Source organism: Thermobia domestica, chromosome 7 (genome assembly GCF_964235325.1).
Source record: "Thermobia domestica chromosome 7, izTheDome1.hap1.1, whole genome shotgun sequence".
In the NCBI taxonomy this organism is placed as follows: domain Eukaryota; kingdom Metazoa; phylum Arthropoda; class Insecta; order Zygentoma; family Lepismatidae; genus Thermobia; species Thermobia domestica.
In genome coordinates this window covers 273697169-273769257 of record NC_137460.1, presented here as the reverse complement: position 1 = coordinate 273769257, position 72089 = coordinate 273697169, and the positions used below count along the sequence as shown (strand labels likewise).

General features: G+C 34.1%; 1 protein-coding gene across 1 annotated transcript; it reads left to right on the top strand.

Annotated features, from left to right (window-relative positions):
* The first annotated feature begins 34567 nt into the window (after nt 1-34567).
* On the top strand, nt 34568-57991 carry LOC145690926 (uncharacterized). The gene is made up of 2 exons (XM_081766373.1): nt 34568-35311; nt 54236-57991. Exons 1-2 carry the CDS (start codon nt 34947-34949, stop codon nt 55227-55229), a joined length of 1359 nt encoding a protein of 452 aa, XP_081622499.1. The 5' UTR covers nt 34568-34946; the 3' UTR covers nt 55230-57991.
* The last annotated feature ends 14098 nt before the right edge of the window (nt 57992-72089 follow it).

The window sequence follows — 72089 nt, the reverse complement described above, 5'->3', positions numbered from 1 at the left end:
CGACAAATTTCACTGGCTCGCTTGATTCAATTTTGACAATCCCTTAAAATCAAATAACTTATATTTTCTGTTATTCTCAAGCGCTTTTACTCTTATAGACCTTGCAGTTATCTTTCAGTGCAATGTTTTGACACAAGCAGATGCACACATCAAACAAGAAAGGCAAATATAAATTTAGTGAGAAGAGAGAGCAGAATCTTGTTGTTACAATTCCATTAAAAAATTAAATGAACATTAATGAAAAATTTGTTTCACGTTCCACGATTAAGTCCTTTAGGCTAAACGAGACTGATCATCAACGAAAATAAATGCTAGTTAAAGTTAAGTTTTAATGATGTCTTAACAAAAATCGAATCTGAGACTACATGAAACACAGGCGCACACGCTAGGCACTACCACATCAGGAACGGTTAGGTCTCCTTTATCTGTGCCGTAGACATTTGCATTTCCATCGTCTCCAGGTTTGTTCGGTCATACCGGATCACGGGTCTGACTGATTGCAGATAATGAAATTCTTACCCAGTTTTATCACTGTTTCCCAATAACAAATATATCACAAGGTTTGTTGCAACCCAAACGGGTAAGAACTGACTGTGGTAAGATACTTTGTTCTAAAAGCGGAGTTCAATTACCTGCAAGAGCTCATGTGGTTTGGATCCCACGTTAAGTTGTAGGTCCATGTCTTACATAGCCTCCTTGCTGAACGGGACGCTAAAGTAGTAGAAAATGGATCGATCTGGGCCATATGAGGCCAACATAGGCCAACTCAGGAGCCCCTGGGAAATCCAGCATCGTGAACCGTGAACCCACGGTCTTTTACGACCTCCATTTTAGGGGTGTATTTGTTCCCTTTTATAAGCACTTTTTAGGGGGTGTACTCGTTCCCTTTTATGAGCATATTTTTCAACACCTCAGAAATTACGAACACATAAGAAAGCAGATAATACATAAGACTCGTTCTCTTAGGAACACACAGCAGAGCGGAGAATACATAATATTCGTTTCACCCCTATTTGAACATAGTACAGCTAATAAAAGAGTATGGTATATTTTCCAAGCCCTATTTGAACATAGCAGAAATTGCATAAGACTATGTAACATAATAGGGGTGTATTCGTTTCCACCACTAATTGAACATAGCATAGATTTACACTCGTTCTCTTTTATGACCTCCATTTTAGGGGTGAACTCGTTTCCTTTTATGAGCATATTTTCCATCCCCTATTTTAACATAACGAACATAGCAGAGAATATGAAACATAAGAGGGGTGTACTCGTTCTTTTCTATGAGCATATTTTTCAACCCCTACTTGAACTTAGCAGCTAACAAAAGAGTATGGCTCTTTACCATAACAGAAGTCACACAGAGACTACGAACACATAGCAGAACATAAGACTACGTAACATAACAGGGTGTATTCAACCCCTATTTTTAAGATAACGAACATAGCAGAACAAGTAAAAGAGTATGGCTTATTAGCCAATCCCTATTTTAACATAGCAGAGACTACGACCACACACAGTACTCGTTTTTTCAACCCCTATTTGAACATAGTTCATGAACTCGTTCCAACCCTTATTTTACATAGCAGTTGGCCTATTTTTCCACCCTATTTGAACATAGTTCATTTTAAGGGTGGACTCGTTTTCTTTTATGAGCAACGAACATAGCACATAACACATAGCACACATAAGATACGGGGGTGTACTCGTTCTCTTTTATGAGCATATTTTCCAACCGTTATTTTAACTTAGCATAAGACTATGAAACATAACAGGGGTGTATTCGTTCAACCCCTATTTAAACATAGCAGAAATTACACAGATACTACGAGCACACAACTATTTGACATAGTAGAGCTGTATTCGTTCTCTATTTTAACATAACATAGCAGAGGTATGCTCGTTCCAACCACTATAGCAAAGATTCTTTTAAGTAGTGAACTTGTTCTAACCCCTATTTGAACATAACAGAGATTATTTTCTTTTACAAGGAGACAATATTTAAAGATTGCAAGGGAATACGAACTTCCGTGTTTTGCTATCAGTTACATAATAACTTCCGCGGTAGACGTATGGCTACGTGACTCGATGATATCATCTCTATTGCGCAATATTACGCAATGCAATCACAAAAGTATATGTTGATCGCTCGCTATCTGTCTTCTCATTTAAACCCTGACCGTGACTCCGTGACATCATTCCTATTGCGCAATATTGCGCAATGCAATTACAAAGGTATAAAAGACTGACCTAGAAGTTCTTTATTAATTAGTTCCTTGTTGGTGTTTAAAGTGTAAACTTCTTATCTTTGAAGCTCTGAATTTTTTGTGTGTGTCTATATCAGTGTGCCTTTCTTTTAGTTGTCTATAGGTAAGACATCTTATAACAATAATATCATATTATAAACACTCACTTCTGAACTATTATAGTAACATTGTGTTATTTAAAAAAACTCACTTCTGAACATATTATAGTCACAGCAACGAGAAAGGTTAAACCAAGTACTATCAATTTACCAACTGATACTCTATTTAATAATAGTTTGAAAAAAAATCATTTTAAAATGTGATAGTGTTTTAAATGAGGATAGTGGATGCTTTTTAAATAATAAAAGAAAAGACTGTTTAGATATATTTAAACAGGAACAAGATCATTCATCTTTTAAATTAATTTTTTTTTTGGCTACAACTTTTGTAAAACCAATAGATTTAGAAACATGTAGATTCTTTGTAAGTAGTGGTAACGAAATTATTTTACCGAGTACAGATGTGAACGCTTTAATTGAAAAACTATTTAATAAAGTTTTAGTTGAATAAGAAAACAGAGCAATTAAGAAATCAGGGTGATCTCTATGCTCTCAACCTAACCATCTCTTAGAAATTAAAATCAGTAAATATGATCCCCTGACCGCAACATCGTATATAATATTGCCTCAATGGATTTTATCTAAAAAATGTGTTATAAATATTCAAAATAACGATAATAGATGTTTTATGTATTGCATTCTAGCTGCATTACATCCTATAAGAGATCATATACATCGTGTAAATAATTACATACAATATATTAATACTTTATTACCGTTATTTGAAAAAACGAATATAAAATTCCCCGTTGAAGTAGCACACATAAGCAAATTTGAACTTATGTATAATTCCGTATTTACTAATGAACAAATTTCTATTAATATATATGGCATTAATTATCATAATGAAAATTTTTCCGTTACGTATAAGCAAAAATACAGCTGTAAGTAAACATTGATTTATTATATTGTGAAGAAAATTTCAATAGTCATTATTGTCTGATAAAAAATCTCAATTCCTTATTGAAAAGTCATAAAGAAAAACTTATATAAAATTGCCTCAAAGGATTTTATCCACAAAATGTGTTTTAAATATTGAAAATAACGATAATAGATGTTTTATGTATTGCATTCTAGCTGCATTACATCCAGCAAAAGAACATCCACATCGTGAAAATAATTACATACAATATATTAATACTTTATTACCGTTATATGAAAAAACGAATATAAAATTCCCTGTAGAAGTAGCACACATAAGCAAATTTGAACATATGTATAATTCCGTATTTACTAAGGAACAAATTTCTATTAATATATATGGCATTAATTATGATAACGAAACAATTTTTCCGTTAGGTATAAGCGAAAACACAGCTGTACGTAAACATATTGATTTATTATATTTAAACTCTCATTATTGTTTAATTACAAATTTAAATGGTTTAGTTAGACATCAATTAGGTACTCATCAAGCATTTATTTGTAGACGATGTTTAGTATCTTTTTATAACAAATGAAAATTAGATGAACATGAAAAATTATGTAAAGAACACACTCCAACCAAAATTAACATGCCGAAACAAGGAGATGTTTTAAAATTTCGTAAACTAAAATAGTTATTACAGAATGATGTAATAGTTGCAGATTTCGAAAGTTTATTAAAACCGATAAATAAACAAATGGATCCAATACAAAATAAATTCAGGAACATATACCATGCAGTTTTGGTTATATTGTGTGTTGGAGTAACAAATATATAAAATCAGATCCAGTTATTTATCGTGGAGAAAATGTATCGATTAATTTTATGTCTGCTATGGAGAAGGAATCAATAAAAATAATAAACTTATTAGATCAACAAAAAACAATAATACCATTAAATAGTTCTCAGTTACAAGAGTATAATCTATCTACTAAATGCTCTGTTTGCGATAGTAAATATATGAGTAACAATAGAAAAGTTGAACATCATAATCATTTAACTGGGAAATATATTGCCACGGTGTGCAATAATTGTAATTTGCAAATTAAATGTCAGAGTAATTTTATCCCTGTACTTTTCCATAATTTATTTGCCTATGATACACATTTATTCGTGAAAGAACTAGGTTGCACACCTGGCAATATATCTGTAATTGCTGAAAGCACTGAGAAAAAATGAAATGAAATCTTTGAGTTTTACGTCCCACGATTATGCCGGTTAGGCTAAAGGAGACGGTGATGATGAGAGATGAGTGAAATGGTGGAATGAAGAAAGTGGGAGGAAACGGGAGAACCCCGAGAAAACCCACGAGCACGGTGTTTGTCCACCACAAAGTTCACTTGGCGGGGGCTGGGATCGAACCCGGGACCCCAAGCACCAGAGGTGAACGCTGTACCACTGAGCCACCGCGCCCCCCAAAGCACTGAGAAGTACATCACATTCTCCAAACATTTTAATTTTTAGGGTAGACCTATCGAGTTACGTTTTGTAGACTTATATACATTTCTTCCGTGCAGTCTCGAAAATTTGGTGTCAAATTTAAAACTTGAACAATTCGTATATACAAAGCAATTTTTTTCCGATGATAAGCTTCCTTTAATTCTCCGTAAGGGAATTTGTTTTTATGAATACATAACAAATTTAGAAACATTTAAAGAAACTGAATTTCCTGGAAGAGAGGCGTTTAATAGCAAATTGAATGGAACACAAATTTCCGAGACCGACTATCAATATGCAAAACTGATTTGGCGTGTGTTTAAGTTCAAAATTTAGGGGACTACCATGATCTATATTTAAAATGTGATGTACTTCTCACAGCAGATGTATTGGAAAATTTTCGAAAGACGTGTTTAAATGCTTTTAGTATTGACCCAGTTAATTGTTTTACTGCACCTGGTTTGGCGGGACAAGCTATGTTATATAAAACAAAAGTTGAACTTGAGCTTTTATCAGATATCAATATGTATATGTTTGTAGAAAAATCGATTGGTGGAGTTATCACACAAGTTGTAGTAAGGTATGCCAAAGCTAATAATCCCTACGTACATGATTTTGATGTGGAAAAAGAAAAATCTTATTTACTGTATATTGACATGAACAATCTGTACGGACTATCAATGATTGATTATTTACCATATGGTGGTTTTCGGTGGGAGGATAAAATTGACAATTGGCAAGACAAGAATAAAATTATCAATTCGCCCACTGATAGTGAATAGTTTTTTTCTAGAAGTAGACTTAGAGTATCCAAATTATTTACACGAATACCATTCTGATTTTCCGTGTGCTCCTACTAATGAAATTCCGCCGAATTGTAAATATTCAAAATCACTATTAACACTTAAATCGAAATCGAATTATATCTTGCATAATAGAGTATTACAATTTTATCTAAAACAAGATTGGTAAAAGTACAAAAATATTATGGTTTCGTCAATCTATGTGGCTTGCATCTTATATACAAGAAAATACTCAGCATCGTGCAAATGCTACAATTGAATTTGAAAAAGATTTCCATAAGTTATTAAATAATTCTGTATACGCAAAGACAATGGAGAATGTACGAAAACGCATTGATATAAAATAAATTAATAATGAAAAAAGTGTAAAAAATTAGTAGCGCAAGATCAGTTTCAAAATTGGGTAAAATTAGGACACAATCTTGCATTATTCCATATGTTAAAAAAATCTGTAACTCTAAATAAACCGATCTTTGTAGGAGCTACAGTTCTAGAATTATCAAAATTAGCAATTTATGAACCCATTATAATATAATGAAACCTCGATATGGAGATAAGATTAGTATTACTTACATGGATACTGACTCTTTCATTTACTACATTAAAACCGACTATATTTATAAAGATATAAAAGACGTGAACGAGTATTTTGATACTTCTAATTATACGGAAAATCATGTTTTATATAACACAAAAAATAAACACGTTTTGGGTAAAATGAAAGATGAATTACGTGGAGTTCCTATCATTGAATATGTTGGTTTACGAGCAAAAAATTATGCAATAAAAACTGATGAAAATAAAGAATTGAAAAAATATAAAGGGATCAAGAAAAATGTAGTTAAAGAACAAATTACGTTTGACGATTATAAAACATGTCTATTTCAAAACGAAACGATTCATAACACACAATTTGAAATTAAAATTAAATATCACAATTTAACAACAAGTCAGGTAACAAAATTAGCGTTAGATCCGATGATGACAAAAGAAAAATTTTAAATTGTAATATACATACTGTTCCTTGGGGGTATCATAATAAAGATTTAACATGTGAGATTTGTATAATGTAAATATGATATTTTAGACTTTGTATACTATTACACTAAGATATATATATATATATATCTTAGTGTAATAGTATTGATAAACAAAAATATGTCACAATCAGTTCGAGAACAAATAGTTGTAGAATTACATAAAAGTGCAAAACGAAACTATCCTCGAATATCCGTTATAACGAAAGGAATTCATGATTTATGGCAAGCTGGTTTAGTTGACATGAATAGTGGAAAATTGAAAGGTCTAGCAAACATTAATCGAAATTTCAAATATTAATTAACTATGATAGACACATTCTCTAAATATGCTTGGGCTATTCCTGTGAAAAATAAAACTGGGAAAGAAATTACACAAGCATTTATAACAGGACTGAGAAAAGCAAACAAAAGCCTCAAATTTTTACAAACTGACAGGGGTCGAGAATTTTATAACTCAGAGTTTCAGAAGGCGATGAACCAAAATAACATTAAACATTATTCCACGTACAGTGATGTGAAAGCAAGTATATTGAAGGATTTATTAGAACATTACGTAATTTAATTGGAGACAATTTACACTGTGGGGAAATTAGAGATGCAAAAAAGCCGGCTTTTTTGAATCGATGTTTTTTTTACATAAAAAGCCGGCTTTTTTGAAAAAAAAACGAGAATTTTGGAAATTTTGGCTTTTTTCATTTTCATGATTTTTCTATCTAAATAGCTTTCTTATAGTATATTTTATACTTAGATAAGAATTCCATGACCTAAATGCCATATTTCGCTCTAAAATTCACCATTAAGATGGATGGAGCACATGTTTTACGAATTAAAGCTAACATGAAGAATGTAGTATTTGAGGGCAATTTTAGAAGCTATTTAACTTTATTTTAACTTTTGAGTTATCGATATTTTTCTTCTCGATATCATTTCAGTTTGTCGTCTGTTTCATTTCTAAGAGCCTAGTACTCTAGCTTCTAACGCAGAAGTTAAACTTACGTTTTTCTATATATCCGTCAAAGCGTACGTTTTTCAATATATCCGTCTAACCGTACTTCCACATTTCTGTTATACTGTAGCTGTGCAACGATTTAGCAATAATTTTCCGGATACAACCTTGAATACTAATTTATACAAATAATCAGTAGCGTATTTAAAAACGTACTTTGGGACGGGTTTCTCTGATTGTTTCATTTTCTAAGATCTCCTAATTTTATTTGGGAGGAGCTTGAAGTTTATGAGTACAGGCATAACTAATACTGTATTTCGTTTCGTTTATATATTTAGCGATAATCTTCCGGATACAACCTTGAAGATCATTTTATACTGAGAATCAGTGGCGGATTTAGAAAAGTATTTTGGGAGGGTTTTTTTTCTTACTAATGTTTAGTTTTTCTATACATTCGTAATTTTTATTTGACGGCAGCTTAAAGTTTATGAGTAAAGGCATAACTAATAGATGTTTCGTTTGTTTTAGACATTCCGTAATTTTGGGGAACAGGCTTCAGTCCGAAAGACCACCCCCCTTACCCCCGCAAAACCGTCACTGCTGGTAATTAGTAATAATAACGATTTAAAACCAATGAGAAATGAAGTCAGCCAACTCACAGTACACGCACTATTTCTACTTCATAGATGGAATGAAGAAAAGTTTTGTCGGAATGGTCGAATGCTGAGTTGAATCCCGGACTTCCCGATAGAAGCGCGAAAGCTCCACTCAGTCATGTTTGTTGTGCAGTTGTGTTTATCTTAACTTATTTTTTTTTGTTGGTGGGGTGGGGAGAGTTCCATAATGACATGAAGGGTGTGAGCCAAGAACATGGTAACTAACAAATTTTCAATTGCTGAGCTACGCAGCATCAGATAGACAGCAACGCATACCGCTACGTTTAATCCCTCATGTATAGACTTATGTGAAAAATCAGCTTTCCGACTTTCAAAATGGATTGTGCAGCAGAAAATTTCTAATTTCTTAAAATAGTAAAATTATGGGTTACCATGTTCTTATCTCACACCCTTCATGTTCAATCCCTCTTGTTAAAAATACAGAAAACTTGAGGACTGAATAAACCGTGATGGTGCTTATATAAAACTGTAGAATTTCAAGAATATACAAAACCGAAAGCTCTAGGTGTGCAGCCTTTAAGTGTATCATATAAATCTAAGTATTTTTCTTATGTTTTATTTTAATTTTATTTTGTTCCAAAAAGAGGGTATGGAATATTTTGAAGTAAAAATACTACATAGAATTTTGCTACTTATTTGAGTATTTTTTTTAAAAGAAGTATTTACTTTTAGGGTTGGCTGGTTTACACCAGCTGTTTTTCTTCTTTTTTTAAATAAATAACTGGTTTATACCGAAAAAAAATAAAAGGTACAAAAAATGCGAATCGTGTGAACTTTATGGTGACGTTTCCATACATCAAACCATCTACATTAGTTTTATTTACTTTTCACCTTTTAATCAAGGTGTCCCATGTTCAATTCTCGGTCGAACCACAACCCTTCTTTCATGCGTAAACAAAGTAGCGGTTCGGATGTCACTTTAAGCGAAAGTCTTCTCCTTGATAACGTCGGTATCACGTAAGAATGTTAAGCCTGAACATACGAAACGTAAATAAATTGTATATTTCTGCATACCTGAATGCCTGTTGTTTTATAAAGAAGCCAAGGTTGCTTAAATATACTGATATAAATTGACAAAATTTATCGATTGCCTACGTAGCTTCCAACATTAGCTTGGATTGTACTTTCAATGATATGTACGCACTAAATTTGTAATTTAATACCTCAGTTTTAGCGTACTGATTATGATACGTTGACCTTTAAATTTTACATGCAAAGCAATAACAGGATTTTTTCCGTTATTGTTTTACATTTAGAGTAATGACGTGATTTTTCCGATGGCTAGGGCGGGAGTTTCTCAATTTAAGAAATTTACTGACCGGACTTCTTTAAGCTTATGTGACCTCTTCCAGCATAACCCCGTTGTTACATAATAACAGCAAGGCGAAACAAACTTATTTCTGTCAATATGTAATATAAATACATAAAGCAAAATATCTAAACCCAAAAGAACCTGCTTTAAACCAAAAAAGCCTAGTTTAAACTCAACCAAAAACGGGTTTTTGGCATTTTCAAAAACAACCATGGCTCTTGCCAACCCTGCTTACTTTTGTATGTAGGAGGTTAAAAAAATCTTCTTATATACATTGGTTAATCCTTTCGAAATCATAATGTAAATATGTTGAGAAGTAAAACTGTTTGAAATATCTTTTCGAAATTCATGGTTTATTTTCCAGGTTTTATATTATTATCGGCATCAACCACTAATTAAATGACTTTCTGTGTTGTAGAGAAGCGAAACAAAATCTGGTTTATCAATTTAAAGCAGAATTTTCAAAAAAGCCAGAAATTTCCCAAGCAAAAAAGCGAAGCAGAAAAACCGAGTTTTTTTCCAGAAAAGCCGGGTTTTTTTCGAGCCCTTGCATCTTTAAGGGAAATTATAAATGGATTGCCATTCTGCCGGAATTACTAAATAAATATAATAATACTATTCATTCCACTATTAAAATGACACCTATCGACGCTATTAAAAAGAAAATGAAAAACATCTATTGACAATCATCTATTGCAAAACGTTTTCTGTGATAAAAAGAAAAAGTAAATTTAAGGTAGGTGAATATGTAAGAATTAGTAAACTTAAGCGTAAACTTAAACTGGTTTTGATAGAGGTTTTACACGCAATTGGAGTACAGAAATTTTTCGAATTGCTAAAGTTTTCTTCACTAATCCTCCAACATATCACTTAGTAGACTCAAATAATAAACCTATTGAAGGAATATTTTACGGACACGAATTACAATTAACGAAATTTCCAAAAACATATTTAATTGAAAGAGTTTTGCGAAAGAAAAGTAAGAAGGCCTATGTGAAATGGTTAGGTCTGCCAAAAAGTGAAAATTCTTGGATTGATTTAAAACATTCTGTATTGTAAAAAATGAAAAGTCAAGAATTTATAGGTGAAGCATGTCGTCACAAGTATTTCTTGTAAATTTTATAATTTTGGAAGATGAATTTTATATTTTAAATTGTAGCAACACTGTAAATTTTCGTTCCTTAGTTAAATTGTCATAATCATCATCATCATGAGGTCTATAGTATCACAAGTAAAAAGTATATTAAATCAAATTTGTTCTTCAACAAACGCTGTGTTTTTATGTAAAAACGAAAATAAAGCAAAATATTTAAAAAAGTTATTTAAAATAAATGTGATATATCTGTAATATATATAGAGAAAAAAATATATGGAATGGAAAATTCCTTTTACATGTATGGTAGCAGGTCCTACAGGTTGTGGAAAATCATATTTTGTTAAAACATTTCTTGACCATTATAGTAAGTTTCTTAAAAGTATTGTATGGTGTTATGGTGAATGGTAGCCGTTGTATGATACTCTTTCAAACTGTACGTTTAAAGAAGGTTTACCTCAAAATAATGAATTTCAAGCACACGACGATCCACATTTTGTAATTATTGATGATTTAATGTGTAAGTGTGACCATCGGATCCTAGTTACTTTTACTAAGGATAGTCATCATAGAAATATAAGTGTAATATTTATAACACAATATTTTTCATCAACAAAAAGGAATGCGGGATATTTCGTTAAATTATCAATGTATTGTTTATTTTAAAAATCCTAGAGACCAAGCTCAAATTAATTATCTCGCACGACAATTGTATCCAGGCAATACAAAATTTATTCAAGAAGCATATCAAGATGCAACTCGAATTTCACATGGTTATTTACTTTTTGATTTAAAACAAAATACTCCTGATAAGCAGCGAGTTCGAACAAATATCTTTCCAACAGATTCCTTTAGTTATGTTTATGTGCCTGTAGAAAATAATTGCAATATGGTTTATATTCTAACAACTATTTGTGCTATAAGAGCCGTAAAAATGATTAGTAAGGAAAATGCACATTTGTTAAAATTTTTAGCGAAGTCAAAACCGAAAGCACCTAAGGCAATTTTACAAAATGCAGATCCTGATTTAATTCGCTCTATTTGCGAATGTTCCTATAACGTATTACGGGGAAATGTTCCATTAAATAAAGCAGAGATAAACAAATTAAAAAATATAAAAAGGAACTGAGATATTTGGTGAAAAAAGGTCCGTCATGAAAAAAAAAGAAAAAAAACGAATAATTATACAGAAAGGTGGTTTTCTTACTGCATGGCTTGCACCTATTTTAGAAGGTATACTATCAAGTTTAATTAATTAATTATGCAAAATGCACAGACTTATTTTAATCTCACCAGAAAAATTACATCATTATCAAACAATATCTAATCTTGATGATGAAATGAAAGAAATTTTAAATAATAACAGTTTAAATGCAGAAGAAAAATGGATAAGATATAGAGAAGTCTTACAAAAATATTTAAATATAATTCAAAAACCGGCAGCAGTTACAACAGCAACTACTACTACTACTACTATTGTTATTGACAAAAAGAGGAGGAGGAAGAAAAAGAGGAGGATGATGAAATAATATTTAATCTCCCCAAAATTTGTAAACGGAAAGCAAGACCTTTATTACGTAAATTGAAACAAAATGCAAATATTCAATGGAATGGAAATATTCAATGTGAATATTAATAATAAATTAATTCCAGGTGCAAATATAGTGGATTTGGTATCCGATTTTGTTAGATGTCGTAAGAAAAATATTTCAGTTGCGGGTTGGAAACCTTTTGCTACATTATTAGCTAAAGCCAATATACCCTTAGAGTACATCGGTAATCCTCAACGAATAGAATATATTAGAAAACTCACCGAGGACGATGATGATGATGATGATGAGAACGAAGAGGTTGGTCCTCCACCACGTAAACGTAAATGGCGTACTTATAAGCAATAATACTAATATTCTATTGTAATCTATTGATATTTTTGAGTATATAGAAAGAAAGAAAGATGAAAAATCCGTACTTTCATTATTACACTAATCAAGCAGGAGGTGGTTACAATGTATATAAAGGTACAGCATATCAAGAAGGTTATGGCATTGGTAGTTTTCTAGGAGGTTTATTTCGTACTGCATTTCCTTTATTAAAACAAGGTGCAAAAACTGTTGGTAAAGAGTTGATACGTACAGGAATTAATGTAGCAGGAGATGTACTAGATAATAATAGACCTATTGAAGAGTCTTTACAAGATCGGTGGCAAGAAGCTAAAACAAATTTAAAAAACAAAGCTCAAAATAAATTAAATCAGGTGTTGGTAGGATCTGGAAGAAAAAGAAAGAAAGTTCATTTTACATCAACTGGTTGTTGTGTGAAGCGGACAAAAACATCCAAAGATATTTTTGATTATGGAGCAAAGTGATAGTTTTTATCTCACACTTCCTAGGAATAGTTCTATGGAATATTTGTTATACTACTAAATTATATCATCCTATTGTACTGGAGAAAGGGGTGTGGGAAACAGCTGTTGTTGAAGTACATTATACAAGTTCATTTCGGAATGTTTCCAAATTTTCAAATAATATTTATTACCGTATCATGAACACAAAAAACTGGAACATAACTCAAATCTTACCAGGCCACTATTATCATGTTGATGATAATTTATCTCAAATTAATCATAAAAGTGATATATTAAATTTACAACTAAAAGTCAAAGCATCTGTAAAACGAATTGAGGTTAATAGAGTAATAAAAGATCAAGAGAAGCATATAGAAGTACGTCTATCTCCTGAACTAGCCAGAATACTAGGGTTTGATCACATACAACAAGAAGATATTGAAGTTGTTCATCATGCTCGTTATCCACCTGATTAACAAAAATCGTTACCTTCACTTATGTATATTTACAGTGATATTCTAGAACCACAAATGGTACGTGACTCCATAGCTCCATTGTTACGTATTATAAATACATATTACAGAGCATGGTATTAATAATGTACATATTTTTGACAATCCTCATTATGTCCCCGTGCAAAGTAAACAATTTGATCAAATTCTTGTTGATTTAAGAAATAGTACAGGTAATCCACTTCCTTTCCAATATGGCAGTGTATGTGTAAAATTACATTTTCGTAGACGTAATACGGTATTGTAAATTTTACCACGTATGAATATTAATAGTAAGAAAAAGACAAAAATGCAGTGTGAGTGTATGAAATCAGAAATAGATTTATTTGCTGGTTTACCCACTCAAACCAGTATTATAGGTAATTAAATAGTTCCATATAAGCCTGTGGCTTCAATATCTGATAATGCACCAATAGAATTTGTTGTCCCTGGTCATGGGGATGACTATATGGACTTACCGCACACAATGTTATATGTTAAAAGTAAAATTACTAAATCAGATGGTTCTAATTTAACTTCTGCGGATAAGAGAATTGGTTCTGTAAATTATTTTCTCAATGCTATGTTCAGTGAAGTGCAATTACATTTGAATAATCAACTTATTTCCTACTCTTCACATACATATCCGTATCGATCGTATATTGAAAAGATAATAAATTATAATGCTAATGCTAAATCAACGCATCTTCAAACATCAATGTGGTTTAAAGATACTGCAGAACATATGGACAGTGTAGCCGATTGTAATTTAGGATTTAAACAACGTTTTCTTCTCACTACTTTAAGTCAGTCATTTGAATTATTGGGTTATATTCATGCTGATATTTTCAATTAGGAGAAATTTTTACTGAATGGTGTACAATTGCGTATTAAACTAATTCCAGCTAAACCTACATTTTGTCTAATGGGTGACGCAGATGCTGATGGAAAAGTTGCAATTACAGATGCAACATTGCTTGTGAAAAAGGTTGATGTATCACCAGCAGTTAAAATAGCACAAAATAAAGTATTACAAAATCCTAAATTTAGAATAAAATATCCTCTAACAAAAGTGCAGGTGAAGACAGAAACTCTGCCACAAGGAATTATGGATAGTACAGTTCCTGATCTGTTTTCAGGCATAGTACCTAAGCGTATTATTATTGGTTTTGTTACTAATGCTGCTTCCAATGGTACTTATCAAACAAATCCGTTCAATTTTCAACATTTTATTATGTTGTTTTTTACACTGTATGTTGATGGAACGCCTGTTCCATCCAAACATTACAACCTGATTTTGATAATAAGCTATATATACATACATATTCTACGTTATTTACAGGTTCAGGTATTTATTATTCTAGTCAAGCAGGGGCGGATCCAGGACCGACTTCTGGGGGGGCGGTGGGTTGTCATACTGCTACTTTTAAGGGCTCCAAACTTTGGGATGGGTTTTATTTATATATATAAAATAAGAAAGTTTCCTCTTCTGGGGGGGGCGATCGCCCCGATCGCCCCCCCTGGATCCGCCCCTGAGTCAAGGTAATGATATTTCACTTGCCGAACATCCTAATGGTTATACTCTACTGGTGTTTGATTTAACTCCCGATTCTAGCGAAAGTGCTGCATTTCATACTAGTCCACAACGGCAAGGAAGTGTACGTTTAGAGGTTCATTTTAAAGAAGCACTGCCATCTCCTGTAACAACAATTATTTATGGTGAATTATCTTCAGAATTAGAAATTGATTTCCAGAGAAAAATATATATTAATTAAAAAAATGTTAAATACAATTGAACTTTATAAAGCATTACAACAAAATTTACCTAAAGATCATTTTATTGGTGTATATGCTGCTGATGAGTTACCTTTGTTTATTCATACATTTCCAGCCGCCATAATTATAAATACTGATTCTAGTGATAAGCCTGGTGAACATTGGGTTGCTGTTTATATATCTAATATGTGTGTGGGAGAGTGTTTCGATAGCTATGGTATACCTCCCTATATACAACATCATATAAGGTTTTTAAAACGAAAGTGTCTGTATTATACATGGAATAATAGACGTATTCAAGGTGATCTATCTCAATTTTGTGGACATTACTGTTTTTTATATCTAGCATGTCGTGCATCTGGTTATTCACTGCACGATTTCTTAAACAAATTCTCACTTACCACTATTGATGCTAATGATATTATGCTTTATTCATTTATTAGAGTATGATGATGTTATTTTTCTAAACTCCGCCATTGTCAGTCCCAAGCCCTGGATGAGAAAGGAGGAGGGTTGGGGGTTGCTACCCCCGTGAAAGTAAATAATCTGCTATGTTCAAATAGGGGTTAGAACAAGTTCACCCCCGTAGTCTTATGTCTGATATGTGTTATGTGCTATGTTCGTTATGTTAAAATAACGAGTCCACCCTTAAAATGGACTATGTTCAAGTAGGGTAAAAAAATATTCCAACTGCTCATTGTCTGCAATGTTGAAAAAATGCTCATAAAAGGGAACGAGTTCACCATTAAAATGAACTATGTTTAAATAGGGTGGAAACGTAGTCTTATGCTTTGTTCAATTAGGGATTGGAAAATAAGCCATACTCTTTTACTAGTTCTGCTATGTTCGTTATGTAAAAAATAGGGGTTGAATACACCCTGTTATGTTACGTAGTCTTATGTTCTGCTATGTGTTCGTAGTCTCTGTGTGATTTCTGTTATGATAAAGAGCCATACTCTTTTATTAACTGTGCTATGTTCAAATAGGGGTTGAAAAATATGCTCATAAAAGAGAACGAGTACACCCCTGTTATGTTTCATATTCTCTGCTATGTTCGTTATGTTAAAATAGGGGATGGAAAATATGCTCATAAAAGGAAACGAGTTCACCCCTAAAATGGAGGTCATAAAAGAGAACAAGTCTAAATCTATGCTATGTTCAATTAGGGGTGGAAACGAATCTTATGTAATTTCTGCTATGTTCAAATAGGGGTTGGAAAATATACCATACTCTTTTATTTTCTGTGCTATGTTCAAATAGGGGTGGAACAAGTCTTATGTATTATCTGCTCTGCTATGTGTTCGTAATTTCTGAGGGGTTGAAAATATGCTCATAAAAGGGAACGAGTACACCCCCTATATGTTCAAATATGGGTGATCCGCTCTGCTGTGTGTAACGAGTCTTTGCTCTGCTATGTGTTCATAGGGGTTCACATAAAAGGGAACGGGTTCACCCCTAAAACGTGCTCATAAAAGGGAACGAGTACAACCCCTAAAAAGTGCTCATAAAAGGGAACAAATAAAGCCCTAAAATGGAGGTCGTAAAAGACCGTGTGTTGACGGTTCACGATGCTCGATTTCCCAGGGGCTCCTGAGTTGGCCTAGGTTGGCCTATGTTGGCCTCATATGGCCCAGATCGATCCATTTTCTACTACTCGCTAAAATGAAATCAACTACAACAACTAATAACAGACATTGTAGGGATGCGCACGAGTCGAGACACACTTTGTAAACTTCGAGACGGGTCGAGACAAACGTATTTCTAGACTCGAATTTTCGAGTCGAGTCGACACAGCTCGTAAAAATCTCCACTAGACTCGAATGTCTCGAAAATCTTTCTATATTTTTTTATATTATTTTGAAGAAAGTACTCACTCAGAAAAACTCAGCACGAGAATTTCGGAAGCTGCAGGACTTGTCAGGTATTCGAGGAGTGCTGTGGTGATTGTCTTCAACAAGTGGCGAAACCAAGGGGAAAAGAAGTCCAAATTCGAGGAGTTGGGCGTCCGCCACTTCATTACAGATGTTGGACGTCGTAGGCTGGGCAGACTGGTAAAACAGTACAGGCAGCGAACTGCGTCGGAACTAAGATCAGAGTTTAATGCTAGGCAAAGTACAAGTGTGTCTGAACTAGTGTTGTCAAATTTTCGGAAATTTTGAACCTGTTTTTAAAAACCTTTTTTCTCGATTTTCAGGAAAAATTGGAAAAATTAAAAAAAAATAAAATGTTTGTATTACGTTAATTTTACTAGTAATGATATCTCTGCTTTTTGAAGCACGTGAAAAATGTAAGTTCAAAAATTTCAATATTGCGAATATTAAAAAATAGTACTCGAATATTAAACTATTGCAATTTTATCTATATATTAAAATACTAGATTTACGCGTATATGTTTCTCCTCACAGAAAAGTTTATATATTTGTCTCCAATCCATTCAACAATGAGATTTCGAACGCACAAGTGCTAGAAACGTGATGTTTTCATTTGTCGATTCCAAATTTTGTGTAAATTTCCGTTCTAATTGAATATTTTTTAAAAACATGGTCATTAGTTCTTTATTACATTTTTAGGGGTACACTAAAAGTACTGATTTTTTTGAAAAATTAAAGCATCATACCTACGAGTTATATATTCCAATGCCACATAGTTGTATATAGGGATTTTATAACTGTCAGGCGTTTATTTCATGTCCAAATGGTAGTGAAAACGAAGGATAAACATTTCTCCAGTTTATGATTAATCCTCATTGTTTGGAGAGTATTTTTCCGAATAAACACGGTTTATGACTGTCATAATTAATTGTGTGTGTAATTTATTTACTTATTTAATAATGTATGCAAATACATACATACACGATATGGGCATTCAGTAAATGGATACTTGAAAATTGAAATTCAAATATCTATACAAGCCGGCTACGAGTCTTTCGTATTGGCCACGGCTACTCTTTCCTCCTACCAATTTTACAATTAGGATTGAGCTTCTTACCGGATGTGTAGGCTAACGAAGGCCACACAGATATTATCGAAATTATTGTGCTGTTGTTTCTTTGTATGCTTTGCCAGAAACTTCTGTAGATATCGAAGCCCGCCAGTCAAACCATATCTAGCATCTTGGTGCTAGATCTAGCATAATTCACTCCCATTTAGCATCTACCATCTTGACTGTAGCATCTTGGCAAAAATCTAGCATGATTTCGTTCTTCCCTCTGGAGAACAGAAAAAGAACGAAAATTTAGATGGTTCAATGACCGTTGGGAATTATCCATTTTAGTTGAAGCGATGGTTGGAGTAATAAAACCAGTTACTATTTCCGCTGTTGTATTGTTGAATTCACAGAAATGTTCGAAAATAAGCAAAAGGTGACTCTGCAGAAGATGTTTACATACCCATAGTTTTATTATTGTCAACTGAACCCTGAGTGTGAGGTTATCTGGGATGTTTCTGTCCCTTCTCACTTTACAACTTGAGAGGGGAGGGGGTATGATCGTCAGGGACCACTAGTAATAGCCTACACGGCTAAAATAAATGCTTCAGCGCTGCGTCGAATGCGGCATGTTTTGTATATATTTCTTAAAATGTTATCCATTCATAAAGTATAAATTCCCCCTTCCTCCCCTGATTCTCTTTCCAATACAGAGAACTGACTCTTTAAATGAAGAAACAACCCTGAACCATCCCGAAAATGCTATAATGAATGATTCGTACAAATAACAAATCTGTGGATGAATCAAATAATGCAGATACATGGGAAGATCATGACGAAGATAACAGTTCTTCATGGAGCGCAGTCCACCACATGTAAATAGATTTGAAGTGTTCATATTTGTGTATGTGTACGTGTGTATGTGCTTGCTTGTCAGTATTTATATGCGCGTGTGTCTTGTAATTGTTATATTAATATCCACTGAATTAAGTGAAAGTATAAAATGGATTTGATGACTGCCAAATTGACGTCATCTTGGTAAGTCATTATTTTTTAATATTTATTAATATTAAATTAGATTATAGTTTTGCGAAATTTTCAGGAGCAAAGCTCTACAAGACGTGAACCTACTGTTTAACGTCGGATTTGAAACACATGAGCTCCTACTATGAATCAAACCTCGTTCGAGAAAGGCGCATACGCTAACCACATAGCAACGGGGAGCTCAACATTTAGTAATATGCAGTGTTGGGTAAGTTACTTGTAAAATTGTAACGCGTTACAAGTTACTTTTCTCTCTTAAAATGTAACGCGTTACTTGCCCCAAAAAGTAACTGTTACTTTACTTCGAAAGTAACGCGTTACTAACGCGTTACGTTTAGGTCCGAAACTTTAAATATGTGAAAAAAATATTATTTTAATTTTCCGTACTGCTATTACTACCGCTATTATCATTATCATTATTATTATTATTATTATTATTATTATTATTATTATTATTATTATTATTATTATTATTATTATTATTATTGCGCTTCTCAATCGCTTTATGTAAATGCAAGGACACATTTTTACTTGTTATATGAACATTTTCATATAATGTAATATTGATAAAATGCCATACTGCGTTAATCGTAGGGATGGGCATGAGCGAGTTCGAGCGAGTTTTTTTCGGAACTCGATTCGACTAGAAACATACATCTTTGAGCTTGACCTGAGAACTCGGCTTGAAAAATTTCCTCCAACTCGACTTGAATTGAGGTCGAGTTTCGAGTCGAGTCGAGCCAAATCCGGTGTGTAGTTTCGAGCACTCTCTTCAACTATATTACGTAGACAGTATAATTATTATCAATGACACTACTACTACTACAACTTTTATTATTATTATTATTATTATTATTATTATTATTATTATTATAATTATTATTATTAATTATAACAACACTGTATATAAACATGGAAGATAGGCGGTTTGCGCTTCAATACTAAAAACTAGTTGATTGCCAACCTCGGTAGTCGTGAAGTCTAGGAGTCAAGGACATTGTTCACGAGATTCTGAATTTGGGTTGAGGGTCTAGGTTGAGTATTCGGGCTCGAGCAAAACATTGTTAACAGTTATAGGGCACTGGCCAAATATCTTCAAAAATGCTCGGCCCGGGTTTAGAATTGTCAACGACTCGAGCAGATCGGCTCACAGCTCATTCACTATCGACCCAAACCGAGAAGTGAGTTGAGCCAACAGCTCATCGAACCGACTCGGCTAGAGCCCTTGGCTCAGTTGAGCCGAACCAAGCAGATGGCACATCTCAACCAAACCAGCTGAGCTTGTTATAAAAAATCTCTTGTGGTCTCGCTATCGAGACGAGACGAGATGCGAGCAGTGTCCCCTCTCGTGAGCAGCACTAAAAGTATTCCGTATTACTGCTTAGCTTACTTTTCTTATAGCTTTCGCTTTCCAGTGTAATCAGGCCATGATTTCAAGACGAGTTAAAACGAATGAACCATTTATCATACCCGACTGGACTGGAAACTCGACGCGAAAAACTGAATCGGCCTGGAACTCGATTCCAGAATATTACCTTTGACTTGACTCGAAACTCGACTTAAATTCGAGTCGAGTAGAGTTTTATCTTGACTCGTGCTCATCCCTATGCGTTAGAAAAAATGGCTGCTTATTATTGTTCTACTAAACTAATTATATAATAATAACAATGTTGTTATGTAAAATTAAAAATGCAGAATATAGAGGAACATTACACTACAACTAATAAAATGAGTACACATGAACTCGGGGTGAATCAAACTTTACCAGTAACTAAAATCGATACAAAGTTTTTTAAACCTAGTTTCAAACTCTATAATCAACGGGACTCTAGGATAAGCAAACTGATCTGAAAGAACTCCAATATTACAAACCATCAGCAAACTATTTGCTAGTAATAAAGTAGGCCTGCTCATCATAACAGTTTATTCATATTATCTTCTTACAGTATATCGTTAATTATGGCACCCTAGTTGTTGATATTTTCCGCCGGGGCACTTCAGACACTGTACTTTTAACCCTTTATGGACGGAATTATTTTCCTGTTGAAGAAAAAAATTGTTTCCGGTATCAAGCTGTGATCCACACTGAAGACGCCAGGCTTCGCTACTTGTCAAATATAATCCTCGAAACGTAACGGATATGAAACGTTCGTCGTTTCGAATAAAAAAATGCTCGGGCTTGCAATACAACGATGCATTGAAACGTTACAAATTTGTTTTCGTCGTCCATATCGGGTTAAATTCTGTCCAAGCACCCTCACCTCAGCTCTTAAGTAAAATGTATTCTTTCAAATGTTCGAACGGTAAAACATTTTCGTTCTGCATCTTTATAAAAACAATACCAATCAAAGTAAAATAGACTACCGGTATCATTGCACTCCTAGTTCACGCACTGAATGTATTGATTTGCAGCTGTCAAAATCTAGGACAAAATCTTCCAGGTGTTTGCAATCAGTACACGTGATTTCCCTGACGCTGTCCTCATCTTCCACGAAAACTGAAGTTCTTACAAGTGTTTCCCCAGCAAAATTTTTGAGAAAGGGGTCCTCCAGGAACATTATTTAGGGGGTAATTCCTGCGTTTGTTTTATATATATATATATATATATATATATATATATATATATATATATAAAGATAAGTAGGATCGGGTCTTCAAAATTAGTTCGGAAAGATAATATGAAAATCTGGCATAATTGGCAAGAATCTATCTAATCTAATATAATTAAAATAAATAGTTTGTTTGTGTGTCTGTCTGTCTGTATGCGACCTGGGGAACAGACGACAGGATCGAGAATTACCAAATTTTGGTCAGGGGTACCTTGGGATATTACTGTTGAATTCATAGTTTTCACGGTCGCTGAAATTAATGGTGAAATTCTGATCGCATTAACTTCCAAATTCACCCTGTGCGGGCCGGGAGTTCCCGGGCGGGGGGACGGATACCGAGGCATGTAAAATTAATCCAAAATGAAAAATATTAGTGTCAAATCCATAGTTTTCGCGGTCGTTGAAATCAATTCGGACAATTTCATTAGCGATGATATGCAAATTCAGCTACAATTGCATGCGGACCGGGAGTCAGCGGGGGAATAGTGAGACACGTAAAAATAATCGAAAATGACCGATATTGGTATCAAATATATATATATATATATATATATATATATATATATATATATATATATATATATATAGAGAGAGAGAGAGAGAGAGAGAGAGAGAGGTAGTTAGATAGATAGATATAGATATATATATGATCGAAAATGGCCTCGAGTCCATACTCGCTGAGGTTAACAGAAGATGCCGTTTAAACCCACAAATTCATCTCCATTAATACTCTGAGGGGGATGGTGGCATTAAAGATAATTGAAAGTTGTCGATACTAATGTCAAATTCATAGTTTTTGGGTTCCACAAGTTCATTGGTAACTGTTTTGGTGCACTTTGTGTTCAAATTGAAACGTATTCTTCCCGTGCGAAGAACGGGTTTTCTGCTAGTCTGTAATAATAACTAACGGAAGTTTCACTTAGTATATTTCTCGCTGCTCAAGTTTACTCACTTGGGCCGTATATATGTGTAAAGTAAAATTAAAACCTGTTGCTTTAAGTATTTCTCCGTTAGCGAAATACATGGTATATACAGTAGGATGTCGATAATCCTAACGTCAAAAATCCGAAGACGGTCCGTAGAAGCTTTTTACATTGTGTCTTAACGCTAGCAATAAACAAACAATAGCGTGCCCGTCGACGTTATGGAAGTCAGTGTTTTTACAAACGTTCATTTATATGTAATTTTTTGGCATGTATTTTTATTTTTACTTTTCTTATGCCTATAAGTTTTAAGTGTGACTTACAAGAACAGTGTTATTTAGAGTACAAGCAGGTTCTTCAGACACATAAGAGATAAGTAACCTTACGTACGGTATTGTAATTACTGTATGTACTGAATAACCACTGTATCGATAGAAGAACATACCGTACAGTATATATATGCCTAAATGGCATTTTCTTGGTCATTTTCGAAAATCCGAACTACCTCTGGTCCCAATTAGTTCGGATTTTCAACTTCCCACTGTATATGCTGCAGATATGTTACAGCAAGTAAGATTACTAGCATCAGGCCAACAAATATATTTTAAAGTATATTTTTCCTGTTTTTGCCAATGTTTCAAAATGTCCTGAATTTTACATAGAACAAGCAAGATATCTCCATGAAATATATGTTTGATTTAACGTATTAACTAAAATGATTCTGTGATTAACTAAAATGATGATCCTGATAATACCCAAATTTTCCGTTTTTTCCCAGCTCGGGAAAGCCGTAAAAAGACTGGTTTTTACCCAAAATTTCCGTTTTTTTCACAGGCCTTCACAACACTGGTCTGAACACACAGTGCACCGAACACTCCTAACGATGGCGAATGTTAACACTACGACATCGGCAAATTTAACTGCAATGAACACATGACCATAGCCAGTGGACTTTGGCACAATGGCAGAGCGTTGCATTGTCTGATGAATCCCGATATTTTCATCATAACGATGTGAGGGTCCTTCGTGTTCCAAGGGAACAGCTCTTTGACATCTGTACTGCGGGACGGAGACAAACTGTCTGCGGCTTAATTATTATCTGGGGAACATTCAGGTGATCATCCATGTGTCTAGTGGAGCTCGAGCAAGGCACCATGAGGGCCGAGGCGTATCGCACGCTGCTTGCACACTACCTACATCCTTTCATGACGTCCATGTTTCCCACCGGTAGTGGCATTTTTCGACAAGATAATGCACCAGGTCACAAGGCCAGGAGTGTGATGAAGTGATTCGAGGAAAACAAGGGCGAGTTCCAAGTGATGTTCTGGCCCTCAAACTCTCCGGATCTGAACCCAATCGATCGAATCTGGTATGTGATTGAACGTGACGTGAGGGCGCATCATCCCCTCTGCGGAATTTACAGGAATTAGATTACCTGTGTGTGCATATGTTGGGCCAACTCTCTCCAGCGACAAACCGAGGAACATTCCGACCTTGCCAAGACGCGTTGCCGTTGTTATTCGTGCCAAACGGTGGACATATTAACAATTAGGTAGGTAGTCATAATGGTCTGGCTGATGTGTGTGTACATTTTATCTCGTATATTTTGTCTAGACTCGAATTCGAGTCGAGTCGAGACAGAGTATGTCGAGTCGAGACAAAAACATATTTTAGAGTCGAGACAACATTTTCTCAAGACGAGTCGAGACAGGCTTGAATCTCGACTCGACTCGACTCGTGCGCATCAATATTTACAAAGCATTTTCTTCATAATAACAAGCATTCTGTTAAAAACCACCGAATTATTCAGAAACCTATCAAAGCAAATCAAAATAGATTGATGTAGTAACCTCTACCAAAAATAGGTTCTACCACGCAAATTAGGCTATTTTAGCATTATTCGATTTGATCAGTTGCTACATTTGCCATTGAAAGGTTGACGTTACATGTTCTCCCTGAAATTTATGCAAAGGAGAAAATATCTTGATCAAATATCCGGCTTTATATACGTCGATTTATATAAAAGGATCGGCAAACAGTAGCTGGTTTAGTGAGCCAATCCCGGGATTTATCACTAGTAAATATTAAATACTTTTTTACAGGAGTTATACTGGATCTTTCTAAAAAAGCAGGGTAAGGTAATTCGACCTTTATTTCTTGCCAGCCATCCTACTTCCGTTTCCTCCCACATTATCATTCCACCAAGTCTACCATCATAATTCACTTCCCTTAATCATCGTCTCCCTTAGTCTACAGGGCATAATCGTTGCACATATTGGGGGCGCGGTGGCTCAGTGGTGCCTGGGGTCCCTGGTTCGATCCCAGCTCGCGCCGTGTGGACTTTGTGATGGACAAACCCCGTGCTCGTGGGTTTTCCCGGGGTTCTCCCGTTCCTCCCACTTTCTTCACTCAATCATTTCACTCATCTCTCATTATCACCGTCTTCTTTATTCTAACAGGCATAACCGTGGGAAGTAAAACTTAAATATTTCATTTTTTCGTTGAACATAACTGAAAGGGTTAATTTCATTTTTTCTTGATTCCAATTAACTTCGCTTAATAGGGATGATCGAAAAGCCGCAAAGAAAATATAAGCCATATTGAATCGAAATTGACTCAATATGGTTAAAGTTATTTTTAAAAATATTTTATTATAATATTTAAATAATGAAGTTCAGAGGAACTTGGTCCCTTTTACGCTATAATACATTGCCAATTTCACCCACAACCAATCCGAATGATGCGGATCGCCCAAAGTAAAAATAGGCTGTTTTGTCTAATCAAATGATCTTCACGTTGTTTTGCCTATACCAAAACATGTTTTGTATGTATATGTGTGGGTAAGTGTTTTAGCTTTGACCCCTTATTCTTGGCATAGTTAAATCCCAAACAATAGGATTATTAGTTGAAACCATAAGCCAATTATCATTAAAATGAAACAGAAACAATAGAAGGTAGTTTTGGATCAGACAAATGGCCGCAAATACTCACAAATGTTAGTTGAGTCGAATTGTAGTGCTAGTTTCAAGTTTAAGTAATGTTGTGCATTGTAGAAGTGAGCGAAGTTTCTCTATTCCTCTTTGACGAATTTCACTATGTTTCATAAAAATGGGATTTGTTTAAAGATGCCTTCGCGGGACAGTTTTCAAATCAGGGATGGAAATTTAACTTCCTCGTTATTGACTGATTTCAGCCCCAAGCAATAGAATTATGGGAAAGGCTTATAGAACATATACTTCATATTGCATTAGCATCTAATCACTTTTACGAATCTCGAGCCAGCTCGGTAGGTTGAGGTGTGGGCTCCGCTCACTTCTTGGCTCGGCTCGGTAGTGACTGAGCCGTGAGCCGAACTGCTCGAGCCGTTGACAACACTACAAGCTGCTCAGCTATACCCACCGGCTTCCACTGGGCCACTGCGGCTCCTACCTTTGCAGTAATAATCATTATCTTCACCCTTGCAATCAGCTATCGAGTCGCGTGGATTAAATTATCCATAATATGTATTTCATTTATTTATTTTTTTTATTTACTAAAATATTTTTATGATACAGCCAAAAGATCATTATTTTTGTAAAATGTTTTTTCATGAAGCAGAGTGAATATTCTGCTTGGGTTTAGAACTATCGCATACTACACTTTTAATTGACAACTAATAGTTTACGTTCATTATTTCCGTCCATTTTCTAAAAATTATTCGCAGAGACTATTCGGAGTAAATGTTTTACTTAGGTAATGTTTCATTAAACTTTAGTCATATGTTAATAACCATTTGAAATATTTATTTCCGGTTAGGATAATGATTAAAAATGAAGTTTTCTTTTTTATAAAATTCTTTATAATTATAATACTTTATATAAAGCACGTAATTCTGGATTATTTGGATATATTAAAATAAACTAGAATGAAGACGATAATACTAAGCAACATTATTAGAACAAAACATTCCTGTTTAAGAAATTGACAGAATCAATCTCCTCTAAAAAGTAAAAAGGGAGCGTAGGGGATTCGAACTGATGATCGTGAATAAAAACGAAATTCTGCGGGAGCGTGCGCTAACCGTCCACTCTACGGAGGGATGTTAAGGTTCATTCTCTTATTAAACGGATATTAGAAAGTCACTGCCACAAACTGCCTGATCGCTTCGCATCTTTTATGGCTTATTTCCTTTTATCTGTTTGTTTATGTAATAAATGTATAATATCTATTATTATTAGAGCTGTGCAATATGTATATTAACTAACATTATGAAAGCTTTATGCATAGCGTTCTAATAAAGCATAGAGTTCCCTCTCTCTGTGTGTATAAATTTCACCGCACGTTTGCAACGCTTACGGAAACGGATCTTAAGATTCTGGCTTCGTTACCTCGATCTTTGTGCGAACTTACACAACTAACTCGATCTTTAAATTATACACGTAATTTCGCCAACAGGTGATTATTAGCTTTATCGCTGTATGCAAGGTTGATAAAGCATTAAAGGAACAACACAAATTACAAATAGTGATCGAACTTACAACTCTATTTAATGTGTCATCTCACCTTCCTATCTAGGAAACGACTCGGGTTCGATTCCCGGCAGGAGCTCATGTGGTTCGGATTCCACGTTAAAGAGTTGGTCCCATCTCATTTAGAACTTCTAGTGAAAGGGGCGTTAAACTCAAAATCAACTCAACCTATCTAAAAGAAGGGCAAAACAAAACTCATTACTGCTACCAGCTAACAATTATTTATACTCCATTTCTTGTTATCATAAAATAGTAATTCTATGTGTCAATCCCTAAATGTAATAATTTTATTACGTTCATGGGTAAACCTAAAAGGAATCTGATATACTTTATATCTCTTCTGTTCCTATCAATAGCTTCTACTATGTTTCTTTTTCTTTCCTTATTTAGTCATTCTCGCAATAATAATAATAATAATAATAATAATAATAATAATAATAATAATAATAATACTAATAATAATAATAACAATAATAATAATAATAATAATAATAATAATTATTATTATTATTATTATTATTATTATTATTATTATTATTATTATTATTATTATTATTATTATTATTATTATTATTATTATTATTATTATTATAAATGGACACTGTTTTCTCAGAAACTTGCGACTTTAAGGTCTACAGTGTAGAGCTCTGCCGACAACACATTGGACGTTGTTTGTAAAAAGACCGTAAAACATTATTCACTAACATATTGTCTACGGTTTGAACTGCAAGAAATGATCATATTTCCTCGCGATAATATGAATACAAAAGTGAAATGTTGTGTTTCTACACACTTTACTTTTCTCGCATGACAGGTCAGTTTTAAAAAAAAGTTTCTATTCTTGTAAAGAAAATAAGAAGCATGTCTTCAAAGGGAATCGTTCTGACGACCCCGTTAACTTGAGCCCACGGTGTTACCAATTACACCATCAAGACCTACTTTCATGGGAAACACTACATAGAGTGATTTGTCGAAAGAGTGTACATCGCATTGTATTTTTCTCTTGTTTCCTTGTTTTTATTGCGTTTACTCTTTGTGTGGTTCGTAGAATGCACGAAAAACAAATACATTTTTCGCCACGATGCCCGGGAATACTATTCTAACTGATCAGAAAATAGGAAGCTACTGGCGAAATGATATGGGATACTGTGTAGTTTTATTTTCATAGTAGCAAGGGCAAGATACTATCCCGCGGGAAACATGCATAAACTTTCTTGACAGAGTATACACCCACTGAAAATTAATGAAATATGCATTTCTGGATTGCGTATGCGTTACTTCCTTTACCTGATAGGAATCACCATCAAGAATTTCTGGAATTGAAAGAGGACATATTGAAGTTTTGCTTTTTCGTGCTTTTGGAGAGCCCTACCTCTGAAACTATGAACTTTTCCCCACAGGTCCATGTGAACTTTCCTCTTATTTTGATGTAAGGAATCACCTATTAAAGTTTGTCGGTATAGTTCATTAACACCCTTTATAAAACTCTAATACTACAAGTAATGGCTGTTCCTTTGACGAAAAGATAAACAGTAAATATTACAAGTAACGGCTGCTCCTTCGGCGAGAAAAAAACAAAATACACTTGACGAAGACTCGAACATTGATCAACTGATTGGTAAATTAGAACGTTATCTACTACGCCACATACTTAGGTGCTTGTTTTTGTTCTACACACTTTAAACTTCCAGTTTGTGATTTTTGTTTCTGTTGTCTTACCATATAACAGTTTCTCTACTTTCCCTGGTTGTCATACTATTCGTGTTATTTGTTGTGTATATTGCATCTGCAAACATAATATATTTTGTTGATTTACCAGCATCCCGATTTTCCGATTTTCTCGTATCTTCTATCACGTCAAGAAGCAGCAGATACAATCCTGCGGACAACATGTATTTCTTATGTGACAAACAATACCTATCCGTCCCTGAGTGCAATTACTTCTTTCTACAACCTTTCCCTTGGTTCGGATCAACTTCATGCCCCATCGTGTGCTACGAAGAAAGCCGAAGGATGGCGGTCGACATAGTTTCTCTTCAGGCTATCGAGCCAGAATGATTGAATTATATAATTGTATTTTTATTTATTTATTTACTAAACAAATTTCCGATACAGCAAAAAACCATTATTTTTGTAAAATGTTTATTATTTTCATGAAGCAGAGAGAATTTTCTACTTGACTTTAGAATTATCCCTACTAATTTTTAATCGACATCTAATAGTTTACGTTCATTATTTCTGTATATTTTCTACATATTACTTGCAGAAAGTATGCGGAGTAATTTTTTTTATTTAATTACTGTTTTATGAAAGTTTAGTAATATGTTAATTGAAATTCCACTATCTGTAAGTTTCTCTTTCGGTTATGATAATGATTATAAATGAAGCTTGTGCTTTTTGACAATTTTAATGTTTTTAAAGATGTAATTCTAAATTATTTGGAAATATTCAAATAAACTACAATGAAGAGCATAATACTAAGGAAAATTATTAGAACAAAACGTTGTTCTTTAAGGAAACCACAGAATCAAGCTTTTGTAACAAAAAAAAAACGATTACTATAATGTAGGGGATTCGAAGTGCTGATCCTGGATAAATAAAGTATGTAAAGAACAAGCTTCAACTGACTACTCTACAAAGGCACGGTAAGGACTCTGCACCTTGGCAGACGCTTATAACGAAACCACGAACACAAAATGCCTGATCGCTTCGCACATTGTGTAGCTTATTTCTATTTAGTCCTTTGTATAAATGGAAAATGCTTAATAGCAATGATTGTTAGTGCTGTGCCACATGTATAGTAACAAATCTTATGACAGATTTAAGTTGTATTTCTAACAAAGCATAACATTCCCTCCCTCTTTGTAAATTTCGCTGCGCGTTTGCCACGTTTACGAAAATAGAACTTAAATTTTTTGGATGAAAATTTCCGAGATTTCTCTTTTAAATATAACTTGCTTATTTCTTAATGTTTTATTGATATATTTTTTTTGGGAAATATGTGTTTTGTTTTTCTTCTTATTTCCAAGAAAAATTTGACATGTTCTATCACAAGAAAGAGAGTTATTTCTATTTATGTAATTTCAAGAGACGTGCGACAACAATTTTGTACATAAGTGTACATAAAATATTTTTAGTATTACTTCGAAAATATTTTCTCTCTCAACGTTGAAAACATATTACATTACACTCAGCACAATATTTCTAGTACAATTTGTGAAAATTTTCCTAACATTCTTTTATTCCTAACGTTCTAAAAAATGCACTTCCTGTACTCCATAAAAGGTTTTCAAAACATATTTTAAAAATATTTCCGGTAAATATTTGGGATAATTCTGATATAATAAGGAAAATATTTTCTCCAGTAACAGAAGAGTATATTCTGAAAACAATGTAAAAATGTTTCTCTAGTATGTGAGAAAATGTTGTTCACTAAAAATACAAAATATTTTCCAAAAAACAACGGAAAACCTTTTCTGTACATTTTAATAAGTTTCCTCTTCCCTGTTTAAAGTTATGTAATCAAATTTGGATAAAATATTTTGGAAATAATACTGGAATGTTGCACGAAAATATTTCATTTAAGTTATAAGAGAAGATTACTAAAATAGTTTTGTAAAAATTATGTAAACTTTTTAAAAATATTTCTTATATTAAAATAATTTATTTTTGAAATATTCTATATTTTTAAAAAAATATATATTGAATACGTTTTCTCGTAAAAATAGAAAATATTTTAAATATCGTATTGGGAAACATTCTTTTAAAAATATATGTAATATATTTTGTTGTATTGTTTTCAATATCATACATGGAAAACATTTTTAGTATCATTTAGAAAAAAATTCCCTTCTCAACAGCAAAAACATATTACATTGCATCCAATACAATATTTCCAATACATTTTGTGAATATTTTTCTGGATTTACTTTCCGGCGACCATTCTCAAAATGTACTTTCTTTATTTTCTAAAATGTTTTCAAACATTTCTGGAAAAACATTTTCGGCAAATATTCGGAATATATTGGGAAAACCAGCATGGAAATCTCCAGAGAAGGAAAACCTTTTGGAAACCAAGGAAAATATTTTCTTTTTGTTAAGAAAATATTCCTTGGTGTGTGGGAATGTATACGAGCATGAAATTGTTTACTGTCAAAAAAATTTGCGTACAGAATCACTCGATAATTTAAAAGAAAAAAAAATTACATTTTTTCGCATAAGGTATTCAATTTAGTGCAACTCGAAATGTAAAGAGATCTTTGTACAATTTTACTCTACGGATGCACTGATTGTAAAATGTACGGAAAAAATTTAGGAAGCTTTTAATTTGCCTATTTTTTGTAGAGAACAAAACCCAACGAACTCCTCCACTACTGTTAATTGTTTTCCACTACTACTACTACTACTACTTATGCCATAGGCGCCGACTTGAAGAAAATATTGGGGGGCCAAAACAATGAATAAATATATAATCATATTCAGCCGTTTTCTATCAACTGATGGATGAAGTCCCCTTTCCCCCCCGATTTCTGTCTGCTGCGTCCGCTCCGCTGCTAAATTCATGAACTAAATCAAATTTGTGTGAACGCATTAAAACAAATTCAAGTTCAAATTCTGGGAACTTCACTGCACCACATAGATCTTCACTTCTCATATCAGTGTTACCATAGTGTTGGTTGAAGCTTCAGTGCTCTATTAACTCTTTTAGGATTTTTGGTAACTTTTGTTACCATGGCGTACTATGGTCTTTGACCTCTTATTTAGGCTCTATAACAGGTACTTAAGTCGTTTTTTTATCAGTCAAGTCAAGGATGGACCAAAGAACACCCCAGATGCGTTTTGGAACCAGATAGTCAACTTGGCTGCACCAAGTGGGCGCGGAAGGGCGTGATTTTTTACTTTTTCTTAAGGCAAATTTCAAAAATTTTTCACGTCTATAGTTTTCACGATATCAGATTGGAATTGTATGTACGTACCTTTGGATATTTCTCAAAATTTTCTGAGATCTCTACGTGAAGCCGAGTCCGGGCACGAGGGCCGCAAATGTTCCGAGGGGCTGATTTTTTTAAGAAAAAAAATCGGTTTTCCCGATTTTTCGGTTCAGGAATACGATACGTATATGTGTTTGGCGTCGTTGGAAAGGGCTTGTTATACTAAAGAAAATAACGTTTAAGCCATGACTCTAGCCTAAATAGTAATGATGGAGTAAATTTTTATAATAAGTATATACGTATGTGTGTGTATAAAGAGAGCGCCTAAATTCATACTTTCAACAATTTTTCTGCCCTTTGTTTGTAAGATACAAGACTGGAATTTTGCACACGTATTATATACATAACAATGTACTTTTAGGGAAAAAAATCTGATCCCTATGTCAACCCAGGCCTAGCCCAGAGGGGCAAAATGTTTTGGTTGGATTTGCAAAAATACTTCCGAGTTTTTCATTATTATCTGCTTTAGGTGTATGATACGGACATGTGAGTGATACCGTTGGAAAGGGCTTATTATAAATGAAGAAAATGGCGTTTGAACCATGACTCTAGGCTAAATAGGAATGACGCAGTACATTTTCTTTTTAATATTTTATACCTAGGTATATATAGAAGTTCGGGTATTATGGAATACTATTTTTGTTTCGCTTGTAACTCAGTTAATAATTGCACATTGAAACAAAAAGGAAAACAAGTATACGCCTTGCATATTTGGCTTTATTTATGTATATCTTGATAAAGAAGTTACGTTACAGGGGTGGGTAAAATTTATAATTTGTAAAGAAACCACTTTGGAGGGTAATATGAAATAGTCGGGTAGTATGGAATACAAACGCTATATAGAAAAGAAAAAAGTTTTATGTTGAACATATAATGAATATAGTGACAATATATGAAAGTTCTGAATGCCAAGCCATAACTGATTGTGATTACTTGTAAAAGTCATAAATATAATACTCTGCTTCAGGATCGGCACAGTCATTGTGTGCTCACATTAAACATGATGAATGCTGGACCCAAGCTCACCCCTTGTATCATCAGACAATTTGCTGTAATAAAAAATGCACTTAGCATTGTTGTCATCATAAATGTATGTTTAATTGCCCAATACCGATAGATATTTTTGTAATCGGAAACCATACTGAATACCATGCTTTTCTTGCAGGTATTCCATTTGCTCTCCACGCCAGCTTGGAAACGAAAGAGCTGTTAAACGCATTCGAATGCGTATAGAATAATGGCGCTAATCAAACTACCACTCTGTATATCCAACGTCATAGTAAATAAAGAATTGTTGTTCTATTACATTTCAATAGGAAAATACAGGTTTTAAACCACTTAACTGCAAACGTATTCCTGAAAAAGAAATCAGATTTTCACGTCTACCAACACAACGAATGTCACAATCACATTGAGACTGACTGTAGAGCATCATGGGGACGTGAGGTAGTAGTTTCTTTCCTCTCCGCTTGGAAGCAATACATCACAGGCGAGCTAATGAGGTATTCCATATTATCCGACTATTCCATAATACACGAACTTTTTCTATTTATATACATATATGAAAAGAGGGGTCACCTTCAGACTTTCAAAAATTTCTCAAGACCTCAGTTTTCAACATACAAGAACGAAATTTTGCGCACGTATTATGTATATAACAAGATTTTTTTAAAAAAGATTCAGATCCCTACGTGAACCCAGGCCCGGGCCAGAGGGGCACAAAACTTTCGATTTTTTTTCGTAAAATCTCATGTTTTTTTTTCAATTCTCTTATTTCTGCTGTATAATACGGACAAGAGAGTGGTACCGTTGGAAAGTATGATCTATCCTGAGAAAAACGAGGTATGAACCACGATCCTGCGATAAATAGTAAGGAAGCAGTAGCCATTTGAGTGAAAGTCTAAAATTTACCTCAAAAAGTGGAAATTCTAAAAAGGTTAAACGCCGATTTGAAAACGGTGCTTTTTATCGAATAAGAAGGCTGTTCGTAATTTTGAATTAAAGGCACGACGTAATTTACAACAGAAATATTTGCTCATCTTTGGTAATTCTTCCTCAACTGGGCGAGGACCCCAACTTTAAATATTGGGGGGGGGGGCAAAAGTGCCCTGCCCCCCAAAGTCGGCGCCTATGACTTATGCTATGGATCAGTGTTGAATTAAGACATTTTCTCACGGGGGGAACGTGAACTCTTCGGGAGAGTGAGGTGCTTCTTGTATTTTTCTGGAAAGCAGCATATCTAATAATTCAACTCACATGCACATTTTACAAAATTCTGAGACTAGAAAAAATAAATAGTTCTAAACGCTATGTTTCCAACCCTGCTTATAACACACATCTTTTCTGCTCGTACAAGCTACCAACCATGTGTTGAAACGTATTTTGATTCGTGTCACTGCGTGGGAGTTGGTAAAAACCTCTCATTCTACACTTATCTCTCTATTCGTAAACACCCTTTATATGTAATACGCTTTTATTAATTTATTATACGATTAATACTTTTAATAACTACCCAATTGTCTTTGTTACCTTAAGCATTAAACTGGAGAGGAAGAAGAAGACTTATTGTTTTCAAAAATATACAGTACTTTATTAAAACCTGTTTGTTTGTTTGATTGGAAGTATAAAGTTGCTTCTGAGAACGTTCTTGTACATCATTTCATTAACAGTGGCAGCATAAAATACAAGGGAAGTATAAGAACAGGGTCAAATTCTTGTTAAATCTTAAGTCATAATGGCTGGTGAGGAGTCTGTTAAATTGGAATTTATGTGTAAAGAAGAAATTGATTATGACTTACCTCAGGAAGATCCACTCGAGGGGAAAGGGTGGACATACGAACTTCTGACTGACAACAAAGAATTAATATTATCTACAACGGAAGGCGAGCAAACAATGGAGAAGGATGCAGCTATGTTTTCTTTGGATGCGAAACTAAGCGTTGGTACGGTGAAATCAGAATCTGCAGTACAAGATCATCCTGCATTTGAAAGTAATACAGAAACGCTAAAAAAAATACTGGTTCAAAAGACTTGCGCGTCGTACTCTGAGGACTCCCAACAATTAATAGCAAAAAGTTCAAGTTCAGTTCGGCCAGAAAGGTAATGTTCAATTTTTCATAAAGTAATTGGCTCAGATTGCTAATATGGTTCGGAAAGTTTATAGATTAAAAGCAATACTTCATGATAAATATTTACGTATGGGACATGTAAATTAGTAATCTTCAATTTGGAAACGGAATGACACATATAGACCAGCTGTGGCGTATACCAAATAATAATAATAATATCCATAACATCCATACAAATTTTAAGTAGGTCTTATCTTGATGAAATAATGATTTCTTTATTATTGATTACACATTTCTCAACATTTTTTGTATATATTTTCAATATGGGTGCTCCACGACAATGTTTTATTTATATAGAGGCTTTTGCAAAGAAAATATCGGGAGAATGAAATTTATCCCAAAATTTTGAAAATTTACACGTGAAATGTTCTATACTGGAACAAAAACTATGAACGTTTGTGGTTTTACACAGGATGTAGCTCGAATGGGTCTACCCTCACTTTTCCGGAGGGCTTCGAAAGACATTAACAAAATACAAGATAAAAAAGAATTCTAACCAAGAATGGGTGTTCAGTAATTGTACAGGTCCATACATAAATTCATTTCATACTCATTTCTTTTTAAGGAAGTAGTCGTTTTGTATTTTCAGCAATCATTTCTAGGGTATGGACTTCCATTTCTCCATACAGGTTCACTTTAGGTGCTTAGTGCACGTACACGATACAAGGATTATTGTACAAACGAAATGTGCTGGATGGCCGGTAAAAAAAAAAAAAAAAAAAAAATCTGCTATGTAACTTAGGGTAGAGTGCAGGATGTTGGTGCAACTGGATGCGTCCGATAAGATAAAGCGGGTCACCGAAGGTAAATATAGGCCTATAGGTAAACACGAGGATAGCACAAAATACACTGTATAGCGTAGACTTACATATCTTACGTGTTGAATATATATTTGTACGTTCCTAAATATTTTATAGGTAACTTCCTGAAATGCTTTCATTGCTTGCATTGCTTTATTGAAAAAAAAAAAACTAATTTTATTGATTTCAATCCTTTTTTGTTTGTTTGTTTGTTTAAACCAGGGTTTTTGGTTTAAATAATTTGCTTTAGGTATTTATATCAAATACGGACAGCAATCAATTTTTTTCGCTTTGTGGTTATTATGCAACAACCGGGTTATGCTGGAATGGGTCACATGAGCTTAAAGCGGAGTCCAAACCACTTCTTGGGTTACATCCAAGAGAAATTGTCTTCCACTAAACTCGGAACTGGGACTAATTAGTCAAAATGTGGTACGCTTGCCGACTTCTCACAAAGGACGCCTGATAATAATACTTTGTTCTGATCTTTGCATATGTGTTAATATAATTGTCAAGTGTCATTTTAGAAGGATAAAAAGATAAAACAATACACACGTGAAACATTATACAGAGTTACATATGGACAATATCAAAGTGCTGCAGAGTACAGAAGAACTAATTTAGTCCAAGTTAATTCACTACGGCTTATATTAGTCCAAGTTAAAGAAATACAACGAATTAATTTGCATATCAGTAATAAAAGTGAATTGAGTCCACTTTGGTTCTGACACTTTTATACATAAATAGATACCGAAGATAAGAAATTCCTCTCGAGGGGTTTGTATTCCTTCCCCCAAAAGAAAAGTCGGCATTTCGATGTACTTTATCAAGAGAAAACATTATTGAAACGATAGGATATTTAGAATTTTCTTTGATTGCTATTTCATAACAATAATAACAAATTATTAAAAAATCACAAAAGAGACATTCATAAACTTACTTAAGAAAATAAGTTGCTTCTGTAGATTAATCTCTTTGAGTATTGAATGGGGAATTTCCTTCTGATTATACTACGAACCATATGCGGGAGTGAAACGTGATAACCCTCAAATGTACCTTCATGAAGATTTCACGAACTAGTGTTGGGTAAATTCCCGGGAAGATTCCCCAAAATATGGATTTTTCGGGAACTTATGTACATCAGAAGGAATATTGCATTCTATTATTATATTCAGATTTCAAAGAAAAATTCGTTTTTATATCACAGTATGTTATTACTGTTGTCACCAGAGGAATCTTTAAAATCTATATTCTGAAAGATGTTATGTTATTTTAATAATATTCTATTATATTTAGAGAGTGCGCTTTAATGGATATTTATTTACAATATGTCCTATGAAAGAAAATATGTTTCAACAATGGTATTGTAAGTCCACATACTTTTAAACCACTAATAAGTTTAAATTTACATGTAAGTGACTTTTTTAAACTTGACGCTACACATTATAAACTCATTAAATTTTGAAATGATATAAACAATTTTGTCAACATTTACGCAAAAATGTATGTTCACAATATTTGCAAGATACTTTCTTATGATTACAATTTTCTATGTAACATTGTCACACACGACTCTTCCTCCTGCCCACTTCTCGAAATTAACATGTAAGAGAAGTCCAAGTACCTCTTCAGAATTTCAAGTCACAGAGAGGAGACAGACCGACGTATATTACTATTGGTGGTTCAGAGTTTATTAATAGCATTTCATCTCTATTTCTACATAATTCTACATTACCACATGGTTCCTTTTCACCATTTGTAAATTAGTACGGGCTAAACTCCAAAGTTGGGCGTCCGTTTCCATTAAATTTTTTAAAATTTACAGGAAAGATATGGATAATTTGATCGTTTGTGTGTTTGATAATGTATAAGGGTCTCGAAAAATCTGTTTATTTGTTATAATTAAGCGGTTATAAACATGGGATTATACGGCGAGCGGAGGGAACTACTTGGCGCAAGGTAACCGAACAGCTGCATTGTGGGAAAGAAACCAGCATTTATGTTATCAACATGGCGAATGTACAAGGGCAACAGTTTTAACATTTGTGAAGCAATACGTTGATAACGAGCAACATCTTTTAAAAGTTTGTGAAGAGCACGGATTAATGAACCTAATAACAAATTGCATAAAGTGTGGAAAGGAGATAACAGCGAAAAATCGTGGCGAAAGCGGACGCCCAACTTCGGAATAAATGCCATTAGTACTTTGCTACTTTTGGCTATTGTTTAGCATTGTGGCCAGCTTTTGCACTTACTTTTTTGCGATATTCTATTCCGATGCTGTTATTTTATGGTTTAATACGTTAAACTACGTTACCAGCATTAAATTCAGATAGCATTGCAGAACTAGCGTTAGCGAGTGAAGGCGGGTCAGAGCCCCGCATGGATCGCTGTGTTCTATCTTCGTTACTAACAGTTCGCTTTCTTTTTTCACATCACTTCCACTTACCTTTAGGCTTTGTATAAATCCCCTACTGCCCTAAAAATGTGTTCGATACTTTCTTGACTACTTGAATACGAGTATCAACTCATTTCTTCCGTAAATCATCCTACTTTTTGCAAGTTTTAGCCCCCCAATACTAAACAATTACCTTACTTTTTACTGCAAATGTAAATTGAACCTAAAAAAATAGCTATATAATGTACAGTGATAGCTATATAGTGTACAGTCAAAGAATTTTAATTTTTTTATTCTTCCAATTCTTGGGAACCTAGAAGTAAATTCTAATATATTAAAATAAAGGAATTAGTCATGTGGTTCTTATAATTTTGAAGATAGAGTAAACAAATGGAAAAAAATTCCTTCCCGGAATTCATAGGCCAGCGAAAAAAAACGGGAATATTCCCATTTTTTAAATTTCTTCCTACCGGGAACATTCCCACTGCCCATCACTACTGCGAACACACACTTTTACGAACTTTTTCGTTTTTTAGTTCAAATTAGTTTTTTTAAGCTAGGGATGGTACCAAGACCGAGGCGGACATTTATACACCTAGACGAAACGATTATATTAGGATTCTAGGTTTTCAAGAATTTGACAGTTTAAAAACTTAGAATTCTTTGGCTGTACATTATATAGATAATAACGCAATTTTTGTAGGTTCAGTATCCATTTGCACTTAAAAGTAATGTAATTGTTTAGTATTTGGGGGCCAAAAGTAGCAAAAGTAGGATGATTTACAAAAGAAATGAGTTGATACTCGTATTCAAGTAGTCAAGAAAGTATCAAACTCATTTTTTTAGGGCAGTAGGGGATTTGTACAAACCGTAAAGGTAAGTGGAAATGATGTGAGAAAAGAAAGTGAATTGTTGGTAACGAATATAGAAAACAACGTTCCCTGCGGGGCTCTAATCCGCCTTCACTCGCTAAAGTTCGCTCTGCAATGCTGTCTGAATTTAATGCTAGTAATGTAATTTAACGTATTAAACTATAAAATAACAGCATCGGAATAGAATATCGCAAAAAACTAGGTGCAAAAGCTGGCCCCGCACTGCTAAACAATAGCTAAAAGTAGCGAAGTACTAATTTACAAATGATGAAAAGGAACCATTTGGTAAATATTGTATCGTTTTAATAATGTTTCCTATTGATAAAATTCGTCGAAATGCCGACCTTTCTTTTGGGAAAGGGATACAAACCCCTCGAGAGGAATTTCTTGAAATCATAAGTATCTTTGGTATCTATTTATGTATAAATGTGTCAGAACCAAAGTGGTTTCAATTCACTTTTATCACTGATATGGAAATTAAGTCGTTGTATTTCTTTAGCTTGGACTCATATAAGTTGTAGTGACGTAACTTGGACTAAATTAGTTCTTCTGTACTCTGCAGTACTTTGAAATTGTCGGCATGTAACTCTGCATAATGTTTCACGTGTGCTATTGTTTACCTTTTTGTCCTTCTGAAATGACACTTGACAATTATATTAAGAAGTATGTAAAGATCAGAACAAAGTATTATTATCAGACGTCCTTTGTGAGAATTTGGCAGGCGTATCACATTTTGGACAATTATACCCAGTTCCGAGTTCTTGAGGAAGACAGTTTTTCTCGGATGTAACACGAGAAGCGGTTTGGACTCCGGTTTAAGCTCATGTGACCCTTTCCAGCATAGAATGTGACCCTAGTGTTCTTTTGCCTTGTTTTAATTGTGTTTTTCTTTCTCGACATATTTTTGGCTACATGTTTAGCTAAATTCTGAAACTGATTTAATTTTTATATTTTACCATATGATGTTATCTAGAGATGCAAAAAAGCCGGATTTTTTTGAATCGATGAACTTTTGCACATAAAAAGGCGGCCTTTTTTTAAAAAAAAAAAAAACGTGAATCTTCGAAATTTTGGTTTTTTAATTTTCTTAATTTTTGTGTTTATATAGCTTTCGTATAGTATACTCTAAAGTTAAATTAGATTCTGTGAACGAAATACCATATTTCTTTCTGGGATTCACCATCATGATGGATAGATCCCATGGTTTTTGAATTAAAGTAAACATAAAGTACGTAGTATTTGATGGCAATAATAGAAGCTATTTAACTTTATTTTAACTTCTGAATTTCGACATTTTTTTCTTCTTTAGTTCATTTCTTTTTAGTCATCCGTGTTTCACCTTTTAGAGCCTAGTACTCTAGCTTCCAGCACATAATTAAACTTATGTTTTTCAATATATACTGTAGCTGTGCAATGATTTAACAATAATCTTCCCGGACACATCCATGAATACCATTTGATAGAAATAATCAGTATCGGATTTAGAAAAATATATGGGAGGGGTTCTTCTGAATAATGTTTGTTTTTTCTAAAAATTGCTAACTTTTATTTAAGAATAGCTTAACTTTATAGGTGCAGGCATAACAATTATATTGTTTCGTTTGTATTATTTAGCTATAATCTTCCAGATACAACCTTGAAGACCATTTTATACTGATAATCAGTAGCAGATTTAGAAAAGGATTTTGGGAGGAGCTTTTTTTATTAATGCTGTTTTTTTTTCTAAAAATTCCTTATCTTTTATTTAAGGAAAGTTTGAAGCTTATGAGTAAAGGAAAAATTAATATTTAGCTTGTTTTAGAAATTCCGTAATTTCGGGGTAGAGATTTCACTCCGAAAGACATCCCCACCCTAACCCTCTTCGCAAATCCATCACTGCTGGTATTTAGTAATAAAAAAATTTTAAGAATGATTAGAAAGGAAGTCGGCCAGGACTCACAGTACAAGTAATATCTCTACATTCACAGATTAAATTAAGAAAAACTTTTGTTAAAATGGTCGAATGGGGGATTGAATCCCGGAGATCACGATAGATTCGCGAAAGCTAACCCCTCACTCATGTTTGTTGGGCAGTTGTGCTTAACTTAAATGTATTCTCTCTCTTTGTCTATTACCACAAAAGTTCTCCATTGACTTCTGTCTTCATTCAATTCAATCCAGTTTCTACTCTGCATTCCTATTTCTGCTAGATCCATCTTAATATTATCCTCCCATCTGGGCCTAGACTTTCCTAATGGACATTTCCCGATTGGATTTCCAGTTAAAGCTTTGACAGCGTTCCTACTTTCTTCCATTCTGGCTTTGTGTCCTGCCAATCTGAGCCACCTAGACTTGATGACTCTAACGATGTTTGGTAAATCGTATTAATTATGTAGTTCCTCCTTATGAAGTTTCCACCACTCCCCATTCCCGTTCCTCTTGGGTCCAAATATTCGTCTCAAAATTTTGTTCTCAAATAATTTGAGTCTGCATTCTTCCCTCAACGTAAGCGACCATATTGCACAACCAGAAAGCATAACAGGCATGATTATCATTTTATATATTTTAAGCTTGAAATTCCTTGACAGAATTCGCGCCGACAAAATATTTTGAAGTGAATAATAACAAGAATTTCCTGATTTCGGTCGACATTTAATTTCTTTGTGAGTATGATTTTGGTCTGGTAATACTGATCCAAGATATTTGAAAGTATCCTCTGTGTCGAAAGTATTAATTGATATTTTAACGCATTCATAATTTGCCGTATTACGATCCTCGTAAACTTCCTTGTATTTAGATTTCACTGTATTTACTCATGTCCCTGCAAGCGTTTAATAAGGGCTCTGCATTTCTTTTGATTGTTCTCCTATCAGATTTACATCATCAGCATACACCATAACCTGGTGAATATCATCCAACTCTAGGTCCTGGTTCCTATCTTTGATTTTTCTTATAGCGTAGTCCGAAACAAAGCTGAATAATAACGGCGATAATGCATATCCTTATTTCAAGCCAATCTCGACGTGGAAGCTCGTATTTTTCTACTCGAACTTAACTCTGGGATTCATTTAAACACTTAATAAATCTAGCTTTTTCGGTATTCCAAATTCTGTAAGAATGTTGTACAGTGTTTCCCTCCTAACCGAGTTGTAAGCCTTTCTAAAATCAATAAACAGTTGATGTACTGGGTAATATATTCCCATTTCTTTTCGAGTACTTGTCCAATGGTAAATATCTTGGCGATTTCGAGTAAATCCACACTGATGATCTCCAATAATTTCATCTGCGTATGGGCTAAATCTTCTTAATAGAATGTTAAGAGAAAGGCTTCGATTAATATTACAATCAATTTTATCGTCTTGTGAATTGGAACAGTGATTGATTACTCTTTTTAAATGTAATCCAGAGTTTTTTTTGTAGAAAAAAAAGTTTCCTAACGATGTAAACCGTGATGGTGGTTATATGTTCAACAGCCTAGGAAACCATACGCTCGGATGAACCGTCTATTACGTATATGATCCATGAACAGAAAATTCGATACTTTCCCGATTCTGAACAAGCTTAAGGAACAGTCAGTGCATTACAGAATTTGGAGCTTTACCGATTTTGCAGATCCGAAGCACCTGAAAGGTGGTAACAGATTATTACATATGTGATCATCAGTATAAATATTGTTCGAAATATTCATACAATGTATATGAAAGTTAAAGCTTAACCGAAAAATTTCAAGAATGTGCAGAACCACCTGAAACAAAGCTCTTGATGTGCAGATTTTTCTCGTGTTTTTCTTTTATTTTGCCTCAAAAGGAGGGTGTGTGATATTTTGAAGTAAAAATACTACATACAATTTTGCTAGGTATTTGTGTATCATTGTTTTGCTATTTATTGTATATAAGAGGTTAAAATATTATTACATATATTGGTTAATCCTTTGAAATTCATAATGTAAATATGTTAAGAATTTTAAGAAATCTCTTTGAAAGTCATGGTTTATTTTTGAGGTTTCATATTATTATTTGCATCAACCACTAATTAAATGAGTTTTTTGTTCCAGAAAAGGGGAACAAAGTCTGCATTATCAGTTTAAAGCAAAATTTTCAAAAAAACGAACATTTCCCACGCAAAAAAGCGAAGCAGAAAAAAACGAGTTTTTTTTTCAAAAAAGCCGATTTTTTCCAAACCCTTGCAACTTTAATGTTATCTCGTGCCCCTTGATTAGTTTTTTTCCAATACCAATTGTGTTCTCATTTTTACAAGGATAAGAAGGAGAAGCTGTGGTGGGCGCAGACATGATATCATTAGGAGGGCGCACTATCTCTAGCATTATTGTATTCGCATTTTATGTTTAACTGGCAGATCAACTGTAGTATATAAATTCCTATTAGAAAAATATCGTTACCCCCCCCCATTTAATCGCTCAAAATTAAAGTTTCAATACCCGATAATATTATTCCGTTACTCTCAATAAAACAGCTACGTCAACCATAAACTGAGGACCTTAGAAGTCAAGGGCAGTAACTGACTTTTGGAGTAAATTTATTTATGCCCAGGAAATGGATTCTCCATAGTGAAATATATAAACTGAAAGGAGAACCACGACGCAACTCATTCATTGGTAGAGTGAACTGCGATGTGGTTCTTCTAGTTTGCATATTGTGCTGCGGAGAATACTTCTCAGAATATAAATAAACCTTATTGGAAAAGTCATGTATAACTTAGATCCCTTTTATTATTTTGGCCTCAATTGAGCTTTCTGATAACAGTGCACTAAATGCACTTTCGAACTCAGTAAGGAGAATGAACTATGTGGATTTTGAAGATTTGTGACAAAATAGTACTTTTTGAAGAAGTGGTATATAAATTCACCTGAAAATGTGATGTAAAAATGTGGTAATTACCATTTTTGTGGTAACTGATATTCTGAGCTTTGCTCGTGCTTGTTGACAGCTCGAAAATGCAGTTATGAGAGTTCACTTTGGTTTCAGACAGCTTAATTACTGTTGATACAATGCCACTGTTTGCATGACAAGAAACAAGGACGTTCTTACCTTTCAGAAATCTTTTCATTTGTGCACTATCATGACAGAGTTTGTTAATTATGACACATTTATTCACTTTATTTTGTATCTGTCTTTTATACTGCATTAACAGAAACGATTCAAAATTAACTTTACCGAGACTCGCCCTTAATCTAGATTTAATAATCTTGAGTTTGGAAAACGCTCGTTTACAACTTACTTGTGTATGAGTGGACGTATGGAGGAATTTGTACCCTTTAAAGAGCTATGTATAACATAAGGCATACATGCGATATTCATATATAATTTTGAACGCATACGTGAGGCAAGACTTGCAACCTTTCTTTATTTTCTACAACGCTAGTTCAATATCCTGCCACCATGTTTCTTCTTCATACTCACTACTTAATTATTCACAATCCTATTCACTCACAGCATTGGGGTCCTGGGTTCGATCCCAGCCCCCGCCAAGTGAAATTTGTGGTGGACAAACATCGTGCTCGTGGGTTTTCTCGGGGTTCTCCCGTTTCCTCCCACTTTCTTCATTCCACCATTTTCACTCATCTCTCATTATCACCGTCTCCTTTAGCCTAACCGGCATAAACGTGGGACGTAAAACTTAAAGATTTAATTTCATTTTTTTCACTCACAGCATCTCCCTGCGATGTCTTGGAAGAAACTTCTACAAATAATTTGAGTTTTCGGTACGTTTCCCTTTATCTATACTGGAGCTGACATATTTTGTTCATTGCATTTGTTGGTAGTTCGTCTTTTAAATCCGAAATCAGCCTTGGATCGAAACACACCAACTCGTGATAAAGATTTTCTTGTTTCGAAAACCAGTTAGTCTTATTCTGATTGAATTTATGAAGGACATCATTGAAAACACAGAATCTGAAATTTTCCTCTTCTCTATTCCCTATGATTTCATGAGATGCCAATTCAAATCACACGGTTACATTCTATTGAGAGAAGATTTTTGCACTATCGCAAGGTGGGCACAGTTTATATGGGTGATCACAGCGAAACGCATACGTCCTCCTGGTGTCTTCGGCACCACCAACTACCGCTCTGCGCGAAACCCAATGTCTTACGCACCTCGTGGCTTACAACGACATTCCTTTTGCTAAACCACTGTTACCTTATTGTCAGATCCTGATGTGAAATGACCGAAAGGGAATTTCTCTGTGATGAACAACGCAGTTTCTTAACTGGAGCGCACTAACGGATACAACATAGCTTTTTCATTATTTTGTCCAAGCACTGTGGGAATCGTCAAATAATTTAAATGAGATTTTTATTTCGTGGTTATTGCAATGAAGAATTTGTTAAATAATTCGTATATAATTTAACTCAGTGTGATGTAAAAAGTCACGAAATATGAAAACTGTACGCGAGGTGGCAATAATAATTATCATGACATGGCATCATATGATTCGTGTACTACTTCCGTAGTGCAATCATTAACGAACGAACTGACACCAGCGGAACTATTTGAAAACAAGCAAACGAAATGAAGTAAATAGTTTATACGCAGTCAGGAAGGTCTGGAGAAATGGTAACTGTATTAGCATCAATAGAACTGTATCTAAGCGCAGAATCCAACTTTAACTAACTTGAAACCACAAACTTAATGAAACGACCTAATGATTTTACCTTTCTTCAGACACTATTACCTTTTGACCTTGAATTTCACCATGAAACCATTCCTGTCAGGAATCTTATAAACACACAAAACTTGAAAGCAACCTAATGTTGGTAACTACTCTTTACAGCTCTTAAACGGTCCAACTTCTAAAGTATTCTTCTTACCTTCATCTTCCAAACCAAAACGCAGTGAGCGCAGCGAATTATTAGCTGTTCCACAATATTCTACCAGGTTTGGAAATTTGTGGAAAGAGGTACTGTACTAATTCATCAAAATTGAGAGAAGGCCATTTTATAAATTTTACGTTTGAAAATACTTGTTTAATCGAATATTTCTGATTAAAGCCTTCACATTCGGGATAACATTGATACTAACTTCAAATGTGCAGAATATCGCTAGAAAACCAAATATCTAAATATGTAGAAATTTGGGCCTGAAATCCAAATTAAATATTGAATATATTACAATCACAAAAATAGAAAAAAAAATTAAATGAAATCTTTGAGTTTTATATCCGATGCTTCACGAAAATAGATTAGACACATACATAGATTATTTCTGTCTGTGGTTTCAAACTTCAGAAAAACGATCATGTGACACTTCACTATATTTGACCCAAAAGCTGTTGCTTCTAGGGAGCGTAAACCGTAGGCCGTTAGGTTGGTCCAACGCTGTTTCTTCCGACGTTTGATATACCATGCAGTAACATGGTTAATCATATTCGATATTTAATCTTTTAGTATAATAATTAAAGGAACCATGATTTTTAACAATTTCCATGTTTTGTTTGTTTAATTCTCTTTTCCCTTTCGTACTTTTAGTTGTCCGAGTGTATTATTCCAATTTGTGCTTTTTGCTTAAGTTTTATTATGTTATGCGTTTTCTTTCGATGATTGCGTTTAGCTACATTACTAATCGTAATATTTCCACATATTTCAGAAATATTTGCTAATTACTTCTTTTTAACCCAATTTTGTATCACTTGTATTCAGCCAATCACTAAAGTTTTTGGAGGTTGGCCTTCTAAGAAATAGTACTTCCGTCCTCCAGTTGAATTGTTTCAGTGTATGTCTGATAGCTGGACACCGAACATGAGGACACTTACATGCCCCAAGACATGATATGCCAAGTTATTTCTCCAACTGAAGCAAAAAAGAATGAATATTTCGGCATTGCTTGCAGAACCACTAGATAGAAAGGATAAATTGCATCACGTTGAGTTCTAAGAGATGAAAATAAATGCAGTGAAAATGAATATAATAATATTCATCATGCACAGACAAAGAAAGCATGGACAGAACAACGAAATTTAAAGTCATAAACATAAACAATCTGCGTTTCCCTTCAGCCCCATGTTTCTGTCTTGGGTTTTCTCTAGCCTTATGGAATAAATCTCTTTTAGTAGCAATAGCTACATAATTTGCAATGCTTAATTCCCTCAAAAACAAACTCTAATACCAGACTTTGAATCGAACGCAGAACATTTCGAATGAGTCTCACACGCTGTTCCCGTAGGTGCACAATCTAAGGTGTGTGTTTAAATAACCCATGAAACTCCACACTGCCATAAAGTTGCCCCGGTTCCATCTGAAGTTTGAATTTTATTTACGGTCTTTAAACGTCTATAGGTTGACATTTGGCTTCAGAGAAAAGCATTTGATCTGTAGATCAAGATTAGGTAAAACTTAATCCACAATCTTGACAAATTAGTGTTTTAGCTATATATATGTGGAACTAATCGAGGATTTGTATTGAGAAAACCTAAAATATCCGAGCTGGAAGCATTTAAAATCTGGTATTCGCCCACAATACTGGACCGAAAGGAAAGGGAATGAATAAGGACTAAAGCTAATGAAGGACGATAGATCATGAAACTAATAGGAAAAAGAAGAATCAGCGTGCTTGGCTATCTTATTCGGCACTCCGATTGGAGAGGGAAAGGTAATAGGAATAGCATAAAGAGGAAGACCAAGGATTCAATATATAAACTATTACGTAGAATAATAAACTGTTGCAAAAAACAATACTATATACAAGAAGCATAAAAGGGGGATGACACACAAAAACGGACGCAAACACACACACACACAGCAAATTTTGAGACGATACATAAATATACACACAATCACACGACAATAAATTAAACTCTGCAAATAGACCTTCCGCACTAAAAACAATAATGTATATATACGGTACAATTGATATATTTACATAAATATTAGTAAATATTTTCGACGGATATACGCAAAGTAACGAGGCAATAGATCGCTTTCTCTAGAACAGTAAAGTGGCTCTTCAGCGGTCGTTGACGTTTGGCAACAAAGGTTGACATCCTCTCACTGGGGGTGGATGAGTTGTAGTGTTGCTTACTCCTCTTCTTGAGATCCTCGTACCTATGACCAATGAATCGAACTGTGGGAGCCCCAAATGAATGCAAGAAAAGATACAATTCTACTCTTCTTAGTCATTTGGAATCGTATAATCAATTCCAATACTTCAAAACAACGCTAATTGTAAGTTTATTAATCTCATAGCGCTAAGTGAAATTAATATGGCAAAATCGTCATAAGACAGCAATTCTCATGATAAGCATGCCACGAGGGAATACACTCAAAGGGAAAATGCGTTTAATAGGTTTTTAGACGTCTTTGCCCAACAGCGAGACTATATACAGAATGGGCTTACAGGTTAAAGTGCAATCCGCGGGCCGGACTTGGGTCTACAAAGCATATATCACTTCGGGCCCGGGCCAGGCCGTAAATTTTTAAATATACAATAAAATTTCTCAGGCCTTTTGGGGCCTAAATTTGTAAATGTACTGTACAACAATATTTATTGGACGTTTGGACCATTCTTTCTTAACAACTTTTAAAGCAGAACTGCAATATTAAACTTCTAATTGCTGCAAATAAAAAAAATACAATCTTGAGTAAATTATAAAGTTTATGTAATTCGGGCTCATTTGATTACCACATGAGCTCGGGCCTAAATGCTAAAACATATTTTGGACTCGGGTCGGACCTCACATTATAAACTCACGAGCCGGGCCCGGGCTAAAAATTCCGGCCCGTGCAGACCTCTATCGCGTGCACCGAACGCGAGTGCTCTGAAATAACAAGGGTTCCCTTAGATGAGTTACGTTTTTATTACGTATGAGTTTATTTTCTTATTTAAAAATGACAGAGTTACGAAATGACATTTTCTTTCACTCAACCATTTCCACAATTTTTATTTATTCATTTATTTTACAAATTCATTCTCAAAGTGAACAATGATTTTTCACCAAGGCGGAATGGACACATAAAGAGAAACAAGATAACATGTTATAGATGTCAAACTATATAAAGAGGAAAATAGAAAATAATTAGAGAAATACATCTCTTTCATATATAAAGTTTGTGCAGTGAAACATCGCACATCGTTGACTTCAATAAGAATCTTGATTTGAAGGTGTCCGAATCAAAAAGCACTTTAGCGTCAGACAAGACTTTTCAAGAGTAGCAAAAAAAAAAAAAAAGCTACAAGTGAAATCAATGCTTTCTTATGTAAACGCGATAGTGTAGACGCGTTTTTCGAACTGAAAGAACACTTTCATAACAAAAAGGACTTGATAAAAATAATAAGACTTGAACAGCAAGGTGGTATTTTCTTTGAAGAGGGTATTAGCCAATAAGTATCTCTAAGAAATTTACATTTAGAAAATAGGTAAGTAGGTTTATTAGATTTGAGTTACTTTGTATACAATGATAAGAGCGTGAATACGAAGACACTATTCTTGCTGTGGATAACAGTGGTTCTCGTAGCAAAAGGTTTCTTTATAAAATGCGAAAAGTTCTGCAGAAAAATAACAAGAACATTCTCACGACAAAATCCCTTATCTGCTGAAAACCTGAAATACGTGAAAAAAGGGGGGGAAAACGCATGGAAAGCCAGGTGCATACTGATAATGAAACTATAAATGGAATACAAATTAATTTTTCGTTGCTCAGTTGGTAGAGAGAGCTCCTGTTGCTCCGCTGGTATAGCGGGCTCCCCGAGTGGTCGCGGGATCGATTCCCGCCGGGAGCTCACTTTGAATGGAGTGGTTCGGATCCCACTTCCAAATGTAGGTCCATGTTTCTATATAGCCCCGCTGTTGAAAAAGGACGTAAAACCTTTAACAATTTCACATTTTAGCTGGTATAGCATTGGCTTAGCGCCCGGAAGATCATGGAACTAAATCACGCCCCAGGACATCATCCATGAGGTTTCACTCACTCAGTCAATGGTTTATCTTGTGTCATTCATTCTGCACCCTTTGAAACCACATATGCCTCCGAAAAGTTAAATAATTTTAACTTCTCCGTCGTAATTTGAAACGACGCGGAGAATAAGTGTTCTAAATTTGTCTGAGCTCTTAGTATTTAAGACTGTGCTGAACGAAAATTCAACCAGGGATTTTCCTCAGTAGTGGATATTGAGACAATCATGTTTGTCTACAGACGGAGATGCAAAGCATTGTGTTAAAAAGAAAAAGAAGAGCCAAAAAATAAATAAATAAGAAACACATTTCCTTCAGCGTTCTATTTTCTCTAAAATTTGTTTTGTAACAAGCTTACTACGCGAAGGGTATTCTTGAGCAGATTTACTAAATATAAAGTAATTGTACAGACTTGTACAACTTCGAAAGAGCATGTCTGCTGACACCCATGTAAATGGAATCGACAACACTGAGCAGCTTAAAGAGATTTCTGCCATGCAATTTTGATTTTCTCTTTGTCCGTTATTAAAGCCCGTTTTCTAGTATTTATAGTTGAGTATAAAGAAACATAATATTAATTTTGTAATTGAAATTTTTTAAAACGCGCTAATTAATTACAAGATAGTTAATAATTAATCACTAAAGTTTTTTCTTTTCGGCCCAAGGAAGGAAATTCAAAGCTCCAACCCTGCAGGAAAGAATAATTGCTTTTAATGTATACGATAAAATAATTTGCAAAGCTCATTTACCAATAATCACGCTATATTTTATTTTAGTTCTTTGATCCCCTAAAAATTCTATTAATTCAATTGAATCTTAAGTGACTGTGTGTAACTGATGATGTGTAAATTATTTTATCCTATAGAGGAAGAGTACCTTAGTCATTATTTGCAGGGTTGGTTGGTTGAGTTTGCTTCGTTGCGATTCAAAGTAAAAAGTTAAATTATTAACTAATTATTAATTATCTTGCAATTACTTAGCATATTTAAAAAATCAATTACAAAAATCATAATATTATGTAACTTCTTATTTGCAACTATAAATACTAGAAAATATGTTTTAATTACGGAAAAGAAAAAAGAAAGATGGCAAAGCAACAATCCCGTTAATTTACGTATTTATTATTTTCAATAATAGAAGGTTAATCAATAATATCCTTAATCTATTTAGAAATTGTTGTGACACAAACATATAAGTTTTCGAAAACTCATGTGATAACTGACAGCAAACGTAAGATGACTTGGAAGAAAAGTTGCTAACTTGGATACGCTGTCGTTAAAAAGCGCTGGGGTCTTCAGCGAGTTCTCTGCCAGTAGCAGACGAAAACCGAAGTGCTCGGTTCAAAGGGTGGTCACAAGAATAGATTTTGTCAAATATCTTCACACTTCGCTTTCTTTCTTTTGACTGCGTAGATTATTTCTGTGCCCGGAATGTGGTCTTTGCGGGGTTATGTCGTGTATACTACGGATATTTTTTGCTTACTAATTTATGACATCTTGATTTAATTTTGTCTTCTTGCACGGCAAATAAGATGGACACACCAATATTTGCAAAGTTGACTTGGTGGTCAGATGGCTAAAGTGTTGACGTCTGGAATAAATGGTCGCGGGTTCAAGTCACATCAGGTGAAACATTTTTCTTTCTAAACATGTCTCTATATGTATATTATTATTTCTTTTCCTGCATTTCTCGTATGTTATCTTAGATTATGTGTTCATAGATTAGGGCAGGTTAAATCAGATTCCATTATATATGATTACACTTTTGTATCTTTTCTTCAAAATGGATTTCTGTGTGTTCATATTTATTAATAATTATTTATTTATTTCAAATTTAATGGTCGTGGATTAGCAGTGATTAGGTAAGGATGTGTTCGCAAAAAATACAGAACGATGCCATAGCACATTTTTTTTACATCAATGTTTTATTTTTCCTTTACTCAGAAAGTCACTGCCAGTGTGTGCTATGCAGCTAAACATTTTACTCAGTGTTGGTGCTGAAGCCTCAGTTTTCTCAAAATAATCGATCTGTTAAATCACATATTTGACCACTCATTATGTGTCAGCACCTCTTTAGAAGTGTCCTATGGATTTTTATCCTGATATAAAAGAAATTATGTGTGTTAAAATTGTATTCGTTTTATTTGTACACACACACTTTTACACTACATTTTAGAACAGGCATATCAAATCTGGTTTCAATTTTGGCGTAATATGACGACTAATTTTTTGAACTATATATGTAAATCTCAATGGTGTGCTATTGTTCATAACGTACATAAGTACAAACGCAGGTTTTTAGACTGGAACTATGCTGTGTGTAAGGGACGGCAATCCTCTAGAACGGATTTGCTCCTCCGTCCGTCTGTGAACAGGTATCAGAGCAAAATGGTTTAAAAAATATTGAGAAACTTTTTGTTGCAATTGATTCAGCCTTCACCGAATAGGTTCCAACTTCTTACTTAACTCTCTATTCAAACCTGAATTGATTTAAATTAACCATTTCCAACTTCAACGTTTATTGCTATACAATGAATATTGTATAGCAATAAACTGGCTGGCAACTTGTAATATACGAGAAGTATTTATTTCCAATACTTCTCAGCGTCTTAGCACAACTTTCACAATTATCCAATGTACTTTACCAACACCGAAGATAGTTCAAATTTACTAATCCATCCAGTTCCGAATGTGATTTCCATATTGAATAAAGAGGAAACGCTCTAATGATGCTGCATGTTATAAACATGTCTGCGTTCCTCGAATAGATTCAATTTCGCCCTTTTAACACTATACTCTAACGGAAATTTCTTTGAACTAGCAATTAGTTTGAGACTTAACTAACAAAACTAGAGAACGAAACCTTAACGGATAACGAGAACTGATTATTTACAAATGATCCTCTGTCTATACACAAGACATAATCACTGTCTGAAACGCTTTGCCAAAATGTGCAGTTTTTCAAATTCTCTACTATTGCAGTTTCAATACCAGTTTCGACGTTTATTACCGGAGAACGATAACGGAGACAGAGAAGGAGAAGCGGTTAGCTGCCAAGAATTGACCGTCTCAAAACAACATACCGTTACTATGCTGCATATTACTAGTACTTCTGGTTTCAAAATTTATTTCTGAATAATGAACACTGTTAAAGGTATCATGAAGCGACTTTTTCATTGGATGACCATCTCAAGCATAGGCTCCATCTTATGTAACAGAATCTTGATCAAGCCATACCTGGTTAATACTAGCCACTTCGGTTTGAACTTTTATCACCAGAGAACGAAAACAGGAAGAGAACTTCTTTCAACAAACAATGATGACTCTTGTCAACGCTCTACCAAAACTGGAAATGGCTTACATTTAGTGTATATTTAGATTTCAATACCTATTTCTATATGGCAATAGTGGTAAGAGTTATGGAGGTGCGCTTTTACAATCAACTCAGCATTCTAAGATAAGGTTGCACATTTTCCCCTAACCCGTATTCAAATAGAGCGATGGAAATTAACCATTTCTGGGTTTACATTTGTTGTCATAGCACGGAAACCGTAACAGACATTTACAAACAGTTTGTACAATCGATTCAGGGTCTCGAGTAAATATAGCACAAGCCACAACACTTTACCAAAATCGGAAGTTGTTGAAATTTTCTAAACATTTAATTTCAATACTGATTTCTCTAGAACGTTTGTTGTTACTTGTGTTAACTCTGATATCGTATATACAAATAATTCTACAAATTGACATTAAAAGCGAATTATGTGCTCTTATTTTTAGAATAGAGACATATGGAATCACCTTGTGAGTTGTCGGTTACATATTCCTACAACTATCATGTTAATGGATGGAAATATGAGATTCAAAGAATGATTTCATTTTTTGTTGTTACTTATTAATTTCCTTCATTTACACTTCCTTATTTATTGAATTTGTTACAGGCGCTATAGCGACTTTGCTCTTCACAGAGAAGAGAATACCTTTACTGCTTTAAGAGAAACCTTTTCTTATTCCGATGAGAAATCTCCAAAGCAGTCTGGTAATGCATTTAATCGATTACCTTATTCAAGACATATGCTAAGACATAAAAGTGAAAATCATCTCACCTACGAAAAGAGTAATAAACGCTATAGTCAAAGATCAACATTGTCAAGCGAAAAATCAGTACATACAGGTGAGGAATCCCACATCTGCGGAGAGTGTGGAATGTTATTTAGTGTACGTTCAAATTTTGTTACACACATATTAACACACAAAAAAGAAAAACCTCTCACATGTGAAGAGTGTGGGCATGCATTTCATCAACGTTCAAGTTTGGCTAGACACATGTTAATCCATACAGGGGAAAAACCTCACACATGCCAACAGTGTGGAAAGGGATTTAATCAACGTCCTCATTTGGCTACACACATGTTAATCCATACAGGAGAGAAACCTTACACATGCGAAAAGTGTGGAAAGGGATTTAGTCGACGTTCAACTTTGACTAAACATATCTTAATCCACACAGGGGAAAAACTACACATATGCCAACAGTGTGGAAAGGGATTTAACCAACGCCATCATTTGGCTGCACACATGTTCATGCACACCGGGGAAAACCATAACACATGCCAAGAGTGTGGAAAAGCATTTTATCAACGTTCTAATTTGGCTACACACATGTTAATCCATACAGGAGAGAAACCTTACACATGCGAAGAGTGTGGAAAGGGATTTAGACAACGCTCAACTTTTGCTACACATATGTTAATACACACAGGGAATAAACAACACATTTGCCAAGAGTGTGGAAAGGCATTTAATCAACGTTGTAATATGGCTAGACACATGTTAATCCATACAGGATATAAACCTTACGCATGCGAAGAGTGTGGAAAGAGATTTAGTCGACGTTCAACTTTGGCTATACATACGTTAATTCATACAAGTTAAAAATATCATACGTGCCAAGAATCTGGCAGGGGATGTAGTCATGGTAATGACATTGCAAAAAGCACGTTGATACATACAGGTAAAATCCCGCATCTGGAGAAAGTGTGGGAAACAGATTACTAAACGTTCAAATTTAGCTACGCACATGTTAGTCCACACTTGCGAGAAATCGCGCGGATTTCCAGACTATGTAAAGCTATTCACTAAATGTTCAGCTAGAAAAACGCACATGTTGTCTAACAAAGATGAGAAATTCAACAACTGTTGTGATTGTGGAAAATTGTTTAGTATAAGTACACACTTGAACACACACATGCTATTCCGCACAGGGGAAATTGCTCACAAATTCTAAGAATGTTATAAGCAGTTTCGTGTACCCTCAAACTTTATTACACAATTGTTAATCTACACTGCAGAAAATTCTTACAAATGCTAATAATGTGGAATGGAATGTAGTGTATTGTCAAGTTTAACTGTAGACATGTTAGTCCACACTGAACAAAAATCTCACGCATACGATAAGTTTCGAAAGGGATTTAGTCTACTTTCATTTTTCCCTACACATATGTCAATCCATACAACAGAAGTCTCACACGTACCAAGAATGCGGAATAGGATTTAGTCAACGTTCACACCCTAAAAAAGACGTTAACATTAACTTCCTCGTTATTCACTGATTTCTGCCCCAAGCAGTAGAATTATGGGAAAGCCTTATAGAACATATACTTCATATTGCATTAGCATCTAATCACTTCTACGAATCTCGAGCCGGCTCGAGATTCGTATTATACATAATATGTATTTCATTTATTTATTTATTTACTAAATTATTTTTATGATACAGCCAAAAGATCATTATTTTTGTAAAATATTTATTATTTTCATGAAGCAGAGTGAATATTCTACTTGGGTTTAGAACAATCGCATACTACACTTTTAATTCACAACTAATAGTTTACGTTCATTATTTCTGTCTATTTTCTAAAAATTATTCGCAGAGACTATTCGGAGTAAAATTTTACTTAGGTAATGTTTCATTAAAGTTTAGTCATATGTTAATAACCATTTCAAATATTTATTTCCCGTTAGGATAATGATTAAAAATGTAGTTTCCTTTTTTATAAAATTCTTTATAATTGTAAAAGTTTATTTAAATTACGTAATTCTGGATTATTTGGATATATTAAAAAAAACTAGAATGAAGACGATAATACTAAGCAACATTATTAGAACAAAACATTGCAGTTTAAGAAATTGACAGAATCAATCTCCTCTAAAAAGTAAAAAGGGAGCGTAGGGGATTCGAACTGATCATCGTGAATAAAAACGAAATACTGCGGGACCGTGCGCTAACCGTCCACTCTGCGGAGGGATGTTAAGGTTCATTCTCTTAGTAAACGCATATTAGAAAAACACTGCCACAAACTGCGTGATCGCTTCGCATCTTTTATGGCTTATTTCCTTTTACCTGTTTGTTTATGTAATAAATGTATAATATCTATTATTATTAGAGCTGTGCAATATGTATATTAACTAACATTATGAAAGCTTTATGCATAGCGTTCTGATAAAGCATAGAGTTCCCTCTCTCTCTGTGTACGTTCGCAGCACGTTCGGAACGCTTACGAAGACGGAACTTAAGATTCTGGCTTCCCTATCTCCATCTGTGTGCGAATTTACACAAACAACTCGGTCTTCAAATTTGACACGTGATTTCGCCAACAGGTGATTATTATCTTTATCGCTATATGCAACGTTGATAAAGCACTAAAGAAATTCCTCAAATTACAAATAGTGATCGAACTTTCAACTCTATTCAATGTGTCATCTCACCTTCCTATCTAGGAAACGACCCGGGTTCGATTCCCGGCAGGATCTCATGTGGTTCGGATCCCTCGTTAAAGAGTTGGTCCCATCTCATTTAGCCCTTCTACTGAAAGGGGCGTTAAACTCAAAATTAACTCAACCTATCTAGAAAAAGGGCAAAACAAAACTCATTACTGCTACCAGCTTACAATTATTTATACTCCATTTCTTGTTCTCATAAAATAGTAATTCTATGTCTCAATCTTTAAATGTAATAATTTTATTAAGTTCATGGGTAAACCTAAAAAGAATCTGATATATATTTTCCATTCCTATCAATAGCTTCTACTATGTTTCTTTTTCTTTCCTTATTATGTCATTGTCGTAATAATAATAATAATAATAATAATAATAATAATTATTATTATTATTATTATTATTATTATTATTCTTATAAATGGACACTGTTTTCTTTAGAAACTTGCGACATTAAGGTCTACAGTGTAGAGCTCTGTCGACAACAACACATTGCAAGTTGTTTGTAAAAAGACCGTAAAACATTATTCACTAACATATTGTCTACGGTTTGAACTGCAAGAAATGATCATATTTCCTCGCAAAAATATGAATACAAAAGTGAAATGTTGTGTTTATACACACTTTACTTTTCTCGCATGACAGGTCAGTTTTTTTTAAAAAAAAGCTTCTATTCTTGTAAAGAAAATAAGAAGCATGTCTTCACGGGGAATCGATCTGACGACCCCGTTAAATTGAGCCCATGGTGTTATCAATTACACCATCAAGACCTGCTTTCATGGGAAGCACTACATAGAGTGATTTGTCGAAAGAGTATACATTGCATTGTATTTTTCTCTTGTTTCTTTGTTTTTATTGCGTTTACTCTTTGTGTGGTTCGTAGAATGCACGAAAAAGCAAATACATTTTTCGCCACGATGTACAGGAATATGTTTTAACTGATCAGCAAATAGGAAGCTACTGGCGAAATGATATGGGGTACTGTGTAGTATTTTATTTTCATAGCAGCAAGGGCAAGATACTATCCCGCGGGAAACATACGTAAACTTTCTTGACAATGTATACACCCACTGAAAATTAATGAAATATGCATTTCTGGATTGCGTATGCGTTACTTCCTTTACCTGATAGGGATCACCATCTATAATTTCTGGAATTGAAATAGGACATATTGAAATTTTGCTTTTTCGCGATTTTGGACAGCCCTACATCTGAAACTATGAACTTTTCGCCACAGGTCCATGTGAACTTTTTCTCTTCTTTTGATGTAAGGAATCACCTATTAGAGTATGTCGGTATAGTTCATTAACACCCTTTATAAAACTCTAATACTACAAGTAATGGCTGTTGCTTTGACGAAAAGATAAAAAGTAAATATTACAAGTAACGGCTGCTCCTTCGGCGAGAAAAAAAAACAAAATACATTTGACGAAGACTCGAACATTGATCAACTGATTGGTAAATTAGAGCGTTTCTACTACGCCACATACTTAGGTGCTTGTTTTTGTTCTACACACTTTAAACTTCCAGTTTGTGATTTTTGTTTCTGTTGTCTTACCATATAACAGTTTCTCTACTTTCCCTGGTTGTCATACTATTCGTGTTATTTGTTGTGTATATTGCATCTGCAAACATAATATATTTTGTTGATTTACCAGCATCCCGATTTTCCGATTTTCTCGTATCTTCTATCACGTCAAGAAGCAGCAGATACAATCCTGCGGACAACATGTATTTCTTATGTGACAAACAATACCTATCCGTCCCTGAGTGCAATTACTTCTTTCTACAACCTTTCCCTTGGTTCGGATCAACTTCGTGCCCCATCGTGTGCTACGAAGAAAGCCGAAGGATCGCGGTCGACATAGTTTCTCTTCAGGCTATCGAGCCAGAATGATTGAATTATATAATTGTATTTTTATTTATTTATTTACTAAACAAATTTCCGATACAGCAAAAATACCATTCTTCTTGTAAAATGTTTATTATTTTCATGAAGCAGAGAGAATTTTCTACTTGGCTTTAGAACAATCCCTACTAATTTTTAACCGACATCTAATAGTTAACGTTCATTATTTCTGTATATTTCGTACATATTACTTGCAGAAAGTATGCGGAGTAATTTTTTTTATTTAATCACTCTTTTATGAAAGTTTAGTAATATGTTAATTGAAATTCCACTATCTGTAAGTTTCTCTTTCGGTTATGATAATGATTATAAATGAAGCTTGTGCTTTTTGACAATTTTAATGTTTTTAAAGATGTAATTCTAATTTATTTGGTAATATTCAAATAAACTACAATGAAGAGCATAATACTAAGGAGCATTAGTAGAGCAAAACGTTGTTCTTTAAGGAACCCACAGAATCAAGCTTTTGTAACAAAAAAAAACGATACTATAATGTAGGGAATTCGAAGTGCTGATCCTTTATAAATAAAGTATGTAAAGAACAAGCTTCAACCGACTACTCTACAAAGGCACGGTAAGGACTCTGCACCTTGGCAGACGCATATAACGCAACCACGAACACAAAATGCCTGATCGCTTCGCACATTTTGTAGCTTATTTCTATTTAGTCTTTTGTATAACTGGAAAATGCTTAACAGCAATGATTGTTAGTGCTGTGCCACATGTATAGTAACAAATCTTATGACAGATTTACGTTGTATTTCTAACAAAACAAAAAATTCCCTCCCTCTTAGTAAATTTCGATGCGCGTTTGCCACATTTACGAAAATAAAACTTAAAATTTTTGAATGAAAATTTCCGAGATTTCTTTTTTAATTATAACTTGCTTATTTCTTAATTTTTTTATTGAAATATTTTTTTCTGGAAATATGTGTTTTGTTTTCCTGCTTATTTCCAAGAAAAATGTGACATTTTCTATCACAAGAAAGGGAGTTATTTCTATTTATGTAATTTCAACAGACGTGCGACAACAATTTTGTACATAAGTGTAAATAAAACATTTTTAGTATTACTTCGAAAATATTTTCTCTCTCAACGTTGAAAACATATTACATTACATTCAGCACAATATTTCTAGTAGAGTTTGTGAAAATTTTCCTAATATTCTTTTATTCCTAACGTTCTAAAAAAATGCACTTCCTGTACTCCATAAAATGTTTTCCAAACATATTTTTAAAAATATTTCCGGCAAATATTTGGGATAATTCTGATATAATAAGGAAAATATTTTCTCCAGTAACGGAAGAGTATATTCTGAAAACAATGTGAAAATGTTTCTCTAGTATGTCAGAAAATGTTGTTCACTAAAAATACAAAATATTTTCCAAAACACAAGGGAAAACCTTTTTTGTACATTTTAATAAGTCTCCTCTTCCCTGTTTAAAGTTTTGTAATCAAAATTGGATAAATTATTTTGGAAATAATACTGAAATATTGGCCGTAAATATTTCATTTAAGTTATAAGCGAAGATTACTAAAATAGTTTTGTAAAAATTATGTAACCTTTTTAAAAATATTTCTTATATTAAAATAATTTATTTTTTAAAATATTCTATATTTTAAAATATATATATATATTGAATATGTTTTCTCGTAAAAATAGAAAATATTTTAAATATCGTATTAGGAAATAGTTTTTTTTAAAAATATATGGAATATATTTTGTTTTATTGTTTTCAATATCATACATGGAAAATATGTTTAGTATCATTTAAAAATATTTCCCTTCTCAACAGCAAAAACATATTACATTGCATCCAATACAATATTTCCAATACATTTTGTGAATATTTTCCTGGATTTACTTTCCGGCGACCATTCTCAAAATGTACTTCCTTTATTTTCTAAAATGTTTCAAACATTTCTGGAAAAATATTTTCGGCAAATATTCGGAATATATTGGGAAAACCAGCATGGAAATCTCCAGAGAAGGAAAACCTTTTGGAAACCAAGGAAAATATTTTCGTTTGGTTAAGAAAATATTCCTTGGTGTGTGGGAATGTATACGAGCATGAAATTGTTTACTACCAAAATTTTTGCGTACAGAATCCCTCGATAATTTAAAAGATAAAAAATACATTTTTTCGCATAAGGTATTCAATTTAGTGCAATTCGAAATGTAAAGAGATCTTTGTACAGTTTTAATCTACGGATGCACTGATTGTAAAATGTACGGAAAAAATTGAGAAATCTTTTAATTTGCCTATTTTTTGTAGAGAACAGAACCCAACGAACTCCTTCAGTACTGTTAACTGGTTTCCACTACTACTACTACTACTACTACTTACGCTATGGATCAGTGTTGAATTCAGACATTTTAACACGGGGGGAACGTGAACTCTTCGGGAGAGTGAGGTGCTTTTTTTGTATTTTTCAGGAAAGCAGCATATCTAATAATTCAATTCCCATGCACATTTTACCTAAATCTGAGACTAATTGCGGATAAATATCTAAAGTAAAATTACAATAAAAAAGCAATTGTTATTTTTTATCTAAAACATTTAATAACTATAAAGACTCGCAAAATTATTTTAGACTAAAATTTAGTTACTATTTACTGTACTTATTATTGTTATTATTTCCTTTTTACAGTAGTTACTGTTTGATATTAATGTGGAAGTTTGGTAAAAGGTTTAAAATAACTCAAACATGTTCATTGTCCTAAAACAAACATGTATAGAAAAAGTTTAATAAAAGATTCAGATTCTTCCTCTCACTTCTGATTCTAAATAGAGCATATTCGCCTTGGCTTCTTCGCTGCGTACACATCAATAACTTTGTTCACAAAATCCTCGGTAAGATCTTGATCACCTTCAATAGCAATCTTTCATTAATATACTACTATTCTATTGATAAAATCTATATAAATCTCAAACCCAGGAGGGACAACTGTTTCTGCCTGATACCTCTAAGTGAAGCCCTCTGAATCTCACTCTCTAACTAACTTCAATTTTTTTTTAAAGCAAGTTGTGCTTACTTTAACAATAATTCTAAAACACACTATTGTCTGTTTCTTCCGATGCAAAAAGTGGGATTTAAGTCGCTCTATTTGAAATAATGCAAGAACTGTTCATTTTCAAGAACTGAAGTCTGTTGACGTCATAAATCATATGGAATGATCGAAGGATCTTCCCTATGCTTCCTTTCCTATCTCAATTTGTACTAATATATAATATAGGGCGAGATTATAGTACCTATTAAAATACCAATATTTCATCACCACTTGACAATTTCATGTTCTGTCAAACTTGCTCATAGTGTTAAGAAACATATGTTTTGTTTACTAGTTGGTATTTTATCGTAGGTGTTACACAGGGGTGTAGCCAGCAAGTTTGTGTAGGAGGGGCCCGTTGTTTTTGAAAGGGGGCCAGCTACAATGTACAAAGTAAAAAAAAGTGTTGCTGCTAGTGTTTTTGAGGCCTGAAAGAAAGGAAAATTTTGGTTTCCTTCGGGAAAACTAAGAACGCTATTTTAGTTTATTATTATTATTATTATTATTATTATTATTATTATTATTATTATTATTATTATTATTTTCTCCATAAATTATATTCAAGATAGTTTTTATTATGCTTAATCAAGAACTTCTGTCCGGGACCAAACGCTATACTTTTGTGCATAACTATAAAGGTAACCAAAAAAGTTCTTTCCCTTTTCGTGGAGGTCTGTGCTCAATTGGACCTCACATCGTGAGTTGAATGCGAGTGGAGATAAGGTGGAGGTCAATTGTTGGTGTGGGTATATCCAACATACTACCTGATTGTGGCAATTCAGATGCACCATGAACTTGCGGAAAGACAGGGGGTACATGGGACATCCACAGAGCGTCATAAGAGCATGTATGCTGAACGAGTTCAGATGGAGGTCAAATGCCTCTGTAGCGGGACAGAAGATATGCCAGGCCTTTGGTGAGGGTGTCGTGACGACGCGGACAGTGCAGCGGTGGTTTAACAAGTTTAAGGACGATGACGAAACACCCGAAAACACCACCTGCCGGAAGACCAACACATGTACAAAGAGGAACCGGCACTACAATTCAGTGTGTAGAGAAACCATTCGGCAGCACGGCTCACATGTTTTGACTCCAGGCCAGAACGCAACGCGGCAGTGGCCTGTGTTTTTTTACTGTTTCGGAGCCATTTCTGGACAAAGTGTTGACATATGATAAAAATTGGGTCCTATACGAAGCTCCACGGCGCCGTCATCATTGGTTACAATCCCATGAACCGATTTCAAAATAGCCGAAACCAGCACTGTACCAGAAGAAGATCCTTCTGTGTGTTTGGTGCATCGGGAACTGCTACCAGCTGGTCAGAGTATCAATGCAACTGTGTAGTGTCAGCAGTTGAGTTGTGCTCAAGAAAATCTCAAAACTCTGGAGCCATCACTTCTGAATTGCAAATGGATCACAAATGGATGAGAAACAATATTGCAAATGGATGGGAAACAATATTGCAACCACTATATTCTTCGTGTATTGCACCGTCCGACTATCAGCTGTTCCATTCTTTGGATAATCACCTTAGAGCACCTGATACCTTCTTCGTTTCACGGCCCACCACGTTCTACCGCGATGGATTCCATGGCCTTCCAGAACGTTTTCAGAAGGTCGTCGATGCTGATGGGGACTATTTTTGATCTTCCAGGTTAGGTGAATATCGATGTTCGAAGGTGGTGGGTGAAAAAGCAACAAAACTTTTCTTGGTTACCTTTATATTTAAATTTAAGTCCTTGTATACAGAACCTATCTACACAAGATTGATTTTCTTTGAAATTTCATTTAATTTCTTTACGGTTTCCTGACAAAAATATTTATTTATTATTCGCGACTAAAAAAACAACAATTATTTCATTACACTGAGTAAAAAATAAAAGAGAGCGAATGAAATCCAAACTGAATAAAAACATTGTTTCTCACTAAATTTTTCCATCCTCCATGTCTTTTAAAACACTTCTTAAATCATATAAAAATATACTGTACTTACAAATCAGTTTAGTACTTATGTATATGGCTGTATTTATAGTACCTTGTTAAAACGTTTGTCTTCAAACTGTCAAATATAAATCGCAGTAAAGTGTGTAATCAGTGTCACAAAAAAGTATCCTATTTTTCGATCGGTATAAAGAAGAAATACCATATTATTTTTCGATCGGTATGGAAAAACAATATTTCTACATACTATTTTACCGTAAATTATAAATTGCCAATAAACATTGTTACTTTTAAATGAATGAAGCGAGATATTTTTACTATGATGTTATAAAAGCTGGTCATTTGGGAGGGGGCAGGAAACCATTTGTGGGGGCCTGGCCCCGATGGGTCCCCCCTTGGCTACACCCCTGGTGTTACATGTTTAATATTTATATAAGATTAGTCTGCGTCTTATTAAGAGATTAAATTTCGTCAGCACGTGCAGATAGGAAGTCAAATAATTAGGTAAAGCAATTTCTACATAGTGCGATTGAAATTTTGTTTCTCCAGTGGAAATGATTTTTCTCCGAGGGGATATTCCCCCCGGAACTACAACCTGAATTCATCCCTGTTAAAGATGCGTATAGTAAAACTGAACCGAAATTTGTTAAAAACAGGATATTAGTACATAAACAATACGTTATCTATAGCCGGATAACATCTGTAAATATTATTTATCTGTCTACCTAGCTACAATCTTTGACAACATCTATTTCATCAAATTTTCATAAAATGGCAAACAAAAATATCTTAAATTAGAAAAAAAAGTTCTAAACGCTATGTTTCCAACCCTGCTTATAACAAACGTCTTTTCGGTAGATCTTAAGTTGACAAAACCAGAGCACCACACAATATGACGTCACTAAATATGATAGTAAGTTGAGCAGTGTTTGCAACTGATTTGGTGTCAACTTATTAATTTTATACTAGAGTAACAGACCGGTAAAGAAAATATGTTTATAAATGATTATCTGTTAATCACAAGCAGGCCTAAGAGTGTAGAATATCTTAAACTGAATGGTAAAGTTATAAACAATCCACAGCAAATTGCAGATATATTTAACGATCATTTTGTGAATTCAGCTGATCAAACGAAAAATACTGATCACTCAAAAATAATGCAGAAACTCCCAAACCAAGGAGAAATAAACACAAAGTCTATGTTCTTTTATTCAGTTTCTGTAGATGAGTTAATAGGAATAATTAAATCTTTATCAAACAGCAGTTCTTCAGGTATGGATGAAGTTCCTTCCACTGTAATTAAAAAATGTGCGAAACATATCACATATCAACTTTGTTACCTTATAAATTTCTCGTTAGAAAACGGTATATTTCCCACACTACTTAAAAATGCTAAGGTTCTTCCAACTTTTAAAAAGGGTGATGAGAATGTCATGACAAATTATCGACCTATTTCAGTGCTATCGATATTTTCAAAAATATTTGAGTCAGTCATGGCAAAACGTCTTAGCAAATTTTTAATAAATCATAATATTATCTCGACTTTTCAGCACGGATTTCAGAAGAATAAAAGTATTGATACCGCTTTATTTTATTTTCTTACAGATGTCCTGAAATCACTCGATAATAAGAATTATGTTATAGGTTTATTCATCGATCTGTCAAAGGCATTTGACAAAATTGATCACAATATTATGCTAAATAAATTGTCTCAATATGGCATACGTGGCGTAGCAAACCAGTGGTTTTCATCCTACCTAACAAATAGATGCCAAACTGTTCAAATTACAAAAGTTGAATCAAATCGATCCTGCACTTTCTTCTCAAAGCAAACAAAAATTACCAGAGGTGTCCCTCAGGGCTCTATTTTAGGCCCTACTCTATTCATAATTTATATAAATGATCTGATAAAAACTTTACACCCCACAAAATGCATGTTATATGCTGATGATATAAATATAGTTATTACTGAACAAGACCCAAATTTAGTATTGGTCAAGACAGAAAAGGTTATAAGCAAAATAGTTACTTGGTTGAATGCAAATAACCTTCTCCTAAATACAGATAAAACAGTCGCAATTAACTTTCGTTTTCCAGGAAATAATCCATCCTTCCCTTCGCTAAACATTAATGGAAAACAAATTGAGTATTCAAATGCAACAAAATTACTTGGTATTTACATCGATGATGATTTGTCTTGGCAAACCCATGTTAAAACATTAAATAAAAAGTTGACTACTTTATGTTTTGCGTTCTTTAGGTTACGAGATACAGTTTCACGAAATAGCTTATTATCGATATAGTATGCAAAAGTCCAATCACTCCTCAGTTTTGGAATTATCTTTTGGGAGTCAGTCGCATGCAGTCAGGAAACATTTCGGATACAAAAGAAAATACTACGAATAATATTCAGACTAAATAAAAGAACATCATGTAAACAAATATTTAGATCACAAAAAATTTTAACCCTTCCAAGCCTATACATATATAAATGTATACACTTCGTGAAACAAAACAAACAGATGTTTATACAAACAAGAGATATTCATGCATACAACACGCGGCAATTAAACGACATTTACGTAGTACAACAAAATTACTCCAAGTACCAAAAAAATGTTTATTTAAATTGTACGAAACTTTATAATATGTTACCATCACATTATAAAGAGGTAAATTTTAATACTCAAAACAAAGTTCTTACTCTGTTACTTTCTAAAGCATATTATTCAGTTCAGGAATTTGCAAACGATAACGATGTATGAATACGATGTAATTATGTAACAAATTTAACATGTGATGTTTATTATAATTTTGTACTTCAAATGGTGTAATAAGCTATAATTACAATTTGATTTATATGTATGACAACTGTAGAACTTAAAGGAGATACTCTCCATATTGTAAGTCAAAACAGGCTAAATAAATAAATAAATAAATAAATAATGAAGTAATATACTTAAAGAGATATTTGTATATTTGTATGAAAACATAGCATTTCCACACGCGATATTTGATGATGTGCTCCGCGAAAGATTTGTTGCCACAAAAAATTTGGAGATCCACAATATATAAGTGACATAAAAAATAATGATAGGTCTACATCATATTAATACGTGACTAGTGATGGGTAGTGGGAATATTCCCGGTGGGAAGGAATTTAAAAATGGGAATATTCCCGGGTTTTTTTCCCTGGCATATAAATTCCCGGGAAGGAATTTATTTCCATTTCTTTACTTTACTTTCCAAATTATAAGAACGATATGACCAATTACTTTATTTTCATTTATTATCATTTACTGTTACGTTTCAAATAATTTGGAGGTTTAAAAATGTAATTAGTTGACTACCTTATATAACTAATGATATGTTTTTTTTTTTAAATTTTTATCTCCATTAGCACTAGATAGTAGCAAAATAGTAATTTACAATTGAAGAGGAATCAGTTTGTAGAACAAATCAGAAATTCTGTAGAGATAGTGGTGAAGTACTATCAATACACCCTGTACCACCGTCAATAGTAAACGTTGTCTGTCTGCTATCTCTGACTTGCAGTTTCTGAATAGGTACTCAGGCTTGACTTACATGTGTATTAACGCACGAAATTCCGAGAAATGGGTAGGAAGAAAGGTCGTGTGTGGCAATATTACGTGCAAAATTCTAAAGATAAGTCAGTATCTTGCAAATATTGTGGACATAAATATGTATGCGCAAATGCTGATAAAATGGTGAGACATGTCTCAGAATGTTTAAGATGCCCATCGAAAATGAGGAAAGCTATTTCGTGTGGAGATTCTGGAGAAATAACTACTGGTACTATTAAAGGAGCAGGAACGAGTAGTACTTGCCTGAGTACGGGAATTATAGGAAGAGAGGAAAGTGATATTTTCCCTGAAAGTCCTGTAACAGGTGAACGTCATTCACTTTCCATTATACCTTCATCTTCCTTATCATTGCCAGTAGAGGGGAAGAGAAAAGGCTTCCAAAATACGTTCTCTTGAATTCTTTATCGACGCTATGGATTCAAACGAAAATGTAAGTATCTTCTCTCAGGCAACGTTATCTTCTGTAGGCGCATAGGCCTATATGATATTCTCACTCTCGGTCAGGATTCCTGAGTTCTGACATGATTGTGTGTTATGAGTTGAAAATATTCAAGGCAGCGGAATAGATAAATTATCCACGCAATGATTTAGATAACGGGTTAAGTTCGGAGTCGCCCCGCCAGCTACGGCATAATTCACTTACCTGGTAGATGAGTTTTCAATACCAGAATGGCGTCCCTTTTGTTGATTTCCATAGCACTGAAGTTATTCTTAAGGCTGTATCTATGTTCAGAGATGACTCGGCCTCTATAAATAAGTTTTGCTAAACATTATTCGTTCTATCTGAATTAACGCTAGTACCTGTAAATATAAATAAAAAATGACCCCGTATTCCTAATCTGCACCCATTTCCGGTTTTAGCTGTGATCGTCATACAGCAGGAAGTGAGAATCACTTTTCTACAATCGATTAAGCATTCCAATAACATATTTCATTCCTATCCTCAACTTCCTCATGAAACCCAAAATGGTAAAAATTTACATTTTCCTCGCTCAACATTTGTGTACATAGAACGAAAAGGAAAAATATAAAAGGAAAATATTTTCTGCAATCAATTAACCCTTTCATGAATCGTCGAATCAATAAAACGTGAGTTAATTATCTCAGTTTTCGGGATTTCATAAATAAGTCAAATTCCATCGTAGTTTGTAGTAAACAGTTTCTCAGAAGTATTTTGACAAGGAATACTTCATAAATTATTTGCCATGATTTTTTTCAGGTTAAATTTAGCTGTTTTGTTGATTCGTGTTACGAAAAACGTTATTGTAAAAAAAAAAAAGTAGTATGAAAATTATATTCACGATATATTGAGCTCGTTCTCTTACAAAATAACTTAACCGCATTTCTTCTTTTGTAGGAAAATTTGAACAAGTTGCTGGCTAAAGCGATATATATTAGTGGAGCACCGCTCTCCATAGTTGAGCATCCATTATGGATCGATTTCTTCAAGAAAATGAGACCATCGTATAAACTACCAACAAGAAGAGCATTGGCTAATACTTACCTTGATGGTGAATATGAAGACATGCAGTCACAATTACATCTGCAACTTCAAGAAGCAAGAAACTTAAATCTGCAGTTGGATGGATTGAGCAATGTGCGAAACGAAGGTATTGTTAATTTTACTGTCACGAAACCCGAACCTGTTTTTGTGGACTTTGTGAACACTGAAGACCACACGCAGACATCTGAGTTCTTAAAAGAAAAAAATAATATCGGTTCTTCAAAAGTATGAACCCTCAAAATGTTTTGTAATAATTGCTGATAATGCTTCAAATATGCAGAAAACACTGAAATTGGTACAAACAAGTTACCCATATATTGTTCCGCTAGGGTGCTTTGCTCACACCTTGCATTTACTCTGTAGTGATGTTCTGAAATCTCATACAGCAGCGCAACTAATGGAAAATGTAACAAAAATTGTAAAGAAAATACGTTCTGTGCATCTTCTTAACGCAACATTTGTTAAGATAAACAAAGAAAAAAGTGTAATGTTTCTCTGAAACTACCAAGTAAAAGTCGTTGAGGCAGTTGTGTTTCATGTCTTGAAAGCATGATTACTTGTAAATGGAGCCTACAAACGTTGGCTGTTAAACAACAAGCAATCAAAGTCTTACCTAAGGAAATGAGAGCAATGTTACTCGATGATACATCATTTTGGAGTAAGATCGAAAGTTTAATTACAATTTTGAAACCTATTGTGACCTGGATCTTTAAATTAGAACCGAATGATTCGTGTATACATTCTGTCTACACTGGATTCTACGAGATTGAAAGCAAGATCTCCGAGGCACTTTCGTCATCGTTGTCGGCCAGTGAGCAGGCTGAAGTACTTAACAAAACGAAACTGACAAAGGAACATACTTTGAAGCCAATACATCTCGCAGCTTCACTCCTGGACCCGTCGTCACAAGGACACAATTTATCTCCAGGAGAAACGATCGATGGCATGGAACTTATCCATCTTGTTGCTTCAAACATGCAATTAAATAGAATTTCAGTCATGGAGGCTGTAGCACGTTTCAGATCGAAACAAGGATTGTTTAATAAAATGTTTTTGTGGACAACAGCTGAAACAATAAGTCCGCTGTTATGAGGGGAAGGGTTATACGGTACTTCAGAATTATCAAAAGTAACTGTGCGCATTCTTTCCGCTCCTTGCATGTCTGCAGCAACAGAAAGAACTTTCAGAACGTTTGTCTGGATTCACTCTAAGAAAAGAAACCGTTTAACCACTGAAAGAGCAGGCAAAATTACTTACTTGGCATATAACTGGAAACTGCTTAATAAATCAGACACGTCCAAAAAGGAACATGTAGAGAAATCACGTGAAGAGGTGGAAATGATTCGAAGTACATCTACGAAAAATAATGAATCTATCGAATTGGGCATTAGTGAAAGTGATCTAGACTCAGATATCCCATACGAAGAATCAGATTTTGACCTGCACTTATCGCTCTCTGACGAAGAATCAGATATTGAATAAAGAAATCTATGTACTTGCAAATATTTATACTTTCTAACTGTAGTGTTTACATATCAAAATAATGATTCCTTTTCAGGATCTTTCATTAGTATCGATGTTTCCGGACCTGTGTTAATTAGAATTTATATGCTTCATTTTGCGTGTATATTCATGTACCAAGCATTGTTGGCGAATATTTGTAACTGCGTGTATTTTTTTCGAAATGGCTCATCTTCTTAAATTAGAGATTTAATACCACAGTAAGAACACAGAAAGTACAGTGTACACGAAAGTACAGAAACATACACTGACAACCTTACGAATTTTTCGACACACTACGTATGCATTCTGGCAGTTACCCAGCTAATTTGTTTATGACATTTAAAAATTTAATACCTTTATAATATTAGTAGCAGAGTCAAGTTTTTACAGAATCCACTTAGAAATAAATTTAAACTGTCCAGCGGTGTAAAAGTATGATTTTATATCAAATGTTGCCCATACCAAATGTTTTCCAATGTATTTACTTACATAAAGCATATTGAAAATATACTTACATTTATGCGTACTCTCTAATATAATCAAATAAATACCGTTCAAAATATACATTTTAGAGAACCCTCTGGAGACAACAGTAATAAATATACTGTGATTATACAACGAATTACCTTTGAAATCATAATATAGTAATAGAATGCATTTTTCTTTGTAATTGTACATAAATTCCCGGAAAAATTCCCATTTTGGGATTCTTCCCGGGAATATTCCCAGAGAATATTCCCGAAAAATATCTTCCTGGGAATTTACCCATCACTATACGTGACAGGCCCTTATCCATGGGGTCTAGGGGAACGGGCCTCTCTAAATTTTTACGGTACTGGTCCCCTACAATTTTCACAGTACGCTTGCAAATGAAGGGTGCAAAATTTCAAAGTCAGACCCACTCGCCAATCCAAAAATAATGGTCGCCAGTATCTCTGACGTTCAAATTGAGATGCCCCCCCCCCTAACGGCCTTTGGTTTGACAAAGAAAGACTTCACATTCCGTGTTTTCTCTCACTCAGTGACAATTATTTTCTTACGAAACAGAAAATGCGCTGCCCTGTGAGTTCAGGCAGAAACCATTCCTACTGAACACTGGTCGCCAGCTCTAAATTTCTAGTCGAAAATTTGTACGCTGAGCTATAATATGATGATTAACTATAATACGTTTGGATCGGGACTCCCTCCCAAACTTCTACCGGGCTTCTCCTAGATTTTTGGGGTGGCTACCAGCCTAGTATGTGATAAGTGACAGGGCCGTAACTTGAGGAGGGAGGGGGCAAATGCTTCCCCAAGGAAGCTCCCCGCCGTTCGAGGGGACCCATTTTAAGATAACATTTTCTTACTCTGTATACCATACGAACATGAAATTATAAATGAAGCAACAAATATGTCCACTATATTACATAAAAAAAACAACACATAAAAGGTAAATAAAACAAAAATGAGTCGTGGGCCCATTTCAATAAAAAGTTTTTATTAGGAGCCCTAGAAGTAATGTCTA

Excerpts from the sequence above, each read along its gene's own strand:
- LOC145690926 (XM_081766373.1), top strand. The coding sequence starts at position 34,947 with ATGGCTGGTGAGGAGTCTGTTAAATTGGAATTTATGTGTAAAGAAGAA. Across the intron at positions 35,312-54,235 it reads AGTTCAGTTCGGCCAGAAAG|GCGCTATAGCGACTTTGCTC; the intron begins GTAATGTTCAAT and ends AATTTGTTACAG.